At 38.1% G+C, this 64,654-nt stretch overlaps 4 protein-coding genes across 6 annotated transcripts; 2 read left to right on the plus strand and 2 right to left on the minus strand.

Annotated features, from left to right (window-relative positions):
- Positions 1-829: 829 nt before the first annotated feature.
- On the plus strand, positions 830-9,151 carry LOC103715207. Of its 2 annotated transcripts, none has more exons than XM_008802871.4 (3): positions 830-1,455; positions 7,025-7,310; positions 7,515-9,151. In XM_008802871.4, the coding sequence occupies exons 1-3, from the start codon at positions 1,053-1,055 to the stop codon at positions 8,218-8,220; spliced, it is 1,395 nt and encodes a 464-aa protein (XP_008801093.2). In that variant the 5' UTR covers positions 830-1,052; the 3' UTR covers positions 8,221-9,151. The 2 variants fall into 2 exon arrangements, with proteins under 2 accessions (XP_008801093.2, XP_008801020.2); XM_008802798.4 differs by having other exon boundaries at positions 833-1,455; positions 7,007-7,310.
- A 1,125-nt stretch (positions 9,152-10,276) lies between these two features.
- LOC103715122 (protein tesmin/TSO1-like CXC 5) lies at positions 10,277-21,400 on the plus strand. Its single transcript, XM_008802689.4, has 8 exons — positions 10,277-11,340; positions 12,199-12,306; positions 13,872-14,049; positions 15,494-15,853; positions 16,149-16,249; positions 16,375-16,469; positions 19,867-20,271; positions 20,790-21,400. Exons 1-8 carry the CDS (start codon positions 11,168-11,170, stop codon positions 20,990-20,992), a joined length of 1,623 nt encoding a protein of 540 aa, XP_008800911.2. The 5' UTR covers positions 10,277-11,167; the 3' UTR covers positions 20,993-21,400.
- Positions 21,401-23,208: 1,808 nt separating this feature from the next.
- Positions 23,209-41,551, minus strand: LOC103715010 (peroxisomal fatty acid beta-oxidation multifunctional protein-like). 2 transcript variants are annotated; one of them, XR_605327.4, is made up of 19 exons: positions 41,323-41,551; positions 41,002-41,073; positions 39,741-39,803; positions 39,588-39,644; positions 39,378-39,445; positions 39,216-39,297; positions 39,063-39,118; positions 36,216-36,518; positions 35,418-35,504; positions 31,827-32,001; positions 31,468-31,589; positions 30,808-30,971; positions 29,458-29,712; positions 28,142-28,263; positions 27,912-28,033; positions 27,662-27,810; positions 25,002-25,140; positions 23,803-24,017; positions 23,209-23,601 (listed from the first exon to the last, which is right to left on the minus strand). XR_605327.4 is itself a non-coding variant. In XM_008802540.4 (18 exons), the coding sequence occupies exons 1-18, from the start codon at positions 41,414-41,416 to the stop codon at positions 23,970-23,972; spliced, it is 2,178 nt and encodes a 725-aa protein (XP_008800762.2). In that variant the 5' UTR covers positions 41,417-41,551; the 3' UTR covers positions 23,652-23,969. The 2 variants fall into 2 exon arrangements, 1 of the variants encoding a protein (XP_008800762.2); XM_008802540.4 differs by lacking the exon at positions 23,209-23,601 and having other exon boundaries at positions 23,652-24,017.
- Positions 41,552-46,112: 4,561 nt separating this feature from the next.
- On the minus strand, positions 46,113-56,350 carry LOC103714876 (TOM1-like protein 9). Its single transcript, XM_008802358.4, has 10 exons — positions 55,923-56,350; positions 52,111-52,189; positions 50,394-50,492; positions 50,185-50,298; positions 49,803-49,963; positions 49,152-49,233; positions 48,696-48,781; positions 48,127-48,291; positions 47,199-47,725; positions 46,113-46,870 (listed from the first exon to the last, which is right to left on the minus strand). Exons 1-10 carry the CDS (start codon positions 56,021-56,023, stop codon positions 46,227-46,229), a joined length of 2,058 nt encoding a protein of 685 aa, XP_008800580.2. The 5' UTR covers positions 56,024-56,350; the 3' UTR covers positions 46,113-46,226.
- Positions 56,351-64,654: the final 8,304 nt, after the last annotated feature.

Below are 64,654 nucleotides of genomic sequence, written 5' to 3' on the forward strand. Positions count from 1 at the left end.
TAGGAGGTACATAACCTCTATTTATAATGGTGAGATTTGTCTTTGCATAATTGGAGTCGAATTTCTGTCTTAGTTCTAATAAGATTTACTTTCCTAAAAGCTAAAATTTTACATGAGATAGATCTCAACTTTTATATTAACTTTGTATTTTGTTGTTTTACTTGATTTTTCTAAAATTCAGATATACGCATCAGTCAAAGTCTTTTCCAAAAAGAAAATTTTTGGTTTGACCGGTCTGTTTTAGGGCCAAATGATGGAATTTAAGCCTGATCACTAGAAAACCATTTTTTGATTAAAAAAATTATAGAACTGAGGAGATATAGTATGAGATAATTAGTCCTGTATTCATGAAGAAATTATTAGATGGACAAAATCCAGTTGATCAGTCCAAAAGTTGGGGCACATGTACGGTGGATAGCAGGATAAATTCTCATATTTATTAAAAAAAAGTAATATGGCGAGAGACAATCGGGTCTAATCCATCTAATAGCTTCTCGTATTCATGTTGTTATTTGAGAGAGGTGGACAAATAGTAACTTTTTTGTTTACTGCTAACTTGTACCAATCTAGTATGAGTATATCTAAAAAAATCAAAATACAATAAGTCACGAAATGCTGAGGCAGCTCGCTTTTGCTTGTCCAAAGAATGTAATTTGCAACAAAGAAGGCTAGCAGTCTGTGCAACTTCTTCGGCCTTCTTAAAAATATGCTTTGCTATGAAGATAAGATCACACTGGTGATACTTCAAATATTATGAAGCAAGGGATGGCGTCATCCAGCAATATTAGGGCACTTTCGGATCCAGCGGAGGCAAGTGGTAGCTCTCAGCCTCAGCCTTAACAAGAATCATCATATTCTTAAAACCGCGTGGATTTCTAGGATCGTCTAAAATCTCATCCCTTACGTTGAATATTAGAATCTATCAAGCCTTAACATCCAACGGCGGATCCAAAAATCATCGGAAGGCGAATTGAGATCCGAGTCCGTAAAGACCTCCATCTAATCTCCCGTGGAACAAGTTTCCACCCTGTTCTGTGGTCTGTTGGAGAGAGATGCGTCCTCGCGAAAGAGAGGAGGCTCCGCCGCTGGAACCCTCGCCGCCGCCTCCGGCGACTCGCACTGGAGGCGGTCTTAGCAGCATGGTGGTGCGGCCGTCCGACAGCAGCGGAGCGGGCGACGTTGTGGAGCCCGAGGAAGTCCACGCCACGAACGACCGCCGCGACTCGCCGCAGGGATTCCGCCGCCGGGGCTCTCCGCCCAATCTTCGGCTCCGGGACTCCCCGCTGGATCCGCGCCGCCGCGTCTCGTCGGCGTACCGCCGCCACGGCAACTCGCCGCCGTCCCTTCACCGCCGGTACTCTCCGCCGCCTTTCCGCCGCCGCGTCTCTCCGTCGGATTTCCGTCGCCGCGGTAGTCCTACCGGCTTCCACCCCCGTTACCAGCGATTTAGTCCAGGTCTGTATCTAGTCTTCTCCTTCGGAAACCCTAGAGTTCAAGAGTTATGATGAACCTTGAAGTGATATGCTGTTTTATGTTTGTGATATCTGCTTTGTTTTTAGGTTTACATAAGGTTAGAGGTATGGTACGGAAAAGAAAAGGTGGATGCAATTTTTTTTCCTCCCTAAAGTAAATCCTCTAAGAGGGTACAAATTGAGGGTTTCGGCAAACTAGGGTTTGAACATTTTAGATTTTCTATCCTTGGAATAATATTAAACCTAAACTTGAATCATATCTTAAAGAAGCCTTGGATCTTAATCAAAGAAAAGAAGCACTGTGGCCTCCTCCTCTATTTCCTTTCTTATTTTCAGAATGAACTTAACAAGCCGAGAAGTTGTAATTTTCGCAATATTTTTCTCAATCGATTACTCTTAAATAGACTATCTCCTTTCTTGGTTCTGCTGTTTGTCTTTTATTATTGCTATAGAGCTACAAGTGAAATGGTGAAGTTGATACATGAAAGTGGGGGAAAACAAAATTATGAAAGACAGAGAAGAAGAAGGAGATTGACGAAATCATGGTGAGGACGAACAACTGGGAAAGGCATATTTGAGAGCATTATCTGTCATTTATCTTATATTTCTAATGTTTCCATGATGATGTTCAGCATGTTTCCTCTTCAAGAGTAAATTTGGATTCCAAGTCTTGGTTTTCCTTGGAAGCATGTAGAGATTTGATAACACATTACCTGGTAACTGCAGTTTGTATTTCTTGTTTATTGCAAGAAACATATGCTAATTAGTTATGGATAACAGGTACAAAATGATTAGGTTAACACTTACTCCTTTAGTTTATTCATAAATCCTAGAAGTTCCTAGAAAAAAATAATCTTAATGGTCATATGATTCATGTCTTTCTCATTCCTATTTATCTTAGGCCATTAAGTAATATGGTCGACCGCATTATCTTTAAACTTGCTAATAAAAGCAAAGATGTGTTTTGGGCTAAACTGCAGTGGGTGGCAATGATATCTGCACCTTTTCTGTTGTTAGTTCAATTCAGACTAACTGCAAAAATATGAGAACTTAAGAGGGTTGCATTTATGCTCAGGATGACATTTAGTACTTTGGTTTAGTAGTTTTGAAATGGTGCATCTGTGTTTGCTAAATTTATAGGTGGTCTGTATCATTGTCTCGATAACTCCAAGTGTTTTTTAATTGAGAAGATGAATAAACCTTTAATTGGTAGATGGTCGGTGATTGTGCATTGTGTGAATTAAATTATTCAAGGTTGTTTTCAGTTTATGCTAATTGTACATTACTTGTGGGAATGAGTGATAAATGCATTCCTTACATCAAACCTTCTCTTTTCCTCTGTTTGCCTGAAACTTTGAATCTTGGTTGAACATTTGATATAGTAAATATTTTTACTGTCATGCAATGTTGCCCTGACCAGTAATATGTCACTGCTGCACGGAGACTGGTGCTAGGTTAAGAGTCATTCAGGTATTTTCAAACTTTGACAGATCATACTATTATCCATATCTCCTACCTCCGGCTTGTCTATTAACTCCCGGCCACGCTCTTTTTGCTTGATTGATAAGTTGAACATTAACATCTGAGGCAGCCCTAACTAGGAATAGCTGGTGAATGAGGATTTATAAAGCCAGTCGAAATAGTTGGGGCAGATCTGCAAGGTTGCAGCTTATATCTATTAATTAACATCTTATAATCAAATAAGCATGGTAAAATTCTATTGCTTAATCATAAGATTATACTGCACTGGTAGGGCATGAGCATGAACTTTTACATGAGTGTTATTCCACAGAATGCATAATATTCCAAGTTGTAAGCGACTTATCTTTTGTCTAAAACAAAATTTATGCATCATAGACAGATCGTAGACCTTTTTCTTAGTAATCTTATATTCTTTCTATTAGTCAAATGGCTAATGCCACATCAGGCCGTCCTTTATGCCACTCTGGTGCCATAGTGGCAGACAAACTTTAAGTAGATGTACAATCCCAAAATCAGTGCAAATCATCAAAGAAAGTCAAAAATATTTGATTCCCCTAGTTGAGTACACCAAAAGAAACATATCCCAGAACTCAAGCATGTTTAACTCTGTAGTCAATTGGAACCCTTAATTTTTCTCTAAATATTTGAGTAAACATTACAACAAAGGGAAACATAATATATTTTCTTTTTGGCATTAGGTTAAGCAGATCTGGTAAACCTGTAGTTATTTGGGAGGGGACTGTGGCTTTCTTCTAGGGTGGTGAAGCAAAATCTATTTTTGATCCAGACCCTCATTATGAATCTAGTCAGTAAGTAAAGCTGCTCATTTGTTTCTTGCTCCTTGTCACGCAAACTACCAGCTCAGCTTTTGGTTGCAGACATAGATAAGAACTTGTCCTAGTATACCAAATGAGGGTTACATAAGCATTTCAAGTTGGTGTACGAAGACTTAATAATAGAGAAGTTTTCACTACTTTCCCATCCCTGATTCATAGTCAGGCTGTTGGACTTTTTGCTTTGCTTCCTCGTGTCTTATGGTGGCTCACTTGAGACATCTGATTTTCTAATCACTAAATATTCTCTTCAGAGGCTTTTGACCTACCTTTACGTATTTGAGTCTATGTAAACACAAACTAGTTGAGGATAGCCTATAATGCTGGGATAATTTTTGAATGCTACATTTTAAATATTTTGATCATAAATTGAAGTTAGAACGGTTTCATTGTTAAAAAAAATAACAAAATGACCTGTGGCAAATGCTTAGGATGAGGGATTAATGATTTATTATGCAAGGATTCTGTTTTCCTTTCCCTTATTGTATGCCTTTTCCCTTCTCAGAATTGATATATTGCTTGCCAAGAGTGCTTCCTTGGATGCTAAAACAATAGTTCTAAGAATAGCATCTATGCATGCTATTCTTTTTTCTGATAATTTCTTTCACATTGTATTGTGGCTTGTATGCTTATGCATTTTGAGTGTATCGGCATATGCTCGCTATTTAACTACTTGAAGAAGTTTAGTGCCTTGTTTTCGTGTTTGTTATCTCCTGTGAAGCATTTTTGTACTTAGCTCTTACACAAGTCATGATAAAATAAACTGATTGGTGTGTTAGACCAATTTGATGACACAGTGGTGAGACTTATTATATATATGCCTCATGATCATGCATCTATGATTCATAACTAGGGCCTTTTGCATTGACCTCTTTCACACCTGTAAACACAACAAGTCTTCCTATATCCTTTGATTTTAATATTTGCATATAGTGAATTTGCAAAGATGAATCAAATGCCTGTATACAGTTTGTGCCAAGTGCTTTTTGTTTATTTATGCACTGACTTGAATGTTCAGTATAATGGTCAAGCACTACAAGCTCCAGAATATGCCAAATTGTGAATAAATCTTGCTGTTGTGCTGTAACAGTTTCCAAGTTGGCTGGCTTGGGTGCAAGATCACGGGTAATGAAGGCAGGATTTTAGTGTGGGTTAACATGCTGGAAAATGCTTTTTTTGGAAAATATGGTGGGTGGGTCATGTAATAGTAGTCTAAGGATGGATGTACTGGCTTAAAAAGACTGCTAAAGAATATTTGTGGTGACATACAATGTTCTTGATGGTGTTGCCATTTTGTGCTAAAAGGCATCACTGTGGTGTTCTGATCTTGTTGATGGAGCTGTATATGGACCCAGGTTTCACATCAGACCTTAACCAGTGTAATTCTACACAGCAAACAACATTACCAGCACATAATTTAGGACATTTTACAAGAAATTAGGTTGTGAGTTGGTTTAACATGGCAACACGATTTATGAATTGGTGAAGGTGGAGAGGAAGAGAGAGAGAGAAAGATGAATTGGTTTTTTGGGATTTGAGTTCTATTGTTTAAGTAACAGTAGCATGACAGACTCTATAGTGCATATCCTTGGAATGTTATTGAGTAGCAAGTAATGGTGCTCATGGGAATTATAACCTTCTCAGGCAGGCAAGATGGTTATTCTGAACTTCTTTTCTTGTTGCTTGTCAAAAATTTTGGATTATCAGGTGCATTATTTTCATCTTACAAAAATCTGCTTCCACCTTTATTCACATTTTAGCTTGGCATATCTTTTTCTGGTGTCTGGTAAAGGAAATAACAAGTATTTAGGGAATTTGAATGGTTAATATCTGTTGAAGTTACAGATAGTTGTATTGGTACTCTGGGTAAAGAAGCAGACATGTATATTGTTGTATGGAGAAAGGAATAATAAGTGAGTACTTATTATTGTTTGGATAAAGGAGCAAGAGGTGACTACTTGAAACAAATAACGGTTTAGGGTTGATGGCACTGCCAGTTTCAAGGTTTGGATGGGCAATCAGTTGCGACATGACACAGGCATTGAGTCAATACTGTGGGTAGAATCATGAAAAGTGGGTGCAGAAGAGATACTTTGAAATTGTTCGACCTCTGAATGGGATCATCGGTTATTCAATTATGCTGAGACATATTATAGAGAATCATTTCATGGCCTCTAATCAGCAAAGGATTCTGGCACAGGATAAATTTGGTAAAGAATTTATTTGTCAAACAAGGCTCATCTCCGAGATTCCCTTGATAGCTTACAGGGGATTCCCTTGATAGCTTACATGAAAATTGAATGGACCCTGTCATTAGTTGACTTGAAACTGCAAATTTAGAACCTTAATGCTTCATGAGTGGTCTCTTTCACTTGGTATCTTGTAGCTGGTCTTTTTGCTTACATGGTGCTGCCTGGTAGAGGATTAACATTGTTGATGCTTCAGTTACAAGACTTAGTTCATGCAGGGGATAAGCTTGATATTGCAATGTGCATCTAGGCATGGTCCCTAGGTTTTGGAGAAAGATTTTTTTGAGAATTTATCATTATTGGTAATGAATAATTGGCTCTGTAAAGCAGTCTATGGAAAGCCTATTGGTGTTGAGGTTAGAGAATGTTTCTTCAGTCGTTGAACTGTTGCACATACACTTTGAATTTCTCCTGCATCATTATTCTCACTGGGCCAGCTTGATGCCCTCAGCAGCAGGTGGTTCGTCTTGAACTTATATGAACAGCAGACTGCTTCTTGATTATGATATTTGGCATTTAGGCTAAACTTGAAGTCTATGGGGAATCTGGACCATGTCCTTTCTACTATATATGAAGCAAAATGGAATGCCAAAGCCATGTGATTGTGAGGATTATGGTAAATTTAACATCAATTTCTCTTGATACTTAGGTCTAAACTGCATAATGAGGTACAGAATAGATGGTTTTGGTTCTTGATTTACTGAATGATTTCAGTATTTACCTTCCATTTTAATTTGGTTACAAACCCTGTATATTGTATTGTTAGATATGAAACAAAGATGTCATGCTACTTGATGCATGTTTCCGCTTCTTCCTTGAATGGAGGAGAGCTTTGAGCGCAGTGAGTGCTCTTTTAAAGTTGTTTACCTGTTGGCATTGACTGATCTACAAAATAGATGGCTTCTAACAAACTTCTCTTTTCTGTTGTGTTGGTATATTACCTTTTAAAGCTTACTGGTCTTGTCTTCAGGATATGCTATGCATGCAGGTTCTATTTCACCTCCACACCGGCAAAGGCTGGATGATGCTCGTTATGATGTGGAGTTTGATGGCTCAGCGGGACAACGCTTTGGCCGTGGACTTCGAGGTGGCAGAGGAGGTGGAAGGTTTCGAGATGTTTCACCACCTTATGGACTTGGAAGGGGTGGCAGGTCATTTGGGAGGGGCTACAATGCATCTGGACGGGGTTTTCCACCCTTTGATGGAGACTATGTTCATAGAAATGATCCTAATTTATCTCCTCGGGAAGGTGACTGGATCTGCCAGAATCCCTCGTAAGTTTTTCTCCCATATACCCATGCATGCAGGTGCTCTTAAAAACAGATTCAAAGAGAATTGAAGGTTGTTATTCTCTTGATTATAATGATTTTTCTTGTTCAAATTCCTGTCCATTGGTGCTTTTTTTTTTAACACTTCTGGTTTCTCTCTTTTTGCTGTGTTATTTGGTATTTCAGTTATTGTGCTTTTTTCATTTTCAGTTGTGGGAATCTGAATTTTGCACGGCGAACTTACTGCAATAATTGCAGCAAGTACCGCTTTGGACCTGAACTTCATAGTCACAGTCGCAGTCACAGTCGCAGTCCTCAGAGGGGTTACTTCAACACTCCTCCCCCACGTGGGTCTCCACCAAGGATCTTGGGTCCAACCATTGATCGTGGCCTGCGGAGAGACTTGGTTAGATATAGATCCCCACCTCGTGGCTGGGACATGGATGGGCTCAGAGATTTTGGTGCTAGCTCACCACCCCCAGTTCGCGGGGGAAGGTTTGTGGATCACATGCGGAGGGAGAGACCTGATTACCGTGATGAACTCGATTATAGAGGGAGGGGCAAATTTAACTGGGCCGTGCTTGATGAGTTGGATCGTAGTGATCGCATGAGGGATGGGTTCATTCCTGATAGAAGAGGCTATGATCGACGCCCCCCATCACCCCGTGGTCGGTGGGGTCAAGATTCAAGGGAGAGAAACCGCTCACCAATGGGGAACAGGCCACTGAAGAGTTCTTTTATGGGCCGAGGTCGAGATGATCGACGCTTAGATGATTCATATGCAGGTCGAGGGCGGACTGATGATTTGAATGTGGGTCGTGGACGTGGTTATCGGCAGGGTGGTGATTCTTTTGCAGGTCCAGGCCAAGGTGATCGGCGGGGCATACCCCGTGGTAGGAATGATGACATGTACTAGGTGCCAGATAAACAAATGAAAGGCATTCGGATAGGTAATTTTTGTGGGACCTGCTTTTGCTGAGATGACCCTTCATAAACTGAGACTTGGAATTTCTCCAGCTTAGCAAAGTTCTTCAGGCCCCTAGTATGTCCATTTTGGTGGTTGTAGTCTCTGTGGCTTCTTAATTCAGATTTTCTTCATTATGTAAGAGTTTTTGATGGGCTAAGGTTGAACAAAAGAGAATCATGTTCATGTTGAAATGGTCAGCTTAGTTTTTATCCAGACTTGAGGGTTTATCTAGTATCACCCCATGTTATTGATGGAACTTCCTTCAGTTCTGCTTGATGTCTGTTCAGAACTTCAGATACTTCAGTTTGTTATCAAGGTAGATCTGTTGTTTGGCTTCATGCATATCTGAACAAGGCTATGCAAGATTAAGAGCTGCTATTAATGGGATCTCAAGTGAAGCATCACAGGATATGGGAGTTGGCCCGTGGTTGCTTTGGTTGCTCTGTTCGGTGCTGCATGTTTCCGTGGCCTTCTCTCGTCTTCTTCAGATTGGAAATTCCTCCCCGGACCGGCTTTTTAAAAACACTGCAGTTGATATTTCTAGAAAGAATAATCAGCACTGCTCATTGATTGAATGGTGGTCTTGTGGTGATCCTGGTTCTGAGGCAGTGATTAGAATTTGGATGCATGGGTGTCTTTTGCGTTGCCAATTCTATTCTAATCAACTGACTGTTAGCTTATGGATTCCTTTTCACTGTTTGGTAGTTTGCAGGTGACTTTCTATGCGCCGTTTTGGGTCTAACATTCCAGGTAATATGCAGCGAGTGAAATAGAAGTGCTTCTGTGGATAATGGGGGTGCATACCAAATGCAACAACCTTGTGAACGCGTATATCTCGTCTCTAATTAATTATCTTAAAGGTTCCCCTTTATGTTCATCATCCTCGGTTTGTTACTGCTCTAAGTATTTATGGCATTGAATATCTTTCATAAGTCATCCACTCATACCCTGCATGTAGCGTGCTTTGGAGATAAGTTATCTACCTTCTGTTAACCTGCGAGGACTTAATTATTGAAGGCTTCTAAAATACCAGGTGTAGGTGTCCATTGCAGGGTTAAGGACCGCTTGGTTTCCTTCGGGCCCCGCAGCTATCGCTATCCAATCTCATGCCCTCCTGAAAGGACTCTGGTCATCCAGAACAGTATTCCAACGTCTTGGCTGATGATTGCAACCAAAATTTGCACTCTGAGATGTTACCTGATGAGCTTAAAACAATGACTGGTAGTGGATAACAGTGATCTGGTGTCATACCACTATTTTGAATTAAACCTTCTTTTTTGGTTCCCCAACTGCATCTCATTTTGACCACCTTCCATTCCTTTTTAATAAAATCTAAATCTGACACTAAACTCAATGTGCTTTTTTTTTCCTCTACACTTGAGGTCCAGCCAAAAGCGCCGCCCCACCCCCCCCCCCCCGCCCCCCCCCCCCCCCCTGCCGCCGCAAAAAAAAAAAAAAAAAAAAATCTTCTATTCCATGGTACGTGCCCTATTCCTCCATGTTATGCCTCCATGGTATCTTATAATTTTATCTCCCTTCAATGGCGTGTGGTCATGGCATTATAGCCAGAGCCTCACGAACCGGTCTATACCGGCTAGTTCGGACCGGTCCAGCCTATAACCGCTACATTGGAGCAGTGGAAATTGGTACAGGGTGGTTATGTGCTGGAGACAGAGAAGAAGAGAGCGCGGGAAAGAGAGAAAGGGAGGAGACCTGTGGCCGCTATCGGAGAGCCGTGGAGGGACGGCGGAGGCTACAAAAGAAGGGAGACGGGGGAACCCGCGGGGATGCGGCAGAGGCCTTGATGCAACCTCGGCTTTCGTCGTATTTCCGCGGGTTCTCCGTCATCCTGTGGGCTCCGTCGCCCCTTCGGGCCTCCGCTGTCCCTCCGCGGCTCTCCGATGGCAGCCATAGGTCTTCTTCCTCTCTCTTTTTTCCGCGCTCTCTCTCGTTCTCTTCTTCTTCTTCGGCTCCGGCGAGGAAGAGCTAGTTGGTTCGTACCGGCCGGTTTCGGTACGAACTAGAACCGTACCAAATCGAAAGATGAACGATATGCCTATCGATACTGGTACGACGAATCTTAATCGTAGTGACGTGGCATTTTCAAAAATAGAGCCATCCAATCACCTAGTGCCATTCCCATTCGGTTGCATCCCCGTACGCGCCCGGATGAGCGGGGATCCTTTTAGGAGCGCAACTCGTTTGCCAAGCAGTAATTTTAGCGGGAAAGCCCACTGATATCGCTAAACCCCTCTCGATGCTTGCGCGAGCCATCCAGAGTTCGTGATGGAATCAAACTCCACCATGTGATGCGTCTACCTTGTCTTTCTTGACCATCCCCCCTATTCTTAAATACCCATTTTAAACATACAAAACCGCTGTCCCCACTCCAATCCGACGGCCACCCACTGGCCACCACCCCCAAGCCTACGAATTCTTACCGTGTGATGCGATCTGGATACCCCATCCGTCCGATCAATTATTAGAATTTGATTTCAAAACTCGAGAGGGGGAGAGAAGAAAGGCAGGGGCCTTTCTTAGCTTCTCTTCCTTCCTTCCCCCACTTCTCCTCGAAATTTCTTCCCGCATAGCCCCAAAAATTTCATCTTTTTCGCCCTCCCCCTGATCCCCTCCCGGTCGCCGGATCTCCGCCGCACGATTCCCTCTCCTACGGCCGGGATCTCGTCCGGACTCCCCTGCTCTTCGCTCGCGCCACTCCCCTCTCCGTCGATCTCCCGGCGACCGCCCGACCGATACGAATGCTCCCGGATTCTCTTTAATTTCCCGCGCTGATGCTGGATTTGATGGTTCCTGGCGGGAGAGAGATCTCCTGATCGTATTCGTTGGCTTTTCGTTTCGATTTCCTGGGTGCAGGTTTTGGAATTCGGCCGCTGCGATGGAGCAAGGCATTAAATCCGCTGCGCCGATGCCGTCCGATTTCCCTCCGAAGAAGCTCGCCCGCCAGCTGGATTTCACAGCGGCGCACTGTGGATCGCTGGGGGCGGGGGCCCTCGAGCAGCAGTCGCCGTTGCTGCTGCCGGTGTCTCGCCCCTCGATTCAAACATCCGTGTGAGTTAGCTTTCTTGTGTTTTGTTTTTGGATACTGTAATTCAAAATTTGGGTTTTGATGCTTTTTTATTCCCATTCTTGGGTTTAATCGACTTCGGGTCGCCCTTTTTTTCATCTGGCTGTTTTTTTAATTTTATTTTAATATCATGATTGCAGTTCTCTTGATAATATGTACTGTTTCTTTCGTCAAGTTCATTTTTCCCGTGAAATTTGACAGCCAGTTTAAATTTTCGTTTGGAGGTAATAAAGGGAACCCTTTATTTTTCATGTTAAGATTTTAAATTGAGGAGCAGCTGAGATTTGGAAAACTGTGGCCTTTATTATAAATAGAAAACTTGATGATAGTTTCCTCTAAATTTTTGAAATTGGGTATCAATTGTGTCACTACATCGGTTTCTTAGATACAAGGGTTTTAGCATATTTGGTAACTCTTGTATAGATGGTTTGATCTAAGCTTACTTATTTATGATTAACTTTCCTTTTTCTCCTGATGCCATTTCTTGTTTTAAATTTTGTTAATATCTCATCTTTACTTTAATTGTCAAATTGATTAGTTTTTCAAAGTTTAAATTTTGAAGTACTGTTTGACTTCATTGATTCTTCGCGAAAATCTTCATATAATTCTGTGCATATGTTCTTGGAAGCATGTTTAGATGTGGATGAAACTCAGTGAATTAACTGATTCTTCGATGACAATTGATGAATCTTCATAAAATTTTCTCCATGTGTTCTTGGAAGCAGCATGTTATGCATGAACGAAACTTGGTGCATTTTCTGAACTTATGTAGTTAGCAGCGTGATTGTTTATCCATATTCTACATAGTCAGTAAATATTAGAATTTGTTTTTCTATCTTCAGGAAGCTGGGGTCCCCAAGATCAAGGCCACTGCCAATATTTGAAGCTAAAGATGGTACTCCAAAGAAACAGAAGCAATGCAACTGCAAAAACTCAAGATGCTTGAAGCTGTAGGTTCTATGCCTCCTTTTTTTTTGTTTTTGGTGGAGATATTGCGTTTACTCTTTCAAATTTTCTTTCTTGGCTGCATCACTTCTCTATTTCATAGGCATGCTATGTGATCAATTTTGCTTTAAGATGCATTACAAATACAGTTCATTTATGAGTTAGCACGTGCTTACTTGGCTGAAAGATCTCTGCATGCAATAAGTATACTATGATAAACTAATTTATTCTTATTAAAGGCTGTATCTGAGCCAACCTCATGCTGGAACCTAAGCTGTCATTTGCCTTTGAGGATCCTAAAAAGGTTTTTGACTTTTGATGCAAAAACTGACTTTGTGATGGCAAAAGCTAAGCTACACACAAACTGTTGGCGGTAGTTGAAGGTGAAGTGAGAAAGTAAACAAGATGGGAATTACGTTGCTGTTTCTGGCTTGGGGAAGCTAGTTCTAAATTTGATTAATTCATAATAGAAAGGCTTATGTCTGATCTGATCAAGTCAGAGGCTTGTTACATCAGCAATGGATGTGTAGATATTGAGTTAACACTATGTAGTTTGTAAATATGCTTCCACAAAAAATTATATCTATTGACTTTTAGATAACTCCTAGTTTGATTGGATGAGTCATGTCTTTGGTAACGAGAACTTGTTGTACGCATGTGGATGTCAATAATATACAAATCTAATGATATGATCTGACCAGCCTTTCGGATTGGGTTGAATGCATTGGTGGCTACAAATCCAATGTGAGCTCGATGCATGGCATGGAGTGCTAAGACCTGACCTGCATTCTTTGCAAAGCTCTTGAAATCAACATTCAGGAGAAGTGCAAAGATGGAAAAACATGTCGCCAGTGGTGCAGGGTTACTTGTTTGCACCTACTTGGACTAGAACAAGATAATCTGGATTTGAGTGGGAAATAAAATTTGTCCCATGGTTCTTATTTGGGTCCTAAACCCAGTCTTTCTCTCAAATTTGGCTGATTTTAGGTCTGGAAGAAATGGGTATAACTGGACCCAACTAGACATGAATAGAAAAGCATAAATTTTTTGGTCTAGCTCATGAAAGTGAGGCTGCATCAAAAATTATCCTAACCCATTAAATCAATGAGTTGGTTTAGGTTTAAATTTGAGAAAATAAAACAATTTTGATTGTGTCTGGGACTTGTGGGTCATGTTAGAGCTGGACAGTTGGACCGAACCTGATTCAATTGATTGCCCTATTGCTTTTCTTTGGTGAAAGTGAGAATCGGACATGAAATGGAGAAGGGGACTACAATTTTATGCTGCTGCAGTGAGGTGGAGAGCAAAGTTGAGAAGTGAGATTAAGTGATTTAGTATCAACTTTTTTTTTTTTTTTTTTGATTTAGCGTCTTTATGAGCTCTTAATATCGAAACTTTCTCTTTGGGTGTTTCCCACTTTTTCTACACTTTGGTTGCAATATTTTCATAGGATTTTCTTGTATTCTGTACCCTGAATTCCATGCATTTGATCCATTTGCTTAATTCTATTCAAAGTTATAATTCTTATCTACTTTCCTTTCTCCCAATTTAATTCTGATTATTCATGCAGGTATTGTGAGTGTTTTGCATCTGGGTTATATTGTGATGGTTGCAATTGTGTAAATTGTTGTAACAATGTTGAGAATGAAGCTGCTAGGCAGGAAGCTGTTGAAGCTACTTTGGAGCGCAACCCAAATGCCTTTAGGCCTAAGATCGACAACAGTCCACATACAAACCGGGATAGTAAGGTATGCATTTATTCTTTGATTGGAACATATATTGGCTGCCATATTTGTCTGTTGTATGTATGCATGCCTGTATGTATGTATGTATGTATGCATGTATCTTCTTATAGTATACATATCACTACATTACTCATAGTGTATATGTAGTATCTACATATGTAGTGGCAATTCACTTTATTGATTACTAATTGCAGGTTGGCAGCTTTAAATTATTGGTATGATCTACCTTTTTGCTTTATCCTTTGTTGTGTACCGTGTCCTGAGCAACAGCTTGCTCACCTTTGAGTAGGATAATAGTAGTATTGGCGATTACATGCATCGTAATTCGTGCATTTTCAAGACAATACCTTATGAAGGTTCAGGAAGCTGTTTATATCATTGCTTAAAAATATAAATATTTGAGGCTAATCTCGCCTCATGCCTTCATCGCGCTATTCAAAGATCCCTTAAGGTTCTTTACAATGAGTTATATCACATGAAGAAGCAAGTGAAAGCACACCCACCTGGTGTCTGGAGTTGCATCTTTTATGAGGTGCACGCATAATCTTTGATTATTTTTCTATATCACCAATATTATTTCCTAACAATAGGCTAGACCTCAAATTTATTTCCTAGATATATCTTTTACTGTACAGAGCAAGCTCCATATTAAGTTCTTCGACTCTAATGTTTATCATTGCATTACCTAAGTATGACCCCCAGTCTCATCCGACATCAGAACTATCATATAAAGCTACCGAAAGCACTTTGATAGGAGATCACAATTAGAATCACGTATAGGGGCTAAGTCATCTATAAGTGCCAATAAACCTGTATGTTGTATTTAAATGCTTGATGCTTTAGCCATATTATGCCAATGCACACACATATAGATCATATATGAGAACTTGGTGTCAAATCCTGTTGAGACATCCCATGGGACACCGGGATGGGGTACTATCCCAAGTGTCAGCATCGGACTGTCCCCCTATCATCCCAGTATCCTGATTGGCACATCCTGAAACATCCCTTGTCCCAAGTGTTGGGATGGGGCAGAACGGCAGTGCATGCTATTCGATGGAAAAATTGGGATGGCTCTGTTCCATATGATTTGAAACCATGCATGAAAAGATGCTATTCATCAAGATGAGAACCTTTTTTCCAAGTTGACATCATGATAAATTCAATTACTGCAAGCTGATGAGAATGCAAGGAGAGGAAAGGTGAAAAAAAACTGAGGAAAAATAACTCATATAGAAAAGCAAGCACAATTAAAAAGTAAGTTTCTTTTCATCTTTCTGGTATGCAAGCAGGAGATATAGCTCATAATTTGCTATTTCACTTGATCAAGAAATTGCTGTTTTATTGCCATGCTTTGTTAATTTAATTACTGCCGTTCTCATTGCTTTTGAACTTATAATATTTTTTGTTCTGTTTGCATACTTGTAATTGTTCCTTTATATGCTAGGAGGAGGCAGGAGAACTGCCTTTGGTGGGAAAACATAATAAAGGATGCCACTGCAAGAAGTCAGGGTGCCTCAAGAAATACTGCGAGTGCTTCCAGGCAAACATTCTTTGCTCTGATAATTGTAAATGTATGGACTGCAAGAACTATGAAGGAAGTGAAGAGAGGCGAGCTCTTTTTCATAGTGAACAGGGAAATTCCCATTCGTACATCCATCAAGCAGCCAATGCTGCATTAAATGGGGCAATTGGATCCTCTGGTTTTGGATCCCCTCCAGCATTGAAAAAGAGAAAAAGTCAGGAGCTCTTTTTTCCTCCTACAGTAAAGGATCAATCCATTCTCAGGCTTCGACAATTCCCACAGGTATAATTCTGTAATTATTTCTTCCCCTGCTTTTTTTTTGGGGGTACACAATTCCCCTGCTTTTCATAGTCACAAGTATTAGGTGTTTTGGCTCATAAAGAAATCCTTTAGCGCATATGCTAGCACCTCCTAATCTTTTAGAATCACCTTGCATTTATATCAAGTGTGCGAAGAGTACAACTCCCATTTATTGCCACCAATTCTTCGATATTGATGATAAAATTTTAGCGCTTACTGGAGCTTGAACAAAAATGCACAGTTTTTACTGTCACTGACAGTTTCTGATGCTTATTAGGCTAATCATATGAAGACATCTACACCTGCTTCTTTTGCTTCCACACCAGTAACCCATGGTATTAATCCTAATCAAGCAGGATCTTCTAAAGTCACATACAGGTGAGAAACTATCTTCGGATGATCTTAAGCTACTTAGTTCTTATAATTTTTGGTTTGACTAGTATTTCCATCAAGCCAAAGTTTTCATTTGTTTTTCTAAAATTAAGCTATTATTCATTCTGCAGGTCTCCTCTAGCGGACATTGTCCAGCCAGAGGATGTGAAAGAGCTTTGCAAGCTTTTGGTTATGGTATCAGGAGAGGCTGCAAAGACATTTGCTGGTAGGTTTGATAATAATATAACTTTTTATTTTTTTTTCTAAGGCACTTGGAGATGAGCACATCAGTTTTACCCGATCCTAATTGCCATAATAGATTTCCCTCTAATAACTTTAAATTAGATGTTTATTAAGTTGATAATATCTTCGTAAGCATAGATGAGTTGAAGAGATTGAAAAACTTGGAATTTTACTACTAAAATTGCTCATTTGTTTCCTCTCCTTTATATGGGCACTTAAATATTTCCATTGTTAATTATCTATCCTTCATTTCATTTTTTTCTCATGAAAAATTGCTGAGAATCAAGTGATCCCCCCTTTCTTTTTTCTTCTAATATGCAATCCTAACCTTTTTCTGTTGGTTTTCTTAAACTCTAACATTATCATTCTTCTGTATCATGTAGTGATTGGAAATAATTTATTCTTATAAGTCTTATTTCCAATTGTGAGTTAGAATCTCAAAAGATCTTCTATTTGCTTTCAAGCACTTGAATCAAGTTGTAGAGCTCGTGCTCCCTTAATTCCTATCTTTCTTTCTTTTTTCCCCAACTCTCAACGCTTTTATCTCAATTTCTTTGTATCTTCCAACTAAGTTTCACTCTTCGGCTTATCATCAACTCTGACAAGTTGGCTACACATTCAACTTTCAAGAGGGATAAAATGAAGAAAGGAAGCCTTTGTATTCATCTAAAAGGGACTAGTCATAGATTACCTCCCATTAATAAGGTTCATAAAATGGTTATCTTTGTCACAAGAATGAACTTATTGACTATGTGATTGACATTCTATTGAGCGAGAATGAATGCTTTAGATATATATTTGGGGTTTTTTCTTTTTTTAAGCTAGCAACTACTAGGAACACATTTGATTAAAAAAAGACAATATTTCCTAGGGCTTTTTGCATGCATACCCTTACAAATATCTGAAATTACGTGTATACCCTCAAAAATTTTCAATTTACATGTATACCTTTATAAATATCTGAAATTGCATGTATATCCTTGCAATTTACTATTATATATATGCTTTTATAAATTATTTCATTTTGAATGTATACCCTTGCAGATTTACTATTTGCATTTATATCCTTATAAATTAATTTTTTTGCACATCTACCCTTATAGAGTTAAGGGTATACACGTAAATAGTAAATTGCAAGGGTATACATGCAACAAGAAATAATTTATAATGGTATGCATGCAAATTATAATTTGCGAGGGTATACATACATGTCAAATATTTATAAGGGTACATGCAAAAAGAAATAACTTATAAAGCACGTAAATAATAACTTTGCAAGGGTATACTTGCATTTCAAATATTTGTGAGGGTATACATGCAAAAAGCTCTATTTCAAATATGGTTTTACTGAAGAGCTTAAAGCTTGTGGAAAATGGCTGCAAGTCACTTTAAATTAGATCAGGAGCGGCATACCTTCTTCTGTTTTCTTGTTTTTGGGGTTCTCCCTCTCTCTCTCTGTGGGTGCGCACATGCGTGCGTGTGTGTGTGTGTGTGTGTGTGTGTGTGTGTGTGTGTGTGCATGTCTGTGGGAGAAGGGGGGGGGGGGGGGGGGTATTGGGCATGGTGGGGTTTGTGAAAGGGGAGTAAATATCTTTAACAAACTATGGAGCCTGTATCGGCTTGTCAAAGAGCAAAGATGCACATCAAATAAGTAGGAAGAGGCATTGCCTGCACCTGTGTGCTGAAAATAATGGCTAGGATGATAGTGGCTGCTCCAACGAAAAATCTTTGCGCGGAAGGTATACAAGGTAGAATGTCAAGGAGCAGAGATTAGGTTACTGATGTAGTCTCTGAATTGTGTAGCTTGCTCAAATCTGGGGCAGGTATTAGTTCTCTAGAGAAGTATAAGAGGATGGAAATGATAAGGTAAATCCAACATCAGCAAGTTGATTGGTAGAAGTTATGTCTGCAAAAAAAAAAGGTTGTATACTGGAAATATGGCCTACTTGGCAGCAATAAACTTGAGAAAACTATGTGGAGAAGTTGAATATCAGAAAGCAAGGCATGGACATTGCCTCTGTGATTTAACTCCCAAGCCATTCAGATTGTTGAAACCCTCAAGCATGTACAACAGGCCTCCACTAAACATGAAGAGGATGGGAGTAAGAAGGTAACTCCCGCACAGCTTAATTTAGTTCAGTTCACAGCAGAGTAACATGCCAAAACATGAGGATTGTGTCACTTGACTTTTGGAGTATCAAAGGATGGCAAGTCCTGGCCAAGAGATCGCTGAGGGGACCCATCTGCAGTGTGAATATTGTAAGAAAGAGAAGATAGGAAAGAAAGAATTTAGTGTAGAACTTTCAAATGCCATATGTAGAGGTCCTTAAGTCTGATGAACATGAGAATAATGAAGTGCTGAGGTACAATGTCCAAGACAAAAGGATCAGTACTTGAGCCATTCTAGATGCTTCGAAGGATCAACAGCGTATGTAGGTAGTTCTAGTACATCTGGTCAGGCTGCTAGTTTAGCAAAAAAAACTGATGGGGTTAAGAAGAGGACTTGGAGAAGAAACTCCAAATCTAACAACAACAAGATGGAGTGAGGCATGAGTCGATCAACTACTTATGGTTGACCTCCTTTAGGGAGTCTACCTGCTTACAGGAAAACAAAATGAGAAACCATCTGGGAAATTCACCATTGATGACACGAGGCTGGGCAGAAATAGTCGAAATGGTCTTGCAGCCGATGGCAGATGCATATTGCATAGTCAGGTCTCGAAAGAAAGTATTTGTAACAATTGTTGGTTAGCAATTCACAATCACCTTGATTCATGATATGGAATCTTGATGAAAAGGTTAGACTCTGAAGTTTTACAATCTAGACAAATGTATGTCAAGAAGTTTGTTGGTCCATGTCCTACCCCATACACCATGAGCTGACAAACTTTATGTAAATGGACTTTCTATATACGGCCACATGTGCAATCAACATCAAGAAACATCCTTTTTACCTCTGGCAAGCTATGGTTTCTGTTTTTTCTTCAATTTCTAAACGATATGCATGTGGGTATGTGTATTCAGGAGAGGTGCCATAATATTTGCTATCTGTGTGGGATGTGACATCTCTTTTTTGGGGAGGGGGTGGGGGGTGCATGCTGCTTACCTATGTATTTTTTTGGTCTAGCAAATCTGAGGACTACATTTATGAAACTAGTTGAGGCAGTCCTGACTGATTCTTGGTTTAGCAGCCAATCAAAGTTTTCCTTAAAGAGTTATTATCTATAACTTAAGCTTGTGATAATTTGAGATAGACTTTGCTTTTTCTTTATGCATGACAATGCTTTACAAGAATTTTATTCTAATATTTCTAATTTCATTCTTTTGGAATCCTGATTTGGTGAAGATGTAATTTTAACATCCTATTTTATATGTTACAGATCAGAAAGCATATGAGGAAAGCCCAGCGGATAGGGAAGACCAAACAGATTGCTCCCTTGCCTTGTTGAACCAAGACAGGGATGAGAACCGGAGTGAGCCAGATGTTCAGAAAGAACCAGTGGATGACTGTTCGAATGGAACTGATGTGGACAGAGCAAATATGGAGGAGTCTGAATCTGACCATGTCGATGTGCATAAAGGTTGTAGGCCTATGTCACCTGGGACACTAGCATTAATGTGTGATGAGCAAGATACAATATTCATGACATCCCAGAACAATAGCACATCTTCTAGATTTTCGTCCAACCAGAATGTTTCGGAGGTCTATGTGGAGCAAGAGAGGCGTGTGTTGACGGGACTCCGAGACTGTCTCCGAAAGCTCATAACTTATGGAAAGATCAAAGGTAAGCCAAACTACTCAGGAATATTCAACAGAAGTGATTACACGGATGTCCACTATTTAATTATTAATGCAAGTTCACTGGATCTCCATGGATGAGCCATTCCTAAAATGTGATGTCATTGGTTGTAATTATAAACTTTTCTTATGATTTTTGCATTGTGATCTTTAACAATTTCAGACGTGGTCTTTGCTGTATGTCATGAAGTGACCTGTAAATGAGTGAATTTAGGTCTATGTCATTCAAATTATCAATGGTGGCTGGTTAAAGTGAGAGTCTGGATATGAGCTTTATTGGTCTATCTAGTGCAATATGTTCATTATGATATAAATTATAACATTATTTAATGTTAATTCTTGAAGTGACTTCAAGTTTGAAGCTACCGAAAATAGAAACACCATTTGCATAATTGGTCATTCTTTAATGAATTAATCTGTTGTTAGTGCATCTCTCTATGTTTGTATTTTCTCTGTTATTTTTTTGCAAAGAGAACTGATGTGTATTTCCATATATTGTTGCAGAAGCGCAGTACTCATCAATGGCCATGAAAATTGAAACATCCAACCACCAAGATTCAGTCAGCAATGCTCCCATGCTGAGCAGTTCAGATGCAAGTATGTCTATGAACTCAGTCCCTGCTTCTGCGAATTGTTCTCTGCCTCCAAAAGCAGGGCACCAATATATAGCAAATGGTGACAGAACAACCAAGGCAGAGAATTCATAAATGTAGACGATAAAGCCCAAAGATGGAAAAGAAATTTCGGCTTCCATGGCAAAGTGCTGCATCCTTGTGTAATTTTCTGAACGCCAATGGATGTTGTTGGAAGCTTAGCATTGGTTGGTATTTTCTAGACCTCATTGCTTATTGAAGAATAGGTCAAGCTGTGCCAGCCCGGTCATTTTTTAACTGACTCATGATTAATGTGATCTATATATAATCATTCATCATGCTGCTATAGCGTAAAGCTGCATGGTGGGTTGTTCATGTCCGTTCATTTTTCATTTTTTTGTTGTCCAAAACCCTCATCATGTTTCCGCATCGAATTAAAGGATGGTGAATAAGAAGGAATTATCTATTTGATGGAGGGAATTTTGATAAACAAGGAAGCAAATTTCTGAGGATATTATTATATAGGGTCTCTCTCTGTTCAAGACGCGAGACGGATGCTTTTAAGCGCTGCAAGTGCACTGCTGTTCTGTATGCTTCATGGTTCTCTCTGTTCATATATCAGGCTGGCTCGAAAGTGTTAGTGGCAAAGTTGGTAAAGCCACTAGGGGTTGGATATAAACCCACTTTCACTCTAATGAGAGTAGGTGGGAAGCTCCAAAACGATATCAGGTGGGTTCGACTGCAAGATTAGTGAATTACTGAGAGTGTGGGTGAGCAGATTTATCACAAAAATGTTCTTTTGCATACGCTATGGACAAAGTTATGTAAGCCTTAACGTGGTAGCCGGTGTCTTGAAGTAGCAGCCCATGAAGTACTGCCATGTGCGCACGTAGCCGTGCATGACCAGCCGCACACTGCCACATCATCTTGTAACCTAATATACATGTTCAAATAGAAAAATTATTTTTTTTTCTTTTGGTAAAAGCGGCTACTCATTTCATATAACTCTAACGTGAGTACGGCCTGCTAAATCGCGGGAAAGTAAAAGATGCAAAGAAGGATGAACGTCTGATACAGACGTCTAAAGAAAATCCCCGGAATGCCGGACAACAAAGGAGGCGACTCAATCTGCAGCCCTGTTCGCCTTCCTGAACATGTGTCCTATCTGAACATCACCTATCAACCGCGCCATCCTACGGATCTTCCGAATGAGGGGATGACCATTCTCAAACCGATCCACCCCTCGGAGCCAGTCGATAACCACAGATGAATCTTCCTCAAGGCAGATCCACTCCACACCAAATACCTGCTACAGATAGAACATACTCTTCCATGCTGCCCGTAGCTCTGCCCCAACTACTGTGAGTCCACGCGTGTGCCACCCTCCTGCTGCTAACATCCTACCAAAATAGAAAAATTTTTCACTATGCATTATATGGCCATGAACGCCGTGCATCACAGCTGGTCATTTCTATAATAGTGCATCAAGTTGAGCACCTGATGAATGGGGGGCTATAATTGGTTGATGCATGGTTGTGGTTGACGCAGTCTAGAAAATAACATCACTCGTTCGGATGCATGGGTGTGGGTGACGTAGTCTAGAAAAATTGCTGACCGGTTTTAAGTAAAAAAAAAGGCCAACCGTTAAAAGTTGGTAAAATATAAAAAGAATCCCTCCCGCGAGTTACTATAACGGTTTTATCAGTGAAGTGATGGCTACCGTTCCGCTTTCTCTCCCATCACATCCTATCCCACAACGGGCTGTCTCCTCTCACCTCTTCTTCCTCACTCGTAGGCTGCTTTCGCCGCCGCGTGCCCGCGATTCCACGAGCGCCTCCGGATCAACACCTCCTACCCTGATTCCGGCTACGCCACCGCCGCCGTCCGATTAGTCCGCGCTCAGGCTGCCGTCTCATCAAGAAGGGCCGCTCTCGAAGGAGAAGGTTGAGGTTGCGGGGGACGGGAACGTCGACGGAGTTCTAAACGGTGATACAATGATTTCATATATGACAATGCTGTCGTTCTTTTTTTTTTCTTCTTTGGTATTGCATGGTTTTTGTCCTTGCACAAATTACCCTGGCAGGGAGCATAATCAAAATGACCGTCTGGTGCTGCATCATTCACAACCAAATCAATCCAATAAAGCATTATGGAATACTGGCAGATATGGGACTATAAAAATGGAGGATTATCTTTTTCAAAGGGAGGATGTTGATCCTTCCAGGATTAATGTTTCTGGTGAATCACCTGGCGGCTGGCTAAACAAGAGTTGAAACTTGAAACTTTAGTTGGTAGGAGATCCTGAAATTTCCGGACTGTACTGAAGTTCATTGACTTAAGACTGGCAGTATATTATAATTACAATATTTTTGGTATTATAAAATATTAATGTTACAACATAAAATAATCTATAACAGGTAATAGTTATGTCATTTTGCAAAAAATGGATAGTTTGTTCTAAATTCTAAGCTGTCTGAAAAACCAACCAAAGAACATCTTATCCGGGAATAAGATTGTTGACAGTCGATAGATACTAAGCACATCTAGGCTATTTTCTTATGCTCCCACCACACGCGACCATAGGATTGCTACGTTCGTGGAACGAAAACAACATAAAGTTCCATCATCCACTAGACGTGACATACAGCTAGACAAAGAGCAGATGAAGTATAATCTGATACATATACGAAGAACAAGAAGACAAGCTACCACTGATGGTCCACCTGTGCATTCATATGCATATGCCACTGATTAGAACAGGAATAGAGAGACATAATGCAATAATACAACTTTTTTCTTCAACAGACATCTAGGCAGTCAAGAAACATGTGTCACACACACACGAAGAGACTAGAGAGAGAGAGAGAGAGAGGTGGGGGGGAGCTGTAAACCGAAGAATTGAATAGATACACTTTATTGCTTACATTATTTTGCAGTAGCTGACTCATCAAATACCACAGACAGCAAGGAGAAACATGTTGAATTATTTGGTGCTTTTTATGGTCCAAGTGCTGATTGTGTTTGCATACTTGAAGCCAGAACAGAATCTATAGGCAAGCCCTTAAATCTTCTCCAGTGGTAGTAGAGCCAACTACATGCGCGATCTTGATACTTCCAATGGAGACATATCGTGCATGCTCTGTAGGAAGGTGGAAGAAGTTCATGAATTCATAATAGTGTAATGTATGTAGAAAGCCTAGAACCAACGATTGAATCACAACTCGACTAGTATAATTTGGTATCAGTAGTGACTCCAAGAACCATTACATCAGACATGTTATGTTATTTTATTTCCTATTTATGCAATAATAATGTGAGGAGAGACAGTCCATGTAGGTGTCCAGCCAGCACCTGCCGGTTGCAGGCTTTGCTCCCGACTAGTCTGATTTTTAATAGGGTGCTTGTGATTGTGCAGCCACCTCATGGAGGATTCTTTGTGATAAAATCATCAGTTTAGAAGTACATTTGTCATAAATACGTGCAAGTCATGCAGATTTCAGCAGCTAGTATAGAAATTATTTATTTCTAAGCATCCCAAAAAAATTGCTTCCAGAGGTGGGTGGGTGTACTAAGAGATTTAGTTTATAGTTGCCTAAGACACATTTATAAGAGGCCTAAAAGCAACATAAAATTGGGAGAAGATATCCACATCAACATGTCAATATTTCAGAGAAAATGAACATTCGCTGTAGCTTGAGCAACTTGAGTGGCAGAGTATCCTTCCAGGATTCTCAAGTAAAACTTCGATCTAATAAAAATAGAAAACTGGGGCTCATTTTGCTGAATGCTTAATTTATGAGTGTTTTTTAGGAAAAATTGGCTTGACATGTTCTGGAGTGAAACGTTAAACAGAGAAGAGCAGCTAATGCATAATTATCATACAGAAAGCCTGGTAACATGTAAAGAATACAATGGAATAAAAAATGGGAAATAGCTTCTTTTCTGCAGCCAAATCATCTCAAGTTATAAATGTAGGCTTTAAAACATACGCACAGGAATCGAAAAAGAATTAAGAATAATAAGAACTCCAGCAACTAATAGATACTCCGAAAAAAGCAGGAAAACTGGGAGAAAATATAGTGAAGTGAAGAGGGGTTGGACCAAAGGATGACAAAGTTCATACCAGTGGTAGGCCTTTGTTGGCTCTTTCCTCCAAGTAAGATGATGGTCTAAAGAAGCCACCATATATTTCAGCCCACTTTTTGAGTCTTGAATATATGTAACCAGCTCCAACAGTATCAGCCCAAAACACGATGCCACCCCTTCAAATAGAAGGAACCAAAAATCAAGTAATGTTTGTCAAAATCAATATGAACATAGTAATCCAAAGCCTACATAGAAATCCTAGGCCTACATATGTGCAAAAATATTTGCAGATACAACCAAAGTACAACAGCACAACTAATTAGAATCAAGCATGAATAATGCTGATTGGAACCTGAAAACATAAAACATGGGAGCATTATGCAACACGTTCATGATAACATTTCAACATATTGGTGCAGATATTAATGTGGCAAATTACAATCTTGCTAATTCTGCAAAGGTTTGGAGATCATCGCAGCCTACACCATGGCAAAATCAATTGCAGAATACCAGACAGGACACCAGGCTCCAGAAGCAAAAATGAGTCCTGATGAGCTTAGCAGAATCAGATGCGATTATATGGTGACTACAAATCAACCCTTTCAATGCTGGATTACTGCATTACAAACCAGTGATCCAAATATTCAGTGGAGCCAATATGTGTAAGGAAAAATCAAATAGTTAAGGATACATGCTATTGCTAAGCATGTGCCATGCTACGGATAAGCAATGTGGTTTTTTAACTGACCCATAACTACAAGGCCAAAAAGAACATCCACAAGCCTGTGTGAAATCTATACTTTCCCCTATCCTTACCCAATCCTCACTACCATATGATTTGTCTTTTAACTGCATTTAAGCACTTAGGTAAGTCCATTAATAGTTCAAACTACTTGCTGACACCTTCCTGATATTAACCACTGATAGCAGCTCAACACATACATCTCTGATATCCAGCACAGTGACAAGACTAAGCTCTTGAGGCACATCATCCCCATAGAGGCCACCTTAGGCATGTGGTGTGGTAGGAGTGCCAAAGACATAGCCTTCTGATGTTTTAAAAACATGTGGGTGGCAGACGGCTGATCAAGGGGCCACCTAGTGCCTAGGTGCCAGATTGGTGCCTAAAGGTCAAGAAAATCCAAATTTTCTAAAATTAAAAACAAATAAATAAAATGAAAACCTAAAAGAAATGGACTAAGTTCAACACATGAAACATAACATATTAAATAAAATATGGCATGTCAATTGGAACTATCAACTAGGCAACATCCACTGTTAACCTACAACATGATCTCTCCTCCATGCTCAAACAAGATGCAAAATTTTAAGGAGGGCACCTTGCCTTGTAGCCTGGCCAAGGTGGGCCATCTAGATGTGAAGCCAAATGAATTCATTATCACAAAGAGAATTATATGGCTCCAACCTAACTAGGTATAAACATTAATGATAACAAGCTCTTTTTCATTCTATGGTTATAGTAGTATTTTAAACTTGCTCACCTGGCCCAAACCATTTTTTTCAATGCCCTAGTCATAGGTCATTCATTAAATACTAGGTCAACTATGGCTGACTGATCCACCGCCCCTTTTCCATCTCCATATTCTCAATGTCCAGATTCCAAAACCCCCATCCTTTTCAAGACATAAGAAGAGAAGAAGAAAAGAACATGAGGATAGAGGAAGAAAAGGAGGACAGGATTTAGCCTAAAGCCCTTCTCACAAACATCTCCAGCTCTCCTTCCTGGATCTTGCTATGGATCCCTCTTTCTCCACAGATCTGGCATTGATTGCCCTTATCCTCCTTAGATATGCGATGCTGACACTCCTCCTTGCATCTGGCAATTCTCTTCCTCCACCACCCAAAATCTGAGATGGTGGCCTTCTTCACGGATCTGACGAGTTTGGCCTGAAACCTTGCCAGACTGCCCAGATCCAACATGTCTGGTGACGACAATCTCTCTTCTCTACATCCCATGTGGACCTCCTCCCAAGATGGGAAATTGAAGAGGAATTGATCAGGAGAGGGAATATTGATCTAGCATTCTTTATTTATTTATTTAACCCTAGCATGTATAAAGCGGTTGGACCCAGTAGTTCAAACAGTTGAATTATCTGATTCACTGGGCTGAACAAGTTATATAATATTCCATCAAGTCCACTCGCTTCTGCCTTAAACACTGGTTCACTGCTTCTGCTTCTGCTTTTGCTTTAGAAAATCATCAACACTATAATAATAACTCAGCCAACCAAGACTGACCACCAGATGAGGTCTAAATCAGGTCGCACTGAGTTAAATTTTAAGGGAAAAATACATGATGTTTTACAGAAATGTAAGACCTGATTTGGACCCTAACATGATCCATGATAGTTTTGTAATTTGTGACTAGTTACTTTTCTGTCAGCCAATTTAAATCCTTTTGTTGAAAAATACATCTTTTTTCTTTAACAAAAAATTCAGGGTTCTGGAAAAAAGTTGAAGACCTGATTTGACACCAATGTGATCCATGGTGGTTTTGTAATCTGGAACTAATTAGTTTTCTGTCAGTCATTTCAAACTACCTTTTGTTGAAAAATACATGTTATTTCTTTAACAAAAAAGAGGGTTCTGGAAAAAGAAAGTTGAACCTAATAATAATTCAATCACTCAAAATTAGTCAGACATGAAAAGCAGGTCTTATCCCTTCTAGGTACTTACCTGTATCTCGGGAAACCCATTCCAAGAACAGATGCAATATCAAGGTCTGACGCTCGAACAACAACTCGTTCATCCATCACCCTACATGCCTCATTCACAGCTGGAAAGAAAACCATCTCCAAAATTTCTTGGTCACTCACAATTATAGGCTACAAGGAATATTAAATCATATCAGGCAAACTCCAATCACAAATATACAGGTTTATGCGAATAGCAACAGAAGAATAGGATGACAAAAAACAAGTGAAACCTTTCCACCAGGCATGACATTAGCACGCCTTCTAGATTCCTCAACAATAGCTTGTATGCTAGGATCAGGTTTTGGTTTGCTTCCCTTTTCATGAATGTAGAAACCCTTCCCGTTGCTCTTTCCTGTCGGCAAAAAGCTCCATGAAATGCAATTTCCATAGATTGGACTCTTGAGTGGAAATGTAAAGTTGCAAGATCCAACATACAGGGAAATTAAGATTCAGTTCTTACCATTTCGCCCATTTTCTACCAACAATTTTACCAGATCAGACCGAAACATACGACCCCTGAAGGCGGAATCATATATTTCCCCAACTGCGAAATGCAGTCCATATCCACCCAAATCCTGAAGTCTGTCAATGCAATTAAACACAGAATTTCAACATAGCTGGAACATCACCAATCAATTAGAGATCAGGTACATTATTCCACATGGTGCTGCAGAACCCACCAACATAGAATATATGTCAGGAAAGGTTAGTCTGCTGCATGGGACAGAACAGTTGATCTGGATCCCTAGAAGAATGCATGTACACAACCTAAACATGCTGCACTCGAAATATGGGGAAGGATACTTATTCTACATACTCTCCGTCAGTTTCTTTCCTTGGAACTACTACCATCACTAACAAAACAATGGCAGAAACATTAGCAATACATATGCATCCTTTGAAAATACAGGGCGCCATGTCAAGTTCAAGACCAGAGTACTATTTATAGAGAGAAAAGGACAGATGCCACCACAAACATATGAAACAAAGAATGTGTATAACTGAAAATACTGAACAAATGAATGAAAGCAAGCTAGAAGAGTAAGTACTACTTTGCAATGTAATGACCTCATGAGAGAGGAAATGAACTGACAAATACCAATTTCATCCAGACCCCCCTTTGCCTCGAGCACTGTACAAAAGGTAATTTGTTTTATTGTAGGCTAACCTATCATAGTACATAGCTAGTTTTTTTAATCTTTCATTGAATTCAGTGGTTCCTGCTTATAGGTCTACATGAAAGAGACAAAAATGAAGCAGAGGTGATAACTAATGGAATGGGATAACACATTCATCTGCCAAAGAAGCTAGGAAATGCTTGCTTTTGCACATGTGCCTTTAAAAATCTAATACAGAAGATGAGCACAAAAAAGATACCACTAAATAAAATGGCAAGAGGGAAAAAACCTGTGAAATCAAAATAAAGCCAAAAAAGGAAAGAGTGCATGAAAGAGTACATAACCAAAAAGAAAGCAAGATGGAGAAAAAGATTGATAGGGTAAATATATTGAGGATACAAGTTCAATTTATTTTGTAAATTCCAAAAGGAAAACACCTTTCTTTCAATAGTACTGATAAATAGCAAAAGGACAAATAATCTCAGTAGATGAAAAAAACTTTATCTTCAATAAAGTTTTCTCTGGAAAATAAAAGATAATGATCGGTCCTCTTCCATATCTTCTACAGCAGATTATTAAGAAAAACAATTGCTATCTCGTTTTCTTCTGTCCATCTAACATCATTGCAAAACCAGTATGATGGGTAGAGAGAGCTTACTGAAAAGGGCCCATTGGCATGCCAAAATTGCTGATCACTCTATCAATTCTGAACAGGTCAACACCTAGATGAACCAACATATTTGCTGCTTGGTTGTATGGAAAGAATGTGCGATTAACTGCAAAGCCAGTGCAGTTTCCAACTACAACAGGGACTTTCTTTATAGTCTTCCCAACTGTCATGAGATCAAAGATTACTTGTGGAGATGTCTTCTCTGTCCGAACAATTTCCAGGAGAGGCATCAAATGAGCTGGACTGTTCATTACATACCTCATCAGTACAAAAATGATGTTTTCCAATTGATAATAACCGCATGAAGTGTGCATAAAAATTTTGGCGCGATCCCAGTATAACTCACAATGGAGGTGTATTATGCAAATGATACGAACTCAGATAGACTGATCTCAAGTTTCTTTGCATATTCAGTTTTAAATGTGTAAGACACAAGAAAAAACACAAATTTCAAAACAAAGAAGCTCATTTAGTGGTTGAGAAGAGATGCTTTTATTTAACACTCAAATTTGAAGTGGTTTGACATTCCCGCGAAACTAAATAACAGATTACATGAATCAAGAAAGAGTGTTGTGCAGTAAATAACTTACTCTTCCGCAAGTCTTTCGTTAGTACCATGGCTACTAATGATAGCTTCTCTCTAAAACAGCTCTGGAACTACTTGTAAATGTTATATGCATCTAGAAGATGCACCACTAGCTTGTATAGAGTAGAAGACAAGCTAGGCACCGTCTAAGGCCCGCCCTATCATGGATGTAGCTTGAGCTTGAATTAAAAACTTGAGGCCAGCCTATTCCAGCTAGACTCAATCCATTTAGAGCCCAACCATGCGAAAGACAATGTTACCTGGACTTGCACACTGCCAATTTAAAAACATGCTGACATGCATCGACATAATGTCAGGCACTTTAGATACCGAGGCTCTCAAACTGCAGATTTTTAAGATCAGGATCAACCTAAAATCGAAAAGACTTGGCTGAAACCTGGCGCCATGGGCCTCTGGGCCACCTAAGAAGCCCATTACTAGCCCTATTTTGACTCTTAAATTTGGATAGAGCATTAAAAACTTTTTAGTCATCTAAAAAACATGCTTAATACTCCTCCAGTAATATTTTGAGTCTTTTAAGTCATGAATATGTGAAACAAAAGCATAGATTAGTTACTTGAAAAGCCATTGTTCTTTAACTTATCATCATGTTCCTTTTCCAAACCACCTTACTTATTACTTCATCATATAGTTTACTACTTATGGTCAATTAAGGTTTCCAACAAATCTTGGTTTCTGGTATGGTACTTGTCTATTAAAATGAATCACCACTGATCTCTTAAGTTCATGACCTGAAAAAATGTGCCCCCAGAATCCGATCTTGAGAATGCGTTCTCTCTCCAACAATATTCAGATCAATCGAGGACGTGTTGGTTGCCAAAATGCATGTTGGAGGACACAACTTCTCAATATCAGCAAATATTGACTGTTTTAGTGAAACACTTTCAATAACAGCCTGCAGAACAAAAAAAGAAAGCTGTTAAAAATAGTTTTAGAGAAAGAATTTGGCAACACAATATAATAATTAACCACATCACATAATGACTGAAAATAAGAACCTTTAGCTAGCAATGCTTCTGTAACCTACGTAACCATTGTAACAAAACCCAAATTTCTGAAAGGTCTCTGAAGTAATATAGCTGCATATTTCATGTACACTGATATTTTTCAAGTTCTGAAACTGCTATGATTTAAATTTTAAACAGCCTCCATATTAAATCTAGCAAGCCAACAGGGTCTCTTGAACTATAAACAGAACGCTAACACCTGAAATATATAAATAAATTCAGTAATAACCGATAGAAGATCAGAAAATTATTTGCTATGATAAGTAGGCTTCTTTCATTCCATTTCATCAAACTATGAACTTGAATACAATTATACAGGAAAATTAGATGTAAATTACAGTATGAATAATCCAATAAATTGCCAGGATTAGTTGGAATTGAAACCTCTATAACCATATCAACATGCTTGAACTCTGAATAGTCCAATACACCCTTAAGAAGTGATAAGGCCTTATTCATCTTATCCTGTGTCAATGAGCCTTTCTTCATTAGACCTTCAAGATTGGCTGCAAGCAATAATATGGGCAGAAGTTCCTTAGAATAATGAACAGAAATCTGCATTGCATTTTAAAATACTATTGCTGGATAATCCTCTGCTGCAATCCTTACAGCTAAGGATCATAAACACACTACTTCGTGTAGAAAAATAGTTGACCTTAATGAGAGACAATTTGCATTTGGTGATAGTAACAGCAGAAAAAAAAAGGGAGGAACCATTAAGGTTTAACGCTTTACATACACACCTTCTATCATTTTCAGTCCCTTGTGCAGAAATTTGGAATCAATTTCCTTGAGAATGACAGATATGTTATTTAGTATAAGGGTGGTAGCTATGCCAGAACCCATTAAACCAACACCAATAACAGCAACCCTTTTTATCTGCCTAGGTCTGAGTCCAACATCAGTAACATTAGGTACCTGTCCAGACAATCAAATGAGTCCCAACCCAGATTCCCAAAATATTCAGACAAGCAAAAATTCAAGCACAAGACAAGATGATGACAAATAAAGCATATAGAATTTATCAATTGCATTGATAAGAAAAAAATATATAGATTTTTCAATTGTATTGATAGAAATAAAGCACATACATCTTACTAAAGAATGCTACATGCTGTAAAGGAAAAAAAAGGAACTGGAACACAGTTGAAAAAACAATGCATCTCAAGAAGAAAGATATGAGTTTTTTAGAGCGAAACTAAAAGTGCTTTTCTAGCACAAACTAGAAAGTGGCTTTTGAGAGAACAAAGGAAGTTTCGGCCACAACTATTCCTTTGAAACTGAAACTGATTGGTTTTGGCTGAGATCAATTCAAAACTGATCAAAATTTTTGGTGTGGTCTGTTTTGGCTTGGGAAGGCCTGCCTAGGCCCGATCCATTTGACCGGCCCAATCTCAGCCCAAAAGGGAGGCAAACCGCGTTTACCCCACGTACCAGCCGACGAAGACTCCTGAGACCTCTCCGGCGGTTTCGGCAGGGATGAGAAGTCCCAAGGTTGCGGAGACCCTAAGGCTCCTCTACAAAAGGCATCCCCTCCCCTCTATAGTCTTCCACCAATGATCATCGAGCCCCTTTCTCTCTCTTTTCCCAAGGTTGCGGAGACCCTAAGGCTCCTCTACAAAAGGCATCCCCTCCCCTCTATAGTCCTCCACCAATGATCATCGAGCCCCTTTCTCTCTCTTTTCTCCCTTTGAATTCACAGTTACCCATCTTCATGCCCGTCAGAGATCGAGGTTGGAGAGCTCGCCGGAGCCAATGTAAGCCTTCGTTTGCCTCATCTTTATTTTTCCCTTTGATAGATCTTTCCACTGGTTGAGAAATCCACTAGGAAACGGTGAAGAAAACCCCTCTTTATGCATCCCCTGTTCCGACCTTGTTTTTCTTCTTTCCGACAACCGCCACTGCCAGCGTTCATCGCCAAGGCTTCGGCCATTATCCCTGACCAAATGCCAGAGCCCCAACCGCCGGCAAGCTGACTGGTGCTTGGATTTGATTGGATCAAAGACCCCCCGCTCAACCCTTTTTTGGGTTGAATCCAACTGGCCCGCCGCTCTCCGCTGCCCGCCACCGCCACCGGCTACTTTCTCGCCGAACGACCATGATAAGCCACCAGTCCGCCTCCATCCTCTGTTTTGCCAAGAAAGAAGAAAAATGAGAAGAATAAGGAGAGAGAGATCCCATCCTTCTCTCTATGGACCCCAGTGAAGGGTCCCACCTTCCTATCCTATAGATCCAGGTTGAATACCCCAAAGAGGCCCTGAACCGCCCAGTTGCTCGGGCAACCTATCTACCAATTTTGTAGTGTTCCTAAAACCCACTGATGAGGAATCATGTTGAACGACCTTGACCCCGATCGAATTCGTACCGCATAATTCATTATTCGGATCGTCTGAGCCTAACCCACCCGAAACCGTCGAATGCCATCATCCGGCTAATCGTCCATATTGCTTATTATTTTAATTCCATTCAAATCATTGAATAGAAATTAATGTCGCTTTTAATATTTTTAAATAGATTTAGCAGATTCGTCTAGCAAAATATGACAGTCTAAGGCGGAAGAGGTAAGTAGATCTTGCACTCCTTATTATTTTTTAAATTATCATATGTTCTATCCATATGATATTGCTAATAAAGATGTCATGTTTTTCTTATAATTATGGATCAAAATATGTATTATGAAAATCGAGCTTTATTATGAAAAATGGATCCATGAATGTTTTAAATAAAAATAGCTTTATTATGAAATATGAATCTGAGCATGCCATTTAGTATTTTTCATCTATTTACGCGTATGTTTTAAGAAAAAGATATAAGTTTTCTAAAGGCTCTGAGATAGATATGTATGACCTTTAAAATTGAAAAAGATCGACATCCGAAGCTAGCATCCATACGAACACAGGCCCTGCCAGCGGGTATAAAGTTGGCATACGAAACATAAATCTATGTCGATTACAAACATGGCCCCTATCACGAGTACAAAGTGACCATAGCACAAATATTTGTGAGCAAATATTTTGAATTATGATATGGCTGGCAAAAAATGATTTATGAATTTATTTACAATATAAACTTGGAACCATGTTTATGAAATATTGATAGTTTATGTATGCATGATTGGCTTTATGACTTGTTTTTATATATTATACCATGAAATGCTTTATTTTTGCAATATCTCTTATTTTTTTAAATAATGCATTGACATGAAAAAACTTATGCTTGATTCGGTAAAGTAGTGTAAGATTTATTTACTGAGCTGTATAGGGTCAATAGGAACGAAGGATGGTCCAGATTTGGAGTTCGCGCTAGCAAGCTTGGCAATTTTATAAAAAAAAAATTAGTATTTTAATTGACTATGAATTTGTAGTTAATAATTTTCTGAATATTAAAGATTATGGGTTTGGTATTTATGTTTGAATTTAGACGCTCTGAACTAGTATTGGTTTTATTTAATGGATGATGAAATTGAACTTTTAATTATTATTTTTTTTTGTGATGGATTTGGAAGCTAAGATGTAATGGTCGGCTTCGTGTTATCGTGGGTTCCACCCCTTTGTAATATGGCTGTGTTTGTCCTAGATTTAGGGCATGACATAGCTGGTTTCAGCCAGTTAGGGTTAGTTTTAGTTGGTTCTGACGGAGTTTCAGCAATTTCCATCAAAAGCAGATTTGTAGCTTTCATTGCTCGAAGCTATTTTCAGCAAATTTCAAATGACACATATGATATGCAGCAGATGTAAATTGCATGTACCAAGAGTTTGGAGAGGGAGACAAGATGAGGGTTTGAGCCAGCGTAACAAGGTTTCCATGAGGAACCCTAAAAAAACTGCATGCTGGAAGGATAGGTCCCTACCATGTCTTGTAAAGGATTGATGCAGATGCTTATGATTTGAATTTTATTAAAATAGAATGGATTAGGTAGATTGCAAAGACATAAGGTAGACGGCAAAATAGTGACGAGTTATGCTGGGTCCATGCATGCCCTTAGAAGGGCATCCATTAACCATGGTTTGAGACTTTCTTTGATTATCCCCTCCTTATTTAACATGCCATTTTTTGTTTTCACAAACAAATAAGCTCGCCCTTGCTATATCAGTTTAACATTTTGAAAGAAAAAAAATGCTAGCAATGTTTTTACATTTTGAAAAAAAATATTAGCATTTTTTTGCATTTTCTAAAAATAATATTTTGAGAGGGATCACAATCAATTCAGATTATATACCAATTATTTTTTTGTAATCGTTATCAAAATGTTATAGAAAATAATAGCCATGTGGGAAAAAATAGACAATGAAAAAGAAATAAAGAAATTGAAAGCACATAATCAACAAAACTACCTTAGAAGTTGCACGTTGTGCAAAAAAGACATGGACAAGCCCCTTCGAAGTGCTTGATAAAACCAACTCCTTAAAAACCTTTGCTTCCTGCAGATAGAAAATCAACGTTAGTACATTATAGTTATACAGATATAAAGCTTCAGCACCTCATAAACATGATCAAGAAAAATTTTACATCATAAAATCTAGTGGACTACACTGAAGGACCGATGTAATAGAATGGAGTTTTCTTTTTCTCTCTTCCAAACTTGAGAGACACTGAAGTCCTTCAGATAACATTGCTTTCATGCCAAGGCAGAAAGAATATGGAGTTACCTCATGGTAACTCATGATTACAGGACAGACATAACAGGCTACAAAATCAGCAGTATGTAACATTAGGCTCTGAAAATGCATCCTCATTTCAAACACATCACTTGATATCGATCGTTATTCTGGTTATCCATGTAGGATAGAAATTCTATATGTTCTGTCTCTTGTTTAATTGAAGGTTAAGGTTCCTGCTGAAATATCTGCCTTATATAATAACAAAAGTAGAGAGAGCTTCCGCTGTTTCATGCTCACCTCATCTAAACTCTCACCCAGAGCTATTCATTTGACATTTTGTTGATCAAATTTCCAATAAGCACTAAATGGAACACATAGTGGAAATCAATTGCTTGAATTCAGATGATCACACATTACTAAAGAATGGGCCTACAATCCTGCTCGCTTCATGCATCGGACTCTAGACAATGCTCTGCATTGCCTAATACTGCATGCTCATTATCATGGCACGTAGAGGAAATGCACACTTACCTTCAGAACACCAGCATATCCTCCAAAAACGACGCCTTCCTGAATTGCATCAAGGCATACTTGGTGCTGTGGCATATTTGGAGCTATTCTCTTAGCTTGTTGCCTAGCAACTTTCAATATTTCATGCGCTTCAGCAAGGGAACCAAGTCTGTCAGTTCGACAAAGAGAGTTAATCCAGGGTTTGCATCGTTCAGCAATTTCTAAAGCCCAAAGTCGTGATATCTTTATCAACTCTTCAGGGGGGACAATGGCATCAATAAGGCCATACTCTTTCCCTTCCTTGGCACGGATTGACTTTGATAGCTGCATGAAAATATTAGTAGCGTGCCTCATTATCAATTTTAAAATATTTAAGATAGCGAACTTTATGGATGTGAATGAAATGCTTAGAAAAAACAAAAAGAAAGGAAAATGTCATGTCAAGATTAATTCTTCAACAGCATAGTGTCATTTTCATTATTTATTAGTACATGCTCATTGAAAATAAATCAGTAGACTCCATTGTGCCAAGTTTGAAATGCAAAGAGGTGAACAGGAAAAGGCATAAAAAAATAATCAACATCACAATGGAGTGGGTTCACCTTAAATAGATGTCACAAAAACAGATTAGTTTCCAAAAAATTACAGGCATATTTAGGCTGTTAATGAAAATCATTATGCAAGGTGATTGGTTGAAGTGTAAACAAAATATACTTCCTTTAAGACAACAAATCTCCCGGTGTAGGTTTTGCTGTGTCATATGTTGACCTAGAAACACCAGATCTTGGAAATCCCACTGTCTAACCATATGAATGTCACAAATTAAACCACAAATCCTTCTCAATTCTCAGAATATATATCAAGGGCTTTAGCATCAAAATGGCCCCATTTAACCTTTTGAACACCACGAATTAAGCCACATACCCTTCTTGATGCTCAAAAAAACACATATTGAAGGCCTTTCTCAAAACAATTCAACTAAGTTGAGACTCCTTTTAACTTTTAAAAAAAGTAGATTCACTCCACAGTATGAAGAACACAAGTACAGTGGGGCACAGCAGAAGTCTGTAAATCATGACAACTGATAGAGAACCTCCAATAGGTTCAGTCATGAGCTAAAACATTGATGATCGACCAAAAGAACTTAAAAAGTTTGCAGGGAAATGTAATTAACCATATTTACAATGATGGAGTTGTGTAGCAACAAAAGGTTGATACCAAACCAAAAGGTTAGCAAGATCCTCAACTAAAGTGGGACGACCATAATTTACTAAATTTGGAAAACAAGGAAAGCAAACCACAGTTATTAGAAGACCTGATGCCCAATAATCCAATGGTATTGGTTGCTATTACAAGTTGTTACGTTACATCATATGATAGGAAACCATCCAGAATAAACGTCAAACTTTCTTATATTCATGGCCTAGAATATGGTGATGTCTAGAAGAACACTGACAGTGTTAGGACTTATTTTACAAAGTTCAAAGGCAATACAAAATACAAAGGATCTAATCACCTGATCAGATATTGAATAGGCACAGACATAGATGATCTTTTAACATTATCAAAGGAGGGTTTATAGCAGAGCACAGGCCTCACTGTCTATTTCAAACTTCAAAAAATGGTAAATATGTTTGTTTTTGAATACTTTAGTTAGGAGTCATGATAGGAGTGTTTTGGAATTTTCTGAAAAACAGGCACCTGTCTAATAGTTGGCAGCATCTTCTAGTCATAATTATGCCAAGATTTAGGTGGAAGAAGAGTAGAAGGGCATCAACTTCCACAGACGTATCTGGTAGTTGCATTGCAATGTTGGGAAATCCTATTTCAAAGAGAGCCTTAAAGTCAGTAAAATTATGTTTTAGAGGATCCTAGTAGACATAGTTCCACAAAGATTCAATGTGAAACCTAAAAAGTGACTGCTATGTAAATGAAAAAGAGTGGTTTATAGATCCAAATCACCTAGATTAACTACTAGCTAGGAACACAGTTTAAGATTTAGGGTTCAATCCAAAAGGGATGAAATTGCTTACTCTTCAGAAGGATCGCTGCTTCATCTAGTAATAATTATTTTATAATGCTATCTCCAACAGAACCATAAGTTTCATAATAATCTTTAATCCTAAATCACACCCTTCAATCTCATAATTACTCTACCTATTCCCATGTAATAAAACCTTAAGTTTTCGACATTATCCTCTCAATTTTCATGTTATAGTCATTAGCTGCACTTAAATACCATACTCTGTTTCTTTAAGATTTTATTTCGAGCAATTCTTAGTTTGCAGCATGAAATCCACGTGAAGCTGGGCCAGATAATTTTAGGTTCAATCTGATAGCAGCCAGTCCCACGAGTAGCCAGCCCGAGAGCAAGAGCTTAGATAGGGAAATATGACAACCGAGAGATCAAGTATTATTGTCTGGTTTTGGAATGCTAATTGAGACCAATAATTTTCAAAGTAACCAGTTTTGAAAGCAAAGCAGAAAGATAAAGGACATCTCTAACAAACAGAGGCAGCTCAAACTCCACAAGCAGAGGGAAATGATGAAACAAATGCACGAATGCATATGGCTTTGTTCCTATGAGTGATCTGAGGTGAGAAGAAGACATGGAGATTTAAAATCTTCCTATTTCTAAGTCAACATGAAGCCATTATTACTTGTTTGGAGGATGCTGAGCATTTGTATAAAAAACAAGGTAAGGGTACAAAAAACATATATTGTTGATATTGGTTAATGGTATGATACCAGAAAAGAAGAAAACTTCTTGGAAAGCCACAATCCCATGCATACATTGCATGCATACATCACACCATTAATTTTAAATATCCACAAAGCTTCTTGTGGTCTGGAATAAGTAAAACTCACCAGCATCATTTCTATAGCCTTTGACAGCCCTACAAGCCTTGGTAGACGCTGGGTGCCTTAAAGTGATCAGTCTCCAAGTGAGATTATCATTAGTAAAATACACAAACAAAATAAATCACACTCAGCTCCAAGGATATATGAAAGCAACATTACCTCCAAAACCAGGAATAACTCCAAGAGTCAATTCTGGTAATCCAAGTTCAGCTTCAGGAGAAGATATTCGAGCATGACAACCCTAAAGAAAATTAACCGCCAGAGTTTTGAGAACCTATTCCAACAAGAATGGTCAGACTGCAGTTTGTACAGAGCACAGACCATTGCCAACTCCAAACCACCACCAAGTGCAAGTCCTCGAATAGCTGCAACAGAAGGCTTCTTGGCATCTGTGAAAAAACAGTACACAATGATTACAAATCCATGAAATAAAATCTTCATCAATGATCAGATTGAGCATCATAAAGACTTTTTCAAACATTAGCAACATAAAGAAAACTACAGAAGCACTAGCAGAGATAAAATGAAGACCTTCAATTATATTCACCACAAGTTCAACAGATACGTCTGGTAGACGTGATAGATCTCCTGCAAGGGAACAATTGCCCAAGTAAACCAACAGTGGTGTTCCAAATTAGTCAAATAAGAATTATCATAATCGTGCATTCGCAAAGGATCTCATACCCGTCTTGTGGATTTCAGCTAAAACATTGATATCAAAACCACCAGAGAACTTGCCCACATCGCCTTAATAGCAGATTCATGTATCAGCAACCATGCAAGATAAATTAGTCAGCTTGTTGCTTGCTGTGATATTTTGCTAGGATTCACCACATCAAATTAAAACAGGAGATAGCTAGAACATTTCATCAAGCCTATCTTTATAATAAAATGTCTAAGTGTCAACCTACACTCCAATAGTCAGCTACTAAAAATCATGATCTTGATCAGAAGACCAATAGGAGAAGTCCGCTGGCACGAGCTGGACTCTATCAGAAAGCCTGCCGTGCTTAAGCTAAGATATCTTTCTTCTTCCGAAACACGTTTGAAATTGTATAACTTCTGAAGTGGTGCACATATTTCTCTGATTTTGTTACTGTTTGACAGAAAGGAGAGATTCATGAAATCATTAAACATTTATGTTTCCTTACAAGACCTTTTTGTATGGATATTCTTAGCCAAAAATCTCCTGGCTATTTTTCTAATAAGCTTTAACCTTTACCAAAACTTATTGCAACAATCTGTTCTTCTGCGTAAATTTCTAGATTAGAAATAAATCTACAAGAAGAAAGGACTTCAAAGTATGAGACCATTCATAAGTAAAAGGAGATCCAAAAATAGTTTTATAATGTAAAGAACAATCTCTGATGGTAACGAATATTCTCAGGGACAAACGACAGAAAAAACAGCATACATACAGAACGACAATAAAAGATCCACGAAGGAGTATGGGCACTGCTTCTTTAGCATGACTGAAAATTTTAAATAACAGCTGATTAAATTAATTGAACTTTTTTAACTTTAGGTGAACTAGACTAACTGATAGAAAGAGGGGAGAATAATGCAATTGGATATCAGGAAAGCCTGAACCTCTATCAAGAACTTCAGGGATGACAAATGATGGAAGAGATACTTAACAACATAAATATTCTCCTTAATGTTCATTTAACATTCATCTTTGTTTTCTACAATTATAACAGTCCTTCGCTTCATCAATAATTATTGACGCTTTTTTTATATGAATAAGTGGAAAGGCGCCCGGAAGGGAGGGGCACTCATGATACTTTATCAGGACTAACAGCTTAAAAAGTTTATTCTTTTACGGGTCAAAGAGAAAATACAAGAACTTTTGACAGAGAACGCCTAATTAAAGTAAACAAGATAAACAATGCACCAAAGATAGAACTAATCTTCAAGAAAACCCTAGAAAACATCAGAATCTCACCTGTTAACACAATGGCCTTGACGTCATCTCTATTCATCGCTTCGGTGTACTTCTCCTTCAATCCAGCAATAACTACACCAAACCAATGTAATCCCAGTCCAAGAACAAGTGAGTCCACAAAAAAACAAAGGGAAAAACTGAACTATTCAATCAAGGAAACCCTCAATTCAAGAAAAAGCGTCCCTCGAACCCAAATTCAAGAAAACAAAGGGCACAATACGGTTCGCAATTGAAGAAACCAACGAAATGAGAGAAAAAAATAATCAAAGAATCAAAGGAAACGAGAGAAGCGAATCAGAAAAAAGAAGTGATCGGAATTACTCATGGGATGCAACGCATTGACGGGAGGATTGGAGATGGTGATCACCGCGACTCCGTCGCTCCCAACCTCCATCGAGACCCGAATCCCCGCCATATCTCGTCTAGCTAGCTAGGGTTTTCGACTCGAATTCTCGGGTCTCTACCGATCAGCAGCAAGAGACCACCTCTTCTCCACAAAGCCGGTGACAACCGGGGCCAATTACTCGCTCGGCGAGATATATTTCCCAGGGACCGCCTGCGCGGCAGCCTTTTATTTGGTGCCGAAACTAACTTCGGCTAAATCGTGCGAGTCTACTACAAGAAATTCACTTATAGAGAACCAACAATCGATCACGACCGCACGACTGATATCTCCTGCCCGATCCCGCGTAACCGTGGCGGTCTGGATTGATTCCTGGTGCGAGTCGGAGACCTCGCGTTAATTGCTCCGCTGGAATACAAACACAACCGTCGGATCGTTTCTTTGAACGGCCAATAGATGCTTAGAAAGCCAGAGCCCAGCGATAAGTGGGAGGTATTTATAATCGTCCGCGGAGCAACGTACCGGAGCCTGCGTTGACGTCGGGCGCCAACTTCATTCGTATATATTTAAAAAAAAAAAAGTTAAAATACGAGGGAGATTAAGGGTGGAGATGATCGGCTGAAAGGTCCATTTCGAAAGGGACACGATTCAAAGCAAAAAAAAAAAAAAAAGGGACACGATTCACCGAGTCAAAACGTCAAAACAGGCGTTTCCAAGTACACGCGGGTACACGCGGCATCCGACGGTTAGGAACTTAAGGTGTTCCGTGCGACAGTTCGTGTTACTGATCTGTGGCAGTACCGTATCGTGAGAGAGCAGGAGAGGTCCGAGAGGATCAGAGGATAAAGGTCGTGGAAAGGCGTCCGAATCCTTAGCTCTTTCCGATGAAAGGATTAGGTGACGGCGGTCATGATCCTTATGTCGTTGCCACTTTGCTAAACAGAACAGGGGAGATGGGTTCAGCAGATAAATATTATTTGATCTAAGGTATTTGATGATCTTTCAAATTAGACAATGTCTATAGAAAAGTCAATGGAGTTACAAATTGAGTAGCTTCATACGCGACTAACCATTCTGACGATGCTTTTTTTGTTAAAAAAAAATGACATATCTAGTACATTCTGAAATATGTTGTATTTTAATTATTATTATTATTTTGATACATTCGTATATAATTTATCATTTTCAACCCAAAAAAAAATAAAGAAATGCATCCTCAAGTCAATATGGGGCTTTGAGATTCGTGTTTGGACACCATACAGACAGGTTGGTTGAGCTTGTGTTTCATCATAGCCTGCAATAGGACTAGAGTTTCTGCAGCATCACAAGCGCAAGACATGCCAAGAGGGATAAAATATGTGAAATATATGCGAAAAAGAGGCCTCACTCTGAAGCTTCAATTATAAAACAGCCGTACTTGAACAGTACTAACTTGTAAAAATAAATAAAACCTAGAGCTTGAATCAATGTAGGCTAATTATTTGTCTTGTTTGTGTGGTGTGGGACTTGGTATTTGGTTGGTACCGTAGCTCCGCAGGCATAAATTAGATGGGGTTGGTGCATCCAAGAGGACCATCACCTTTGTATAGCTTGCTATTATTCCATCAGCCGATCTAGGAGGGAGGAAAAATAAATTAAGCAAGGGACAAAGGTTCTATTGGCCCACCCATTTATCATGCTCTCGTAGGACTTGAACCAAAGCATTGATAATTTAGTCATCTAGGACGTGTTGGAACCTAATACATAATCTATGCTCGTTGGTGCTTCCGAGACTTGGTTTGGTTTGGTGTAATTTTTCTGGAGTTGAAGGTGGCTAGGAACCTCATCAACTTTTGGGCCTTTCACGTCAATTGGAGAAGAACAAGTCTTAGAATGTGCCTCCGCCTATCTATGATTTTAAAGTAGACGAGTGGGATCTTAAGAACTTGCTGATTTATTTCAAGTAAACATGGTGAGATTTCTTTTTTTTTGTGCTGGTAGCTGACCTTAATACAAAAATTGTTTTAGCAAGTGGGCCGTTCTTTGAAGCCCTTTCATCGGAGAATTGCTTCTTGTTCTTCACTTTTGGGCCTTATATTTTTGTATTAAGGATCCATTTGGTTCGCTAGAAGAGAAAGGAAGAAAATATGATCAACAAAAAAATAAAAAAATGCCTCGTATTTGATTAAAGCTTTCAAAAGAGAAAGAGATGGAAAAGTGCTTGAATAAAATTTTTACATTTCATGAAAAAGAAAAATTCATGTTGGATATAGAAAAATCAAATTCTCATTGATTGGAAACTAAGACATTTTTTTTCCAAAAATGCTGTTAAGCTTTTAGATAAAATTGGACAAGAAATTTTTTTTTTATTAAGGGCATGGCAGATATTTTGCGTATAACTTTTTAAGAAAACTAGATACTCAACCCAGCATAAATCACTTTATAATGATTTTTACATGGCCAACTAAATATGCAAAAAAAAAAAAAAAAAAAAAAAAATTGAAGCGTCATATATTCAAACATGAATTTTATAAAAAAAAAAAAATTTAATTTAAAAAAATTCTGCAAACCAAACAAGTCTCAAGAAGGACTGGAGTTGAAGTTAGGCAGCCAACCTGCTTTGGGTTCGCAAAGATTCTTCCTTATTTTATGCCCCCGCTCTAAAGAGGATACAGTGAACATTACACGTTAGCGAAGACTTGCATTTGGCTGGCGTTTAACAAAAACTCGACCTAACATTAACACTGTTTAGCGTCATCCGGTTTCCTGTCGGCATCCACCAACTTCTACAAGTTATCGACTTCAAAAGTTTGCATCCGTACTATATATCATGTACTTTTGACCTTTGCTCAGGTTGGTCAAAATTTCTTGAATCTTTTTTTTCCACAAACCTTTTCAGTTTTCAAATGAAGGTGCAACCACCGTGGCCGCAGCCACTGAAAAGCATCAAGGAGAGGGAACCAGTCCATGCAGGTTGAAGAGACTCATTTTTTTAAGGCTTTGCTAATAATATATCTTCTGGTCCTAGGAAGGGAGGATAAGTAGCTGGGCAGCTTGCAGTCATTCAAGGTCACTTACCCAAATCCAACTGTATCCTAAAACTAAGGCTTTACTAATAATATATCTTCTGGTCCTCGGAAGGGAGGATAAGTAGCTGGGCAGCTTGCGCTCGTTCAAGGGTAGTGTATCCAAATCCAACTATATCCTAAAAATAAGAAGATCCAGCATGAACTGCTTTGAAAGGCATATGTTTCAAGCAACAAAACGTTAGATATTATTTAAATTTCTTGATCCTATATAAGTATTCATGATCTACCCAGCAAATAACTGATATGAGACTAAACATATGTCTGCACGGGTCTTCACATACTCTCTCCATTTAAGCCCCGACGTTCTCGTCAAGCTAAGGGTTCAAATCTATTCAAATTTAATCACAAACATCATGAACGACCCATGGTCAGCTCCAATGGACCCGTGCTGTAGTGTCTCCTAGTCCACATAAGTTATGGGTCGGGTCCGCTCTGATATCATTTATAACAACCGAAAACTCCGCCTAAAAAAACTAACCGAAAGGTATTATTTAGGTTTATTGATCCGGTATAAGTACCCAAGATCTATCCAGCAAATAACCGATGTGGAACTAAACATACGCCCCCACGAATGCTCACATAATAAATTGACGATCTCTGGTCAAAATCTTTACAAATTGTGCCATGCAAATGCTTATGCGCATTAATATAATTATTGAGGCCTAGAAAACGAGTTCATAACATAGCAACTATTGTTCAGAAGATTGCCTGCACCAAAAGGAAGATGTCACGGAAAAGAGAACAAGGTCCATAGAGTCTTCGCACAAGCAATGCGATTCATGGGAATTTTTGTACCACAAGGTCTGCCGATTATCCAGACCTTGATGTAGAAACGCAACAGATACCAGTTCGTTGAAGTAGTACCCAATTTATATGTGGGCAAGTGAAGGTTAATTGTGATGCATCATGGTATGAACGGAAAGATGGTGAATCTCACAAAGATGGCTCAACAGATTTACATGTTTCTTGTGGAAGTCATACACTAAAAATCAGAATCCGAAGAAACAAAAACGAAGATGAAGAACTTTGTTCCGTCAGCAAGAACAGAATGTAACAACTGATGCGAACCGGTGAGATACGTTCTTCAACATTCCTTCCTTGCAAACAGTTGGCACTATGAAAATGGTCCGCTCAAAATTCACTACCTGTGTACTAAACCTCGTATAGGTACCATCATGATACAAAAATCGGTATGCCTGGTATAGATGATAGTTCAGTGTATGGACACTCGGTACGCTCTCCATATCATGTATGAGTTCCGGTATGGTATGCTATGCACTATATGCTGGTAACATTCATATCATTGGAGAAAGAATTCCAAAATCAATTCACAAAAGTTTAACTTCTTTTAGCTCTCCTTGGATTAACATGAGAACAATAATATGAGGCTTGGTCTCTGAGTTCAGCATTTCTGAAATTTGCTTTCTACACCAGGACTTGGCACTTTCGAAATGAAAATGCAGTTTAAGTAAACTTTGAGTCTAAATCCTGATGCACTGAATTCAATGACTTACAACATTCTAGATAACATTATTTTTTTTAAAAAAATACCCTTCAAGGCTCTTGTTACTAACAAGAACTCTGAAACCTTCGTGTTTAACAATAACAAAGGAGTATCTCAAATTGCTCTAATCAATCTATTTCACTTTTGCCTCTCTAGATTAAATGTATGTGATTAAAACCAACAGACAACAGACAAATGGGGAGGCAGAAAAGAAGAATATATATAAAAGAAAGAGTCAAAGTGAGAACAGCAAATCATTTAGGAAAAAAAAAATCGAGAAACAAAATAGAAAAGGGCCCACTCACTGATTTTACAAGCTCCCAACATTATTACCAGAAGGTTTATTTGGCTTTGCTTTGGCCATATTGACAAGATCACCAAACAGCTTATCCTCAGGCTTGGGTGGTTTGTTGGACTGCTGCAGGTAAGAAGAGGTCATAGGTGTCTGGTAAGAGGGAGTCATGTTCACATATGGGCTATTATCTTGCATGGAAAGCCCATACATTCTCTGAGAGAGCTCATTTACACCAGCATAAGGGTACATGGGTCTCCTCTGATCATAAAACTGAGCCTCTGGCTGCTGTCCATATCCATATACTGTCAGCTGACTACCTTGCATGGGTTGTTGGTGCATTCCTGCCATCTGTCCTCCCATCATCATTTGAGAATATATACCCCCAAGCTGGCTGTTCTGCATCGGTGGAGGATACATGCCTGCAAACTGACTGCTCTCCGTAGTCTGCATTGGCTGAGGTTGCGGACCTCCCAGCTGGTTGCCTTGCAATGATTGGGGATGCATGCCTTCCAGACTGTTGCCCGGCATTGGTTGGGGAAACATTCCTTCCAGCTGACCACTTTGCACTGGCTGAGACTGCAAGGTAGGCAATCGGTTACTCTGCACTGTTTCAGTTTCCCAGGGTGGTGGGGGGAGAGCTCCAGCTTGATCATTTGCCCCTGTTACGAAAGATGATAGCAATCATAGGCCAGTCAATATGCCTATAGAAAATTATCAAAAACATCCTGAGTGGGAAACCTGTTTTCACAAGAAACAGTTTTGGAATCAAAGTACAACCAAAACTGCTGCTTGTTATAAGTAACCAATCTGGAGTTTCATACAGCACTTGCTTCATTCTGTCTCGACCCATAATTTACCAGTGTCAATCAATAGAGATATTTAGCACAAAAAAATTTCAAGTAGGCAACCTTATAAAAAACATGTAGGCATAACTACAATCAAAAAGCGGAGTTGGAAGTCGAGGAAAAAAAAGGTACCAGTGTTTACCATAACCTAGTGCCTGCTGCTGTGGATTTAAGCCCAAAGCAACCTGACCATTCCATGTAGGACTCGCATGGTTCAATTGAGCTCCTTGATCATAAGCTGCCTGCTCATATTGAGGAGCACCTAAGTTTGGGACACCTCCATTAGGATAAAGGGCAGGCAGTTGTGGCTGTTGGGGCTGTGTCTGAAGCTGGGGTGCAGCAAGATATGCCTGTGATGCTGGAAGTGTGGAATGTGAATCAAAAGAGTTGGAAGTATTGGCATTGCTACTGTTAGCGTTATTCTGGGGAAAAATGTCCACGAGAGCTAAAAGGTTCTGATCAGAAGCAGAACTGGCAAGCGGTTCACTGACAGAAACAAGGGCCAGTGGATTCTCATTTTTAGGTGTACTGTAGTCTTCCCCACTAAGAAGATCAATATGAGGATCAATTTTTGCTGCTGGAGTTGTTGAACCATTAGATGCTAGAGGTGCAGGCAATGATAATTGCTGAAGAGGAGGCTGGCTACTTGTGCTTGCACCTGTACTGGACCTACAGAATTTTTTCACAAGCATTAAACATGGAAATATGTTATTGAAATCAAAAGAAAAATCCTCTGCTTAATTAGTGACTCATATTTGCAATGTAAGCCAAAGACATCCAGGTTTTTCAAATATTTGGTAAATTACTTTCAAAGTCTAATCTTAAGGCTAATCAATAAACTGCACATAAGAAGTCCAAGTTAATAAATTTCATATTAATCCAACTATGGTACATGCCTGTCTACTGGAAAACATGAACATGTTCAGACCAATGAGATTTTTGTAACCCTTAATAGCAGCTAATATGTTCTGGGTTAACCAATGGTAACGTTTGAGATGCTTAAAATTGACACAACTTCATCACATATACTACGTAAGGGAGAAATAAATGACTTAGAGAACATGGAATACCTTTGATCTGGCTGTACTGCAGAATTATCAAGATCTACTAATGCCCGAAGTGATTTGGGTTTTTCCACACGAACAGCAATTCCTGCAGCAATGGCATCATGTTTTGCTAGCACACGCTGCAAGTCATCATTTAGAGCAAGTCCTTGGGCAAGTAGTTCCTCATCCCTGTAACAAATAGCTAAATAACCTATTATACAAGTCGATAGGCCATAATCTTCTTTGAAGATAAATAAGTGCAAGACTTTATGATGCAATCTGACAAATGTTAAGTTCAGTATTGATAATTACAGAAAATGCAGCCATACGACCAAAAGCATGACTTCTGCACAACTCTTGTTCAACAACAGCGTTAAATGTGTGCATGCATGTGAGAGAGACAGAGAAGGGGGGTTCTATAGAAGAAAAAAGGTTAAAAAAAGAAAAAACTAAAAAGAAAGTATTATGTGTATTATAAGAACCAAAAGAGCTGAGCTTGGGGGGGGGGGGGGGGTGCAATCTTCCAAAATATTATGTATTTCTTTTTAAATTTATGCCGGCATAAGGAAAAAAGAAACAATACAAAGACTTACGAGGTTGTGTTCACAAGCTGTACCACTCTCTGTTTGTAAGTACGGCACTGTTCGACGAGGTCAACGATTACTTCCTGTCTCAGTCCCTGCATATCAGCATTAACACAGGTCAGCAGTTGTGCTTTTAATGACTATACGAACTTTGTATTGAATAATCACTGGACAAATTGGAGCATCAATATATTAATCAACAAACCAGCATGTGAACATGAAGGAACTCTTGGGTTTTGAGAATTAAGTCCGATAAAAATACATGAATAAGTAGCCAAGTTAATGATTTCAACTGCAGAATTTTTATCATGATCCTCAAGAAAAAGTTGCATCCAACGTTTTCGACCATTGGCATATATTGTTGTCAAATAGAAGTAAAAAAGAAAAGAATATCAATAGTATTTTCTCAAAAAATTAATTAAAAAAAAATCAAGATATGATGAAAAGCATCATAGTACAGGATACCTCTCTGTTTCCAGGATCTAAAGCATTCAGCATTTCTGCAAGAACATCCATGATTCCACGAGCATTCTGAATTTCTGTCACACTGAGAAAAAAAAAGAATTTCAACACAAAGCAAAGAATTGGAACTTAAAATGCTAATCCAAATGGAAGAAATTGAAGATAGAATTGCACCAATTATTGCATGATCCTAAATAAAGGAAAGGAATTTCTACTAGCTCGAGTGAGGAGAGGACAACCTCCAAATTGTAGAAATAACCATTGTTTTTATTTGATTCAAAAGAAACATAAACATGTTTTTGTTTCATACTAACATACTTGACATATCATTTGATAAAATAAAATTTACTCGAGACATAAAGTGATCTAATACTGAATCTTTTTTACTAGCTGCAAGTTTTATCTTGAGTCAAAATGAAGTTCAAGGAATCATAAGGTATAAACATGTTGACCACTTAAATGTTCTATCAGCAATTATTTCATCTAGTTCCAAAGAAAATTCCTCGACCTAATTTTGTCTATCAGATTTAATATGTGGAAAAACAACATAGTGAAAGTTAGAGATAGAATAATTGGCACCATAACCACTGATCATATGCAATTAGAAGTATCGTAATTTGTCCAAAATGTAGATGTCAGAAGTTAGAACTGCACCTCAAAACAGGAAACTCAGATCCCACTGATGACTCAGGTGCTTCTTGTTGATAATCAGGATTTTGCAAAGATGGTGGATAGGATCTTAGAGGTTGTTTCTGTGGAGGAGTAAATATAGGTGCAGATCTCTCAGGTCTCCGAGGAAATACAGCTCCAGCACGCTGATGGAGGGGGGAATTTTAAGAGAACATTTAATTAGAAAGAGAGTTTTTGCTGAGATATTATAATTATTAAAACATGAACCAACACCATGATGATTCTCCCACACTCAAACAAGACAGTAGCTTTTGTGAGATAGTGTAACTTGCTTGGCAACAGATTTGGATGGTAGATATATATCTCACAACCTAGCTCAAATAACATGAAAAATAGTCTAGCATACCAACAGCTCCTGGTAAGCTGCATAATATTGTGGATATCTTGCTCGTGGACCACCAAAAGCTTCTTGCCAGGTATCTATTAATATTAAAATCCTCTCCTTGACATGAAAATCAGGCTGCAGAATTAAAAAGATTGGGATCAGTTGAGATTTTCATCATTTTCAAGAAAGAAATAGTAAATAAGGAAAATTTTAAATTAAATATTTGTGACCTTTCTTTTCACTATCTTCACCATCTCATGCAGTATATCTTTCTCAGCCACATGCATATGGACTATGTCTCCACAGTTTTTTATCACTGTTTCCAACAGCTGAAATATGATTAAGAGAACAAAGCCTATATTAGTGTAACATAATTACCATATGAGCCCTTCAACCAATTTAAGAATGACCATAGAAATTAATGATACTTCTGAAGTACCAAGAGCCTTTAAGGCCCTTAACCAACAAGTTTTGTTTGATCTCTATCATCTGACTTTGGTGGCTATCAACTGGATGCTCGCCATAAAAATGACAGGTTATCAACCAGATAGTAACCCTTTGAATTGGTGCAAAATTTCAGGCCATTGCATCTTTATACAAGAGAGATTGCCAGCCATAAAACCTTAAGGTCACCTAAAAAGACATATGGAAAAATTCTTTTCTGAAACACATGAAAACAAGTGTTTTTTTATTTTCTTCCCAAAGGGAACAAAAGTTTCTATTTTCTAGAAAGACAAAGCCCTTAAGATTGAGTGCTTTCTCCAGGATTTTTTCAAGCCTATCCTATTAAACAAAATTTTAAAAATATGGAAAAATGAAGTATGTGTATGCGTATCTGCAGGTCTAAGCAAATGCAACAGCATCAAATCAAGCAGAATTTTCTTCAAAATGTTAATAATTCTGAGAAGGCATGGGAATAACAGCACAGTGGGATATGGATACGAGTATAATTAAGTCTTCAAGCAATAAAACAATGGAGATGGAGAAAAAGTGGTCCCAAAAGACTAGCAAGGGACAAAAAATAAAACCCTAGGGTACTAGCAAAAATGAGGATGGAGGTGCTGCTATGATGGAGATCTTGGATAAAAATGAATGACTGAAACTGATAAACATTGCTAACTAAGATGATGGTGATATGAGTCAAACTATGCAAGGCCATAACTATCAATAGTGCTTATTAGAAAGAAAAGAATAACCCACAAGGAAGATAGGCGAAATACCATATACACACAAGCAAAGGTATCGTATCATGGTTTCTGAGAACAATTTCTAGGAGAAAAATGGTTGTGTGCAATGCCCACCGCAGCCAAAATGAAACTGTCACCTTTTAAGCTGATTTCCTCTGCTTAAATATCTCTAAGCACAAAAAGGCAAGTATTTCCCTAATAAATGGATGATTTGAATCATACCAGTTTCATACAAATAGCTATTGTGTCCTAATATGAAGAAATATATACCCCTAATAGCTAAACTCTTCTCAGAACTCTTACAAATATATGCACCAAACCAAACAAGCATTAGCCTTTATTGATCATTGAAACATGAAGCCATGTCCCCTTATTGTCAACCTTAAGGATCACTATTTGTCAATCATTTACACTAAGTAGTATGTCAATTTTATTACAACTTCTCAGAATCCTTTCTGACAACTTCCACACATTTTAGCTGAGGACACCTTGTCCTCTTGATAACCCTCTGAGGCTCTGACACACATTCTGTAGTGGTATGGCAAGCTTCGTGTCCAGTGAAGACCAGTAATGCAAGATAAAAATCAGGCAAGAACCAGGTGTGTGCACGTTGACCAGTAAGTATAGTTTAAATAAAATATGGCAAACTTAAGTATTTCATTAAGGAAGCACAAAAACCCATTACAAGCAACTCCAGACAGTCAGTAATCTCAAAAGCAAAAAAAGAAAAGAAAATAAACGAAATCTCTGTGGAACTTACTGTCAGTGCGAGAAGCTGAATCTTTGGATTCTTATGCCCAATACGTTTTTTGATAGTTTTTACGGCATCTTTTGCTTGTCTGTAACCAGAAGTAAAAGAAGAAGAAGAAGCATAATGATACACCGTACACACAAGCTTAATAGCATCAACAAGTATGACTTTACATCAGAACATGAGAACTATATATAATTAGAAAGGGATATACTAACACACGGGCATAACAGTGTCTTTTATGCGCATGTAGCATCATTGACATAGTCTCCATAATCCTTCATGATTTGAATTATGATCCTAGGGGTTAAATATGGGCAAATTCTGGAGCAAAACTCAAGGTCAAAAACCCCAGGGAACATATCACAACCTCATGCAATTCAGGCTCTGGTCAATTGTGCAAATAGGCAGCTAAAGTCTTCGTCGAGCACATTAGGCATGCCAGTGTTGTGGTATGTTTTTATAAGAAGTGCAGAAGTTAGTCATAACTAAGAGTTTGACTGTAGGCTAGGAAGGTAAAATGTCGGTATCGTTGCATATAAGTTCCTCCAGTTCTTGATCTAGAGATGGAGATCTCAGTTCTTGCATATTCTTGCCTAAAAGATTATAAGCATGAAGCCGTTTGGCAAACGAGGATATCTGACCTGAAAACCTCAAAATGAGGGAAATTGCCTCGACTTCCACCTCAATTAATGAAGAACAACCTTCAAATTCTTTACAATGTTGTTGACAAAATAACTAGGGATCAAGTAGGATAAAGGGTTAATTATTTATCAAGTCATCAATTGCAGTCTAGCTAAGGGTGTGTTTGATGCTACTTTTTCTTCCTAAAAAAGGCCATTTTGTAAATTTAAAGTAAGAAAGTACTTCCTAAAAAAATAATTGTCTGATCACATGATCTGAGAAGTGACGCTACAAGTAAAAAGTTAAAAAAAATTCTAGGAGAAGCTAGAAAACTTAGCTTCTAGCTGCTGCTTTTTCAGGAAGAACATTTTAAAAAGTGTATGCAACACCAAACATGCCCTAAGTGAGTATAGTTTCTTCCATTGGTTAGAGATTGATCTAAAATTTCTTAACTTCTATAATAGCAAGATTTTTCAGAAGTCATGTTGGGGAGGAATTGCAAATAGACTTACAAAAAATACTTTGGCTCGTAAGCTAAGGCAAGCTAACGTCATTAGCATTTTTCATTTCATACCTCCAAGCATGAGGTTCATCAATAGTTCCACGAAGTGGACTTTTGCTTTCTCAGTTTAAGTGTTTGCAAGGTCAGGGTCAGGTTTTCTTTAATCCAAACCCCACGAAAAACCAGGTATACAAAATGGAAGTTACCTCAGCTGACATTAAATTCTTGTTGAAAAGGGAACTATCCCTACTCCAACTCAGTAAGTATCTTACTAATTCTGTCACTCTATATATTGCTGACAATCACTTAATTTTCTTAAGCTGTCTTCCAAAAAAAGCTGGCTCAAAATCAATTTCTGATGTAGGCACAAAGAACCTGAAGTGAAAGCACTTGATTTGTGTCATTGAAGATTTAAGAAGTGAAAGCGCTTTGCAACTGCATTAAGATGAAAGCAGATATACTATTTATATTATATTGATTATTCTAATCCAAATCAATACATTGAAGTTGAATAATTGGTGAAATCAATTAATTTTGTTTTTTGTGTTGCACCTATTCTTAAGTCTTGCTCCTACTCATGCACCAGCTTCCTAAAGCTTCCGCACCTCTTTCACAAGATACTTATATGAACACAGCAAAATTTATTATAATTAACCTTAGATCATATTTGTGTCATTTATTATCTTATCATTTTTGAATACCACCATCAAGTAATTATGTAAAATTTAATAACAAAATAACTAGATAACAAAATAACCTCCATCAATATAATTCGTTGAGAAGAATAGATCCAAGAGACCATATATCAATAATATTCAGATTTAAACATATTCCAAGTTTTTTATGTTATCTCCTGGATCTGTCGAGATTGTGTCCTATCTGATTTGGGATAGATCATCATCTTTGAACTAGCAAACTTTGTTTTATCATGCTTCTTTCTCATGCAATATCTTTTTTAGTTGAACAGAACAAAAACCATGAATCATATGCCTTAACCCTAAAGACATAGGTCTTGCTGCATTAGGAACCCTTTCTCTAGGCTGCTGCCTTTCAAAACATTGCTGAAGCATTTGTTTGGCATTTAACAGTCAGGTCAAAAGTTATACCAAACAACCTTACGAGAAAGTCACAAAGCAATCCCTGCATAGACACAACTATTCTGTCTTCCAAGACTTGCATCCATATACATCTCTGGCTGTTAATTGAGATTCGGATGGGATTGATTCATTAAATGCCAAGACTGGTGCTTGTTTTAAAAAATTAAATTTATTAGCTTAGGGCTTATCTGATGAGTGGCATGCATCTATTTTGTACTAACCACTTTCACAACTGATCAGCTGGATTGGATACTTGCAAAGTTGCAATGCAAACGATCACAGGAGTGGTAAAAGTTGGCACACCATTAGTTTTGTAATTCTATTAGAACTCTTTTATTAGTGAAAATATAGGGAGAACTCAGAGCGGATTTATTCTTCTACGAAACTAGGAGGGTAGATGCCACTCAAAGTGAATCTCCGGAGGTTGGTTCCCTTGAAGCAGGCCTTCTTGTCTTCATCTCTATTTCACTTTCTTATTTCATATCATGTATGTAACAGCTTGATTCAGAGCATTGACCCGGACTACGACCACACTGCAAGGGATCTTGATAATAATGCGCAACAATTTCAAAATAACTAGGATACTTTTATAGGAATTGATAGGTGTTAGTAAAGATTTAGACAAGGATTAGACCAAATCAGAGTTTAATTAAGGATACGTATGCTCTGACTGTGGAGAATTTCAATTTAGCTGTAATGATGCTCAACATGACAAAGCTAATGAAGTTCATGGGTGATTTCTCAGTCACGTAAAATGTGTCATTCAGGTGTCCTTTCATTTCTAGGAGTTTCCATGATGAGAAGGCATATTATAATATTGTTATAAAAGGCAAACAATTGACATTTTCTTAAAAAAAATAATGCAATAAAGATTCTTTATCTTGGAGGCTTCAATATTGATAAGTGATCTTTAAGTTGGAATTTTATGTGCTTATTTTCTCCAAAAAAATATCACTTACTAGGTTTAAGAGTTTTCAATTAAACGCATCCAGCTATTTCTGGTTCTAACTAGTTAACTGATCAGTTGGGGAGGTTTTCTGTAGTAGGTCAAGTTGGCATCAGACTAGTTGTTGTGTTGTTCTAGTTAAACTCTTGTATCAATGAACATAGTATATTATTCATATCAAATTTTGTCCTTTCGGAGAACTAGGCGGTAAACGACCCTAGAAGTGAACTTTGGGAGTTGGTGCCCCTCAAAGCAAGGTTATCCTCTTATTTTTCTATTTTTACCTTCTTTATTTGAATCCAGAACCTATCAGAGTAGCAAGGCTTCCCACCTTTTCTCCGAGAACAAATTACTTTATACAATCCAACCTTATAATCCGAAGTTCTCTTACAAAAATATCTCACCTTTGCTACTAAATATTATTCGCCAATCAACCACGTTCAAGAATATGTCACGGTGAAACTTAAGAAAGAGATCGATTGGAAAAATAACATCAGGAAATGAATCAAGTAAATCATAAATTTAACATAAAACCCATCTCATCAAATGATCACCTCCAAGAAATCCAAGCCATAAGCGAGTATAACAGAAAATAGAAAACCATCAAAGAATCTGACAACCGAAAGGAGCAAGGATGAATAGAACCGCATACCCAGGGTCGTGATTGAGGATATCGCAGATCTCAAGGTTCATCGCCCAATCCGGACCGATCAGCACGTCGCTCGTGGCACGCTCCACCAGAGAAGCCGCCATCTCTCCAACCACACGAAACGATCCGAAATGGAAGGAAAAACCAAAGCCCTAGAACACGATGAAATCCGGCGCCTGCCGACGAGATCCCAACGAAGTTGAACCCCACGCGATCGGACGAGACTGGAACCTAAACAACCCCAAGAAAAGAATCCCTAGACGAGAAGGCCGTCGAATTCGAATCCTCCTCTTCGAGAGCCGTAGGTGTTATTTTCTCCCCTTCTTTTTAATTTTTTATTCTAAATCCCAACGGCGAAAAAAAAAAAAACATAAAAATCTCTCGTCTTTCCGTCGGCTATAATTCCCATCTCTTCGAAATCACACGCTCTCCTCTCTCTCACACACACACATTTTCCTCGTCGAATTACTCTCCGATTTTAAGAGGAAAAAGGCTGGCTTGACGAATAGTATGCCTCCACGTATCGCGTCAGCAGGTATAATTTGCTCTCCAAAATCCTCTGCTGTAAAAAGATTACAGCCTTTTCTTTCGGTGGGGTGTGAATTGGAAATTACAGCTTTTATTTGGTATTGCGGTGGGTTAACGGATCATCAAAGGGTCTACTGTACGTACGGTTGATTTAGGGATGAGGACCGTTAAAGATTGGGTGTTTGCAACTTGATTTTTTAGAATTTTATATTATATTATAAAAGCATCAATAAAATTTTGTCCAGAAAAAATATTAACCATTAAATTTAATACAACAAATTCTAAAACAGCTTTTCAATATTTTTACCAAATATTTTTATTTCATCCAAAAATATTTTTGAAGAGTCAGAAATTACTTTCTCATCCACCAAAACTCTGCCAAACAGGATTTTAATAGCCAACCAGGTATCTAGTACTTTCATTACATCTGTTTATATAATTATATGTTATTGTGACAATTAGATCTAACATAGATCATCACATCTGTTCAACAGAAGCTGGGTCTATTAGTCTAAGACAGATCATTAATTTGTAATATTTGATGTATTATATATCTATTATAATGTGGTAAATAATCACAATAATACAATAGAGTTCTGTACCGAATTTGTAATTGATAATTCAAATTCTTGGATTTCAGTTTGATGTAATCATACTGATACTTTACATTAAAATAAATCATTAAAAGTGTCTGCAAATAAAAATTTGTAATATCTATCCCTTCTGTGTTTAAGGAGGTGAGTTTAGTAAAGAGTGGATTGGGTCAACTTAGCAAATTAGTTTGAGTCATATGCTGATTCTTTTGTAATTATATATTTATATGACTAGGAAAAAAAAAAAAAGACTATCATAGAAAAGAAAATTGCCTGCCACAAAAAACTGCAGTTTCTATGATGACTTTTCTCATCACAAAAATCTTTAATTATAGTAAATATTTTCCATCATCAAAGAATTAGGTGTGATATTTTATTTGATGTATAATGGTAAAATAATTTTATGGTGACAAAGAATTGATGCAAAAATTATTTACATCGGCGACAAAACAATCAACATAAAAATCTTTGATGCTTTCATGGAGTTCTTTTTTGTCGTAGAAATTATTTAGCAATAACGATTAAATTTCCATCATCAAAAAGTAAATTTTTATCTTCTATTCATAATTTTGCCGAGATGCCATCACTTAAAGATATGATTTAGTGATGATATTTTTCGTCGTCACAAAAGATAACACAAAATCATAATTTGCTACAATTGTTAATTACAAATTGGATGACAAGAACCCATCTTGTCCTAAATAAGTCAGCATACTAGAACAATTTTCTCATAGGGATAGAGAGTTCTAATTTTTGAAAAATATATCATTTATAGTCTCACATGTAAGCCACCAAGGCCCAGTAATGGCAAACACTGTCGCTTGAAAAACAAGATGCTTCCATGGAGAAAAAGGCCACAGATATATGTAGATTAGTCTCTTTCAAAAGCTGAAATATCTAGATTGGCCTCTTGCTTGGGATTTCCGACTCATTACATCCCATTAATATAAAAGAGTTTGATTTCGACGGCCCTCTAGAAATAATATTCCAAAGCCGACTTCTTTGAAGGGTGGAGGACAATATCTATTCGAAGACAACAGGGTCCACGTGCGTTGATATACTAAATATATACTTAATTTTCTTAGTTTTCAAGGCAGTGGCCTTTATGGAGGTGACCGCCATGGCAGCCCTTCATCTCTTTTAGGGAAAAGAAAGTACAAAGTTTAGGAGGTGCCATCTTATGTCAGCATGCCGAAGAGTCCTGCTCTTTTGTCCAACATTACTTTTCCGACCCTGGAATGCTGGTTTGAAAACACGGGAAACTTCTTCATTTCGTATTTGTGCAACATTCTCCGATGATGTGCTGATGGTGAGAGGTAGCCTCTGATGTAAGCGGAGGACTGGTTTGGTTTCTTCGGACTAGAATATTTTACATAAAAAAAAACTAATGCTTAAATATATAATGCCTAAAAAATAATTTTTTTTATATTTGGTTGATAAAAAAAATACATCATTGACTTGTATTTGATTGAATATTAAAATACCTGCTATACCTTTAATAAAAAAAATAAACTATTATTTCTATAAACTTAAAAGTGTTTTTTTCTTAAAAAAAAATTATTAGAGCCCAATGGAAAAGTCACTTTTTTATATCCCACATTAATTTTTATTTTTCATGATATATCAAAATCTTATTTTTATAAAAAACTATTTTTTATTTTTTTAATATTCAATTGAATTTTTTGTTGACTAAATTTTTTTCCTCTCTTTTCTGCAACCAAACGAGTCCATAGTCAGTACAGAGGTGGGCGATGGACTGCGAGTATATGACATGCTCGATTCTGGAGATAGGCAGTGGGACGTTGATAGGTTTCGATTGGTTTTTGGAGATTTCCTTGTTGAGCAGGTATGGTGCCTCTCGGTACCTGGGTGTGGGGAACCAAATGTTCGGGTTTGGCGGTCCTCATGTAGAACCAGAGTCAGTGTAGGGGATGTTGCTCGAGTTTTACAGGAGGATCTCAAGGCAGGCTCGGATTGTGCCTAGGTCTGGCGGCTCAACCTTCATCCACGGCTGACACTGTTCCTTTGGAAGGTGGTCTGGGACCGTCTTCCGACAAGATCGGTGCTGAGTGGCCGGGTCGTGAGGATCCCCCCGGTGTCTAATGTGTGGGGCTGATGAGACTGTTGAGCACGTGCTATTACAATGTGTGTGGGCGAGGAGAGCTTGGGCTCTTGCAGGGATCCCACAGGATGTATAGAGTTGCATGGATTAGTTTGTTCGGGTCATCCGACGGGGGGCTGAGAGCCCCTACGGTCTTTATAGTTACGTATGTTGCTTAACAGATATGGCTGGCTAGAAATGTCAGAACCTTCGCTGGACGTCGCACATCGCTAAGGTTTGTCGTGGAACGTGCGTAGGTACAGGTAGAGAAGTTTAGTATCGGTACCTCGTTAGGTGGGCCTTTGATAGCTCGAGATATCTGGAGCTCCCATTCCGCTCAAGTAGCGTCTCGCACGGTGTTTTTCACCTAGAAGCCCCCACCTCCGAGTTTCCTTAAGGTTAACTTCGACGGGTCAGTACTGGATGGAGGGAGTAGAGAGGGTGCCGAATTCATTATTCGGGACCCAAGTTCACAAGTGGTGGCGGCTGATGGTTGTCACCTATCGGAGACCTCGATCTCCAGTGCTGAGCTGAGGGTTGAATGGGAAGGCTTCAGATATGTACGACGAGTGTTGCAGGCTGGCTCCATTATTATGGAGGGTGACTCAGCTACCATTATAAGGTTGATTCAGGAGGGTCCGCAGGTGGTGGAGTGGGACCATCCCCTACTCCATGATATTTAGGTGATGGGTAGTGACGAGGAGGCCTTCCTAACTAAGCATGTCTATAAGGAGGCTAATAGGGCCACTGATTGGGTAGCCTCTTATGTGGCTAGTCACTCAGGCGGTACTCCATGGATGCAGGAGGGAGAGCTGCGTAGGGCTCTCCGCGATGTTTTGTTTTCTAATTTTATTAGGTGCGTCCATACTCGTGTATTGTGAGACGCCCGCTAAAGCTAATAATAATAATAATAAAAACAAGTCCATAGTTCAACTAAAAAATAAACCAATGCGAGCATGCATGATGGGACATGATATTTTTTACCACATGCCTTGAATTATATTCTTGTTCCTAAAATTTGATACGCGGTCAAAACGACCATTTGCCGTTGCCGCACAGCCGCAGACCCGTCAGGTCCCTAAAATTTTCACTCAAGAATTTAAATTACTTATTGGTCCTTAGGTGCTCCTAAGATATTTTTAATCTACTCCGCCTAAGGCTGCTGTAAACATGAGCCAATCCTAGCAAGCAAAGTGCCGGGACTACTTCACCTTGATTGGATGGACAAGGGTGGCAATTGGGCCAGATCGGAACAGACATGGATCAAATTGAATGCGGGTCGAGTCAAAAATTCATCAACCCAATTCTGACTTATTTATTAAATAAATCAAAATTTCAAATATGTATCCGATCTTTTTATTAAACAGGTAACTCGATCCAACCAACATAATCTATTTATTAAATAGGTTAAATGTCTTATTCGGTTTTTTAACAAATTAAATAGATTTAAAGAGATTATATAGATTAAGCGGATCAGGTTAAATAGTTCAGAAGCAAGTTAAGTAGAGTTGGGTCATAATCCGCTCCAATTATTAAACGGGTCAAAATGGATTAAATGGGTGATAGGTTTAAACCTTAATCCAACCCATTTAATAAACATATTTAGACGGGTTGACCCATTTATAATCCAAACATGTTTATGTCAAACCCAAACTGGCTTTAGAGCCGGTCGTTCGCGAGCTAGACTGACGAGTCGGATCATAAATTGCCCCTTACTCATTACTCATCTTAAAGCGAACCGATGATAATCTGGTCTAAGCAATTATTTGGCTTTCCTCTGCCAATTCAATCGCTAGAACTAGCACGTGTAAGGGGTTTTAGGAGAAATACTTTGATGTTCCGGATTCTACAACTCTAGAAAAAATTTGATGATAATGAGACTAATGTGTCTTGAATTTTTAAGTAGATAAAAGCACTCGACCTTCAACATGCAAGACTAGAGTTACATAAAACTGGAATAAGTAAATAACTCAGATTTGAGTATTTTACTAACACATACGCAGGTGCAAAACATGTGTTCAACTCATGTAAGAATGAAGGAAATTACTCTCACCACCCATTTTCGTTCAATTCTACCTCTCAGGAATTTCAATCAAAGAATGTCTGAGACAGTGCAGAGTTTAAAGAAGAAGCCCAATCTTTCTACTCCCTTCGTCCTCTCTCTTCAATTCAATTCCAATAGCACAAAAAAAAAAACGGCAGACAGAAAGAGTATCTGCCAGAGATTAACGAATTCGACCAAACTCTTTCTACCAAAGCAAAACAAATGAATCAAAATAGAGAGGAAAATCCGGCACCCGCCGGTCCAATTCGAACGCATCGCGGCACTCGCCATCCCCCGCCGCCTCCCCGCCATTTCCAAGCCAAAACCCCGAAACGAGACGCCATGAAACGCGGCTCTCGGCCTTTCAGCGCATCGAGCTACTCCAGAAAATCTGGCGATCTTCCCGATGGGTGTGTTTCCCGATACCGGTTCGCGCAGAGACGATGCCGAGAGAGAAGCCATGGCAGCGGAGAACAGAGAGCGAAAGCTCCCTCGAGATTCCTCGCCTGGAGATCGAAGTAGAGGTCGGAAGCCTCGTCAACCGATGCCTTAGGCCCTGTTTGGAGGAGCTGTTGGCAGTAGAGCTGTTAGAAGTAGAGCTGTTGACAGTAGAGCTGTTAGAAGTAGAGCTGTTGGAAGTAGATCTGTCTGAAGTAGAGCTGTTATAAAAAGCCGTTTGCTGTTTGGTAACTATATTCGTAAAGTACTGTGCTACTTTGTTTTGTGTTTGGTAAACAAACTGAGAAAGTACTTTTGTATGACAAAATTACCATAAAGGACATTGCATAGTATTATACAACAGAACATAATAAAACATAACATAAATTAATACATAAATATACGATATAGTATAATATTATTGTAATATAAAATAATATTATGTTGATATATCATAATAGTAATATAATTATTAGAGTAAATTAATATTTGGTAATATAACATAATATTAAATTATTTAACATAATATATTAATGTATTATGATATAATGTAATATATATTATATTTATAGTACAATACAATAATAAAAGTATAAAATATTATAATTATTAGTATAAATTAATTTCTCATAATATAACATAATATTAAATTATTTAAAATAACATATTAATGTATTATAATGTAATGTAATATAATACAATATTTATAGTATAATACAATAATAAAGGTATAAAATATTATAATTATTATTATAAATTAATTTTTCATAATATAAAATAATATTAAATTATTTAAAATAACATATTAATGTATTATGATATAATATAATATGATATTATATTTATAGTATAATACAAAAATAAAGGTATAAAATATTATAATTATTAGTATAAATTAATTTCTCATAATATAACATAATATTAAATTATTTAAAATAACATATTAATGTATTATAATGTAATGTAATATAATACAATATTTATAGTATAATACAATAATAAAGGTATAAAATATTATAATTATTATTATAAATTAATTTTTCATAATATAAAATAATATTCAATTATTTAAAATAACATATTAATGTATTATGATATAATATAATATGATATTATATTTATAGTATAATACAAAAATAAAGGTATAAAATATTATAATTATTAGTATAAATTAATTTTTCATAATATAACATAATATTAAATTATTTAACATAACATATTAATGTATTATGATATAATATAATATGATATTATATTTATAGTATAACACAAAAATAAAGGTATAAAATATTATAATTATTAGTATAAAATAATTTTCCATAATATAACATAATATTAAATTATTTAACATAACATATTAATGTATTATGATATAATATAATATGATATTATATTTATAGTATAACACAAAAATAAAGTTATAAAATATTATAATTATTAGTATAAAATAATTTTCCATAATAATTTCTCATAATTTCCCATAAAATAATTTTCCGTGGTCCAGGGGCTCTTCTTCGTGGTCCACGCTCGAGGAGGACCTTAGCGTAGGCCGCGAGGTTGATGATAAAAAAAAAAATAATAGATTGATTTTGGAAGGTATGGAAAAGGATTAAAATTTTTTTTTCTAAAATGTGGTTCAAGAGATGCATACAAAAATTGAAAAGAAAAATACCTTTTCTTATGGAAGGGAGTCTGACGGCTAGGATTCTTGGCTCCAGCAGATTTTTAGGTTTATAAAGGGACAAACTGTGTAATTATGTTATTTTAATATGGGCATTTTTGTCAAAAATACAGCTTTCCGAAAAAGCTGAAACAGCTTCCTCCCAAAAGCTCCAAATTGGAGCTTCCTCCCAAAAGCTGTTTTCAGCTTCCCGCAAAAGCTGAAATAGCTTTTTGAAAAATTTACCAAACACAATTTTTCATCTAAAAGTACTTTTGGAGGGCCAGAAAGTGCTTTCTGGCCCTCCAAAAGCTCCCCCAAACAGGGCCTTAATCTACCAAAAAAAGAGAACAGGGGATTGAAAACAAAACACCCTCCGGACGGAATAATTAACGTATCGGCCGGAAGGATTTGGGTGAAGAGCATGCGAGTTTGTACGAGAAACGAATAGAAGTTGCACCATTTTGGCGGGAATTGCACCACTTCGGCGTTTCGTTGGTTTGCAGTCGGTACATCTTTATTCCACTATTCCATCAAAAAAACCTATTCCGTTATTCCTTTTGCTGGGCGCAGAGAAGAACAGCTGACAAGGGTGACCAACTCCCAGAAGCAGCCCAATGAATTTAGAGGATAGAACTCACTACTACTACTACTAATAATAATAATAATAAATATATTTAAAAATTATTTGGAGTCTCAATGCATTTATAGCTAAAAATCTTTTGGACACCTCAATACATTTATAGCTAACAATTTTTAGGCTTTAGAGCCTCGATGCTGCATTTATAGTTAAGAGATTTTAGGCTTGGGGGCCTTAATATATTTATAGCTAAGAGTCTTTTGGAGGCCTCATTGCGTTTATAGCTAAGAATTTTAGGCAGGGGTCTTAGGCCACCAGCTCAGTTGCCTAAGGGTTGAGCCGGCCCTGCTAACTCCCAGCGATGCTCAAAAATAGAGCAAATGACCCATCAAAAAAATAAAATCTAATATATTTAGAAATAAATGGTTTAATTAAAATCTAATAAATTTTAAAAATAAATTAGCCATGTCTTAATATGAAAACTTAGGAGGGTCAACCTATAGATGTTTCGGCGAAAGGCTATTAAGACATGAGATGACGCACAAGAGAAAAAAGAAAAATTGGACTTTCCCATGTATTGAAACATGAGGATTAAAGATTCGTGATGAACATATGAATTAAAATAACATGTAACTGTAGCTTAAAAAGGCAAAACAAATGCTGCAATTCTACTTGTGGTCATAAAACAAAAAAAAAGTGTATCAAGCGACAGTAGTTAAGAGAATCGAGAAAATTCAATAAGAAGCTCGAGAATAGCTACATTGATACGTATGCTGCAGTTTCAACTCGGT

This window comes from Phoenix dactylifera, chromosome 9 (assembly GCF_009389715.1).
Source record: "Phoenix dactylifera cultivar Barhee BC4 chromosome 9, palm_55x_up_171113_PBpolish2nd_filt_p, whole genome shotgun sequence".
Taxonomy (NCBI): domain Eukaryota; kingdom Viridiplantae; phylum Streptophyta; class Magnoliopsida; order Arecales; family Arecaceae; genus Phoenix; species Phoenix dactylifera.

Excerpts from the sequence above, each read along its gene's own strand:
- LOC103715207 (XM_008802798.4), top strand. The coding sequence starts at position 1,053 with ATGCGTCCTCGCGAAAGAGAGGAGGCTCCGCCGCTGGAACCCTCGCCG. Across the intron at positions 1,456-7,006 it reads TTACCAGCGATTTAGTCCAG|GATATGCTATGCATGCAGGT; the intron begins GTCTGTATCTAG and ends TCTTGTCTTCAG. Across the intron at positions 7,311-7,514 it reads TGGATCTGCCAGAATCCCTC|TTGTGGGAATCTGAATTTTG; the intron begins GTAAGTTTTTCT and ends TTTCATTTTCAG.
- LOC103715122 (XM_008802689.4), top strand. The coding sequence starts at position 11,168 with ATGGAGCAAGGCATTAAATCCGCTGCGCCGATGCCGTCCGATTTCCCT. Across the intron at positions 15,854-16,148 it reads GGCTTCGACAATTCCCACAG|GCTAATCATATGAAGACATC; the intron begins GTATAATTCTGT and ends GATGCTTATTAG. Across the intron at positions 16,250-16,374 it reads TCTTCTAAAGTCACATACAG|GTCTCCTCTAGCGGACATTG; the intron begins GTGAGAAACTAT and ends TTCATTCTGCAG.
- LOC103715010 (XM_008802540.4), bottom strand. The coding sequence starts at position 41,416 with ATGGCGGGGATTCGGGTCTCGATGGAGGTTGGGAGCGACGGAGTCGCG. Across the intron at positions 41,074-41,322 it reads CAATGCGTTGCATCCCATGA|TTATTGCTGGATTGAAGGAG; the intron begins GTAATTCCGATC and ends GGTTTGGTGTAG. Across the intron at positions 30,972-31,467 it reads ATGTTGATATGGTTATAGAG|GCTGTTATTGAAAGTGTTTC; the intron begins GTTTCAATTCCA and ends TTTGTTCTGCAG.
- LOC103714876 (XM_008802358.4), bottom strand. The coding sequence starts at position 56,023 with ATGGCGGCTTCTCTGGTGGAGCGTGCCACGAGCGACGTGCTGATCGGT. Across the intron at positions 52,190-55,922 it reads ATCCTCAATCACGACCCTGG|ACAAGCAAAAGATGCCGTAA; the intron begins GTATGCGGTTCT and ends TTCTGGTTACAG. Across the intron at positions 48,292-48,695 it reads CAGCTTGTGAACACAACCTC|GGATGAGGAACTACTTGCCC; the intron begins GTAAGTCTTTGT and ends TATTTGTTACAG.